We start from the raw sequence: 58,698 nt of genomic DNA on the forward strand, positions 1-58,698 counted from the left end.
GAGCATTGTATAATCCAAAAGGCATCCGTCGATAAACAAATGTACCGAAGGGACATGTGAAAATGGTATTTTTCTTGATCCAATGGGTCTAAAGCCATTTGATTGTACCCCGAGTAACCATCTAGGAAGCAATAGTATTGTTGCTCGACCAATCTTTCCAAGATTTGATCAATGAAAGGTAATGGAAAATGGTCCTTCCTAGTGACGGAATTCAGTTTTCGGTAATCTATGTAAACACGCCATGAAGTGGCGGTGCGTTTTTATATGAGATCACCCTTAGCATTTTCAACAACTGTGATTCCTGACTTTTTGGGAACCATTTGAGCTAGACTAACCCACTCAGAATCAGAAATAGGATAAATTATTCATGCAACTAGAAGTTTCACAACCTTCTTCTTGACAACTTCTTTCATATTCGGCTTCAATCTCCTTTGAGCATCCCTAAATGGCCTTTCATCCTCTTCCATGTGTATGCGATGCATACAAATAGAAGGGTCAATGCCTTGTAGGTCAGCTACACTCCATCCAATGGCTTCTTTATGAGCTTTAAGCACTTCTAAAATATCATTCTCTTGGTCATTTTCAAGATTTGAAGCAATAATGACCGGAAGAGTCTCTTTTGGACCTAAGAAGGCATATTTGAGATTGGAAGAAAGAGGCTTAAACTCAAGAGTATGAGGAGAAATGAGAAAAGGAACTGGTGGAATACTAGAGAGTAAAGGAAAAGGTTCTTTCTTGCTTTTCCAAGGTAGGAAATCCAAAGTGGGCACAGAGTCCATCAAAGCATTCACCTCACTTATGGATCCTTCTATGTCAAAACCACAACTTTTAAACATTTCACAAAGGCATGCCTCAAGAGGGTCATTAGAGAGAATAGAGGGAAGAGTCCCCTTTATGATTTTATCCTAAACATCCCCTAGGAAACACTCGTCTTCATCTTTGAGATGTTGACTCGCATTGAATATATTAAGCTTAACCGTCATGTTGCCAAAAGAGATGTCTATAATGTCGGATCTACAATTAATGGTGGCATTGGCAGTGGCAAGGAATGGTCTTCCTAGAATGAATGGAATGTGATTGGTAAAATTAGGGACTGGTTCAGTATCAAGTACCATAAAATCAACCAGGAAATAAAATTTATCAACTAATTAAGATGTCCTCAACAATTTCCCTCGGTTTCTTAATTGGATCACTACCGATGTTGGCTTCAAGTCCCCTAATCCTAATTGCAAGTAAACAGAGTGTGGAATGAGATTAATACTTGTACCTAAATCAAGGAGAGCTCTAAGAACCTCTTGGTTTCCAATAACACAAGAAACGGTTGGAGCACCCGGATCCTTGAATTTAGGAGGAGGATTATGAAGAAGAATGAAACTCACTTGTTCAGTTAGAAGCACTTTTTTAAAGCCCTTTCCTTTGCTTTTTTTCTTTTGAGTGCACAAGTCCTTCAAGAACTTTGCATATGGTGGAATTTGCCTAATTGCATCTAGAAGAGGAACATTAATTTTCACTTGTTTAAACACTTCCATCATGTCATGAATTTTTCCTTCTTGTCTCCCAAATGATGAAGTCTCTCTCAAAGCTTGAAGAAATGGAGCTTTTGTCTCATAAGGCTTCTCTAATTAGGGAAATGATGTTGAAGATGATGGAATGCCCTTTTTGGAACCACTAGTATCCAAGGAAGTAGGAATTGTATTTGGAATGGGATGGATGTAACCATTTGGTTGTGTTACTTCACTATTATCCTTAGGTACCTCTACCTTATTGTCCACTTTCCTACCACTCCTTAAGGTAGTAATTGCTTGAACTTGCTCATTTCGAGAAAATCCCGATGAAGGACTTACTTACGCCATAAATTGCCCTTTAGCATTCTCTCTCACATTTAAAGAATTAACTAATTGCCCAATTTGAGCTTCAAGCATTGCAATTGATTGAGAGTGAGAATGAAACAATTGATTATCTTTTCGAAGATCACCTAAGGCTTCCAAGACCTTGTTTTCAAAAACGGAACTCCTAGAAGGCGCTTGATTTGGATAGAGTAAGATTGAGAATTTGATGCTTGAGGATGAGAGTAGGATTGAGAATTTGATGCTTGAGGATGAGAGTAGGATTGAGAATTTGATGCTTGAGGATGAAAATATTGATTCACATTTTGAGGATAGAATAAAGGACGGTAACCTTGAGAATTTTGATTTTGATTTTGGAGATGTGGGGGAACATACTTTGCTTGGTAACCTTGAGTTTGAGGAGGGTTTGCACCATCTCCTGGATTTTTCCATGCAAAGTTTGGATAATTCTTCCACCCCGGATTGTAAGTATTGGAATAAAGGTTGTTCCCTTGATGAATGAAAGCGGCATTTGCTTGTTCTTGAGACTCACATGGTATGATTTGTCCAAGAGGACAGTTTGTAATATGGTGAGTGTAACTAGAACAAGTCATGCACATTTCATTGGAATAATGGGAATAAAATGGAATTGCCGAACCTTGATTCAAAAGGAATTTATCTAACCTTTGAGTAAGATTTTTTACCTCGGCGAAAATTTCCATGGGAGTGTTTATTTGACATAAAGCTTTCTTTCCTCTCACATTTGCTAGGCGACCACCCCTAGAAGATGAAGATCTATGCATTGAGTTTTCACTCATTTTTTTGAAAAGATGCCAAATTTCATCCTCATTTCTTTCTATGTAGCTACCTCCACATGAAAAATCAACAATGCCCTTATTGGCATTGGATAAACTTGAAAAGAAACTTAGGAATGTCATGATATGGACACTTCTGTAGCAAGTCATTCAAACGTTCCCAAGCTTCATGAAGGGGTTCTCTTTCTTCTTGTGCAAATTCACGAATGGAAATTCTCATGGAATCGGTTCAACCCGCAGGGTAATACTTCTTTAGGAACTCTTATTGCAATTGTGCCAAAGAGGTGATTGTATTTGGCCCCAGTTTGCTAAACCAATATTTAGCTTTGTCCCAAAGAGTGAAAGGGAAAAGCTTCATTTCAAGGACTTTTTCCCACACATTCGTGATTTTCACGGTGGAACAAACTTCCAATAACTCATCTAAATGTTTATAAGGCTTTTCATTGCTCAACCAATAGAAGAGGGGGCACATGTTAATGGTGGAAGCCTTAATCTCGTAATGATGAGCACAAAAATTTGGTAACTGAATGCAAATGGGTGCATTATATTGATTTGGAGTGTAACGATCCCTAAGGACCATTGAAGAATTGAGAGGAGGATGTGCCATTTGACCTTGATGAGGGTATTGAACATATTGATGTTGTTGCTCCCCAATTGGGAACAACATTTGGCCTTGGCATCCCTACATTAGGTTGTTGCACAACAGGATTGATTGGTTGTGGCATTCCCAAGGGTGGATGCACACCTTGAGGATCCACAATATGAACTTGTGGTGGATGGTGCACACCGTTATGATCCACATGACCAAGATTTTCAATGGGATCTTCAATTGGGTCTTCTATTAAGGGTGATGGAAGATCAAACGTGGGAAGAATAGGATGACTATCCCTAGTACTATCTCTTTAATGCCGAAGGGAAACTTTGAGATTTTGATTTAAATGAGCGAGAGGACGATTAAGTGATCTACGACCATACATGCACTAAAATAAGTCAACACACAAACACAACAATTGTCAACCTCCACATACAATGTTCCCAAACTCCTCAATAATATCAATGCACAAATAAATAAAAGCCTTCACATGGGCCGATGCCTTCTACAAGAAGGTATGGTTGGACTTAAAAGTAAAACAATTCAATTTAAGTCTCCACTTGGGCTGTCCAAAACATGCAAAATATTAGATAATTAAATTCAAGACTCAAAGAAAAACATACAAATGGTCCTTAAGCAACTTCAAAAAATTTTAGTGTTTCAAGGTCCAGCGTTTGCTCCACTTTGCTTCAAGTACCTAATTGACAAATATTAAGTGAGAAAATAAAAATAAAATGACTTCAAAGTAAACAATCAATAAAGAACAAATGTCTAATTCAATTCTTTAAACCGTTAGATCCCGGCAATGGCGTCAAAACTATGGTGCGACCCAGCGTGTGCACAAAATAATGCACAACACTTTAGATTTTGAAATAATGTCAAGTAGATACCATATTTTATAATTTATAAAATCACTAAACACTTGTACTATGGAGTATGAAGCGAGAAGGGATCATCCCAAGAGATCTAAAAAATGTTGGTTTTTTTAATTGAATTCTACTTTAGTACTTATGTGATTGCTAAAAAGATGTTTGTTTTGTGATTAAAACTAATTTTAACTTAAGTAATGCAATAAAAGAGTAGAGTTTAAGAGATTGGAAAGAGACTTAGGGTGTAGGATTCACCACTAAGTACATTCCCTAACTCACTAACTTTCAACTAATTGGGAAAACAATAATATGTAATCTAAATATGGCTAATAATTGCAATGAAAAGTGTAAACCATCAATTTCAAGCATGAATCAACTACTTAATGACAATTAAACTAAGTGTAGTGCAATTCACCAATTCAAAGCATGATTAATCAATTCAAGTTACAATTTCAATACACATTAATCTAGAGGTTAATGCAATTGTGGTAAAAAGTATGGAATTCAAACACAAGTATGGATGGTCTATTTACCTAGGAAATTAAGTGCAATTAAACTAATTAAATTTAAGTTAAACTAATTAAGCATGAAATTAAAACTAATTAGACAATGAATTAACCTAAACATGTAGTGCCATCCATCAAATATAAGCAATTTCCATCAAATCAAAACACAATTGCATCTACTTAACATAATGTAAAGCCATCACAAGATTCAATTCACAAAGACATCAAGTGTAAAAATTAATTATTATTCAAAAACATATAAGACAATATGAGATTGACATAGACAATCAAATGAAAGAATTAATATATATATCAAGGCTATAACATAAATTACACAAATTAATCCCCAAAAATCAAGAGTTAAGAATTAGGTTACACGCTTAGGGTTTATCCAACCCTAAGTTGAAGAATTAGGCACTCATGGTTGATGGATATAAGATGTCAACAGGCTCCATCCTCTGATTCATCTGGCTCTTCTTCTTCTTCTCTGAACTTTTTCTCAAAACCCTAGTTTTTCTCCTCTTTCGCGTGTTTTCCAGAGAGCGATATAATGATTACAGAAAAAATAATAACTTTATAAAATAATAAAAACTCACCCTCAATAAAGGTCCTATTTTCCCTTTAATACAAAACCTAATAAAGCCCAAAGGTTACAAAAATCAGCCCAAAAGGTTAAAACCTGTAGCCATAAAAACAGGTCAAACCCGTAATTAAATCTGTTTCCAGCAACATGGCGTCCGGACGCAGCTTTTGGCGTCCAGACGCAGTGTATGGGATGCTCGCATCCAGACGCAAGTAATGGGGTCCGGACTCAAAGCGCTGCTGCATTCTTGCTTCCTTTTGAATGTTGTCCCGATACTCTGGCTTGACTCCAAAAGGCCATAATGGACTGTTCTTAGCTCATTTTAACTTTATTGCCCTGAAATACACATAAACATAAATTAAGACTAAAACATGAAAATAAGATAGATGCAAAGACTGAAATACCCTAGCTTAGGTACTGAAATGTGTAATATTCAAGCACTTATCAAGGATGCTTGATTACTTCATGTTGATGGGTCATCCAACGCCCGAGCTTGTGGGGCAAGATTGGTGATTATATCACCAGGGGAAGAAAATTTGAAATATGCACTTTGATTTGGTTTCAGAGTTACCAATTATGAAGTGGAGTACGAGGCTTAGATAACAAAATTAAAGCTAGCAGAAGCTCTTAGAGTGCAATAATTAAAGGTGTTTACTGATTCTCAGTTGATTGTAAGGCAAGTTCGTGAAGAGTATAAAGCCAAAGATGACAAGTGAAATTATACTTGCAGAAGGTCAGGGGCCCAATTAGTCGCTTCAAGAAGTTTACAATCCAATAAATACCCAGAATTGAGAACGAGAATGCATATGCATTGGCTCGGTTAATAACCGCAATGGAGCTTGAGAGTATTAAGGCTATACCACTTGAGTACTTGGAAAAGCTTAGTGTATCCAAAGAGTACAAGAAAGTAAACCAGTTGGCACCAAAGTTAGAGTGGGCAGACTCAATAATCAGGTACCTCAAGAATAGGGAGCTACCACAAAACTTAGCGGAAGCTCGGAAGGTAAAGATCCGAGCGCCCAGGTATACGCTCGTCGATGGAGTTCTCTACAAAAGGGGTTTTTCTTTGCCATTTCTACATTGTGTCTCTGCAAAGGAAGCTCGTTATATCATGAAAGAGATACACGAGGGCACTTACGGAAATCATGCCGGAGGCAGATCCTCGACGTACAAGGCAGTTCGTCAAGGCTATTATTGGCCCACCATGCAGAGAGATGCATTAGAATTTGTAAGGAAGTGTGATAAATGTCAATGATTCGCCAATGTCCCTAGACATCCACCAGAGGAACTAGTGCCGATGTCAAGTCCATGGCCTTTGGTTAGTGGGGAATGGACCTGATTGGTCCACTGGCTATAGGGAAAGGGCAAACCAAGTATGCTGTTGTGGCAATCGACTATTTCACCGAGTGGGTAGAAGCCTAACCACTGGCCACCATCACGATAAATAATGTCAAGGACTTTACTTAGAAGTCTATACTATACAGGTTTGGAGTTCACTATGTCGTGTCAGACAACGGGAAGTTGTTTAACTATGCTGTCTTCAAAGATTTTTGTTCCCAATTAGGAATAAAAATCATTACTCATCACCAGGGCATCCGCAAGCCAGGGCAAGCGGAAGTGGCCAATAGAACAATACTCAGTTTAATTAAGAAACGACTTGAGAAGGCGAAGGGGGGTGGCCGGAGGAGCTTCCTTATATGTTATGGGCTTACAGAACTACAGCAAAAACCCTAACAGGTGAAACTCCATTTCTCCTAGCCTTAGGGAGCGAAGCTGTAATTCCTGTAGAAACTGGTGTAACAAGTTTCAGAACCAAACACTACAATCCACTCCAGAATAAAAGAGAAATGGCTGTCAACTTGGACTTAATCAAAGAGAGAAGAGAACAAGCTCAAATAAGAGTTGCAGCCTATCAACAAACGATGTCTCCATATTATAACTCTTGTGTAAAGAAAAGGAGGTTCCAACCCGGAGACCTCGTTATACGTAAAGTGACTCAGGCAACTAAGGAACCCAACGAAGGCAAACTTGCCCCCAATTGGGAAGGCCCTTATAGGGTTATTCATACAAAAAGACAAGACACTTATTGGCTAAAGACATTAGGGGAAAGGCAACTTGACCACCCTTGGAATGCAGAGCACCTGAGGAAGTACTATCAGTAAAGATATAATTTAATATTAATGTTAGTTTTTAGTTCTTGTGATGTTTAGTGCTAGTTTCGTATCGATTCGTGACTTAGTCTTTTATTTTCATTAAGCCTCAAGGAAAATGATGGTTTTTAATAAAATTCATTTTAGTTATAACAACTCTTGATCAATGATCTTCATTTTTATTTTTACTTGCAACATCCCCGTATTATAAAGGATAATAAAAAGTATCCTGTATTACAAGGATCCGGACTGAATGAATCTCGTAATCAACGTCCCCATATTACAAGGGATGATAAAAAGTGTCTTGTATTACAAAGACCCGGACTGAATGAATCCCGTAATCAACGTCCTCATATTACAAGGGATGATAAAAAGTGTCCTGTATTATAAGGATTCGGGCTGAAAGAATCCCGTAATCAATGTCCCGGTACTACAAGGGATGATAAAAAGTGTCGTGTATTATAAGGATCCGGGCTGAATGAATCCCCGTAATCAATGTTCCCGTACCATAAGGTATAGTGATAAGTGCGCCGCACTAGAAGGGTCGGGTTAAATAAAACCTAAAGCCAATATCATGCATAATATAGAATCTTAATAAAGTTTTCCACATTACAACATACAACGCAGATATTTTAAGAGATAGGATAAATGCTTAAACCCCATGTAATGGGAGTTTGATATGATATTTGAAAAGGCAATATTCGACATTACAGTAACGGAATGATTGAAATTACATAAAGGGTGGAGCCTAAAACATGAAGTTAATCTTCGTCCTCATCTCTGTACCTATGGTGTCTTGTGGGGAAGTCGTCGGGAAAGCCTTAAAGATATCAAAATCCTTGTCTGAATATTCTTCACAAGCAAGGGATTGGAAACGCTCAAAGCCGCTGTTAAAGCTTTATGCTCCATAAAATGCATATTCCGCAGAGTCTTTGAACCTTGCAACGGCACGTCTTCCCTCAACTGTAAGTTTGGTGGACATTTCAGCATTAAGTTCTGCCACATGTAAGTCAAGACCTTTCTGTGCATCTTTTAACTTTTGAGTTAGGCTTTTCTCAGCAGCCTCTGTTCGAACCTGGAGTTCTCTCGCTTTTGAAGTTTCAGCCAAGCTCTATGCGTAAACTGAATTGAAAGAATGAATTTCGGAGGTAAGGCAAGCCTTTGCTCTTTCTGGTATCATTTCAGCGGTAACAGCTCAGTGTGTAACATCCATAAACATGGTAGCGTACTATAATAGTAAGCAAGAGAGAGTGAGATTGTGAATATAAAAGAGAAAGTTATATAAGACACATATAAAGTACTCACTCGACCCAATTCATGCATTCCATGTTGCAAGACAATTGGAATGGGGAAAGTGTCCAGAGCATGCAAGTCTTCAGGCAATACGAACTGGTTCATCCTGTCTGCGACGAAACCAGGATCTCTAAGGATTGACATTGGGGTCGTGGGGCAAAACGGTGATGCTACCGGATTGAATTGTACCATTGGAAAGGTTGGTCATGCATCTACAAAAATTGTCTGGTTCCCGAACGGACCTCCTTGAGCAAGAAGAGACTGAAAGGGGTTACAAAAGAGATTTCTCCCTGTCATTGGCTGAAACAATGCTTGCGTGGGAACTGGGAACCCGAAAAGGAAAGGCGGGAATAGTCGGTTGAGGCTCCATCTGTAAAGAAGAAGTTTTGTCGGTGACCCTTTGTCTAGTGTTATTCCTTTTCCTCCTGCTACTAGGTGATGACAAAGGGCTAACACCCTGGCCAAGTGACGCCGGCATGCCTATGAGACCAAAGAGTATTGAGAAAGTAAGTTATGTAGAACATATATGCCAATCGTGAAAAAGAAAAGAAATTACCTCTCTCCGTTAAGCACAGTGGTGGAATGCCATGATCTATGGATGCGAGAAGTGCAAGGGTCTCAGAATTTACCACTTGGGTCCAACTTCTGCTATGATAGTTGAGGGCCTTTTGCACACAAGCATTTTCAACTTCGCTAAGGGTGTCCTTATCTTTCAACACTGCCAGTAAAATATAAATAAGCCAATAAAGGGCTAATAAGAACAATAAGTTATTATAAGAATAAATAAAGTCAGCTTACCAGTGAAGTCAATTTTGCCCCATTTGCGCTGCACCCTCGATTGTTTTTCTTCTTCACTAGCGTCTGGGTAAAATTCCCACCCATTGCTTGATGCAAAGAAAAATTTCAACCGTCCGTCTCTGTCATATTGCGGAAAATCAAGGAGCAAAGCCCCTTTATTTTCGTCATGTGCAAAGTTAATTCAGTCTCCGTGCTGTGGCGTCCTAGGGTAATAACAAGATAAGAACTCTTTCAATGTTAAAGGTGGATTCCCACACAGGTACCAAAGAATTGTGCACCCGCTCACTGTCCTCCAGGCATTGGGGGTAAGTTGACATGTAACGATAGAGAAAAATTGGAGTATTTCTTTGGCAAATTTGAAGGAAATGCAGGCCACATTCAAAAGCAGTCTTAAAAAAAAAAAAAAAAATTCTCCATGCCTTGAGGGGCGTCGCAAGACCTCTCGTGAGGCTCTGCACAGCGGAGGACGATGTTTTTTAGAAAAGAGTGTCTGAGTTTCAGGCAGGCAATACTTTCACTAGTCATGATAGAAATTGCCATCCCTGGTCTGACCAGAAGAGCTTTGCCGTTGATATCACGCTCAATAATATTTTATTGAACAGGGGTTGCACACCATCTTGTCGAACAAGGGTGTCCATATTACCAGAAGATCAACAAATAAAAAGAGAAGAAATAAAAGGTCAGGACAATATAAAAAAGAAGGGGGTGGCTTGTTGATTCTTTGAAGATAATCAACTGCCTTATTTATAGAGAAAATTGAATGTTGCAACGGATGGAAATATGAATGTTAGAAAAGAATATTCTCATCTCTTGCTGACTTTGTGTTGTGCCATCAGATAAACAAAACAAGAAAGCAAGTTCTTTGTGTTGTGCAATTAAATAGGCCAACATGACAACACAATTGACTCTTGTTTTACAAGGCGTGTAATCAATGTAATGCAAGGAGCAAGGTTGTGGCTGTTACAAATAGCAATGCAGTTATCTACAAACAAACAAGGAGTAATAAGTTCAAACGGCTATTTATTATTAGTACAAGCCAACAACAGACTTGTTCCTGCAAGTTATAAAGAGGGGTTACCGGCCTACAATCTGCAAGCTATCTACAAGTTCTTACATTCTGCAAGGCTGTATTTTACAAACTTGAAAAAAAAAAAAAAAAAAAAAGAAAAAGAAAAAGAGGTTTGTTACAAGAGACACACAATTACAAGCGTGGCAGCCAACTACAACGCTTATTAGTGTACAATAGTGTACTTATTTTTTGTCCTGTGGAAGCAACAACACCGGCACGCTCCAGATCACGTATTAATACAATACGCATGCATACACGCGCTTGTTATCGCCACTTGGTTTTTTTGTCCTGTTGCACGCGCCTGTATTATTATTTTTTGTCCTGTGGAAACAACAACACAGGCACGCTACAGATCATGTATTAATACAATGCGCGTCTATACGTGCGCTTGTTAACGCCACTTGGTTTTTTTGTCCTGTTGCACGCGCCTGTATTATTACAACGCGTGCATAACACGCGGTTGTTACACTTGTTTTCTTTGAGTATTACTACAATGCTGGCATGTTGTCCTGCACACTACAACATATGCGTGCGAAAAGAATCACCAGAGAGATTGAACTTGGGACCTTGATCCCAATGGCTTAACACCTGGCCACTTTTCCACATGTGCTCTTTTCTAAATTATGTGCACTATTATATATTTATACTTGTAGTTACTATATAAGACATAAACAATATTAAATAAACTATAAATGTATAAACTAGTGTTGTTAAATATTAGTTAGATATTGTTTATATTTGACATACCCCAGCCCAATTTACATTATTTAATAAATTAAACAAATGGACTGTATCTAACCATCTGCATTAACCTCATACATACGTGACGTCATCATATATCAGAATACCTGCTTAAAAGTTTACAATTTAAAATAAACTATAAATCCACCTTCAAGTTCTAAGAAAACTAAACAATTAACTACAAGTCACAATATTAAATTCTACTACAATATTTACATATTTTACAAAAGACGTTCCATTGTTCTTTTTCCCATTCACACCCAAGACTCTAGACCTGGCAGTAGTAACCTAACCTGATACCTGAAAAAAATATAGATATGGAAGGAGCGAGCTTAAAACCCAGTGAATGCAACACTACTACATCAACATAATATAAACAAATATTATTTGACAAAAACTATATTAACATAAAACTTCCAGCTTTATAGGCATTAAAATATAGTACTCTCCTTCTAGGCCAGAGTATGAACCTTATATAGTGTAATACTCTCCTTCTAGGCCAGAGTATGGACCATATTTAAATATAGTACTCTCTTCCTTAGCCAGAGTATGAACCTTATCTAATATAGTACTCTCCTTTCAAGCCAGAGTATGGACATTATGTAATATATTACTCTCCTTTCAGACAAGAGTATGAACCTTATATAATATATTACTCTCCTTCCAGGCCAGAATATGGACCTTATATAATATATATAAGCATTTCCATATCAAATAAATATCTTCAATACTTCAATATACACATTCAACTATAAACGTTCAGTGAGTACACTCACCTTGGCTACTTTTGAAATTATTTACTTATCCTTCTATATTGTTGTAGCTTCCGTCTCCTTCTCTTTCCCTATACAACATGATAACCAAGTCATATTTATTTCTAAAGAGAAACAAACAATAACCATCTTCAAACTTTACATAATTGTCAATAAAAATATAATTATAGCCCTTTATTTAAAATCTCAAGACAATAATTCTAATAATACAATAATCGTCTCAGTTACAGCAATTGTAAACTCAATTAACAGAAAATAATGGCAAATAATAGAATTATTCAAGGGCAGCTCTCTAAATTACTTATTGAAGACTTATATACAATTTCCAATAGAAATTTAAAATACACTTCTATATACTTGCTATAAGTGCCGAAGGATTGTACAAGCTCTCTTTCGTTTTTATTTTTTATTTTTTCCTCTACCTTTTTCCTTTTATTTCTTGACCGCTTCCAAAGCTTACTATGTGATTGATTTCCCCAATTATTATTATTATTATTATTTTTCCTTTCTAAAACAAGTTTATTATGTAATGGAGTTGGAAGGGATTTTAAAACAAACTTATCAATATGCCTCTTCGAGCCAGTTTGGGATTGCTGTTAGAATGTTAAAAGCGCTTTTAATAGTAGAGCTGTTATAAAAGTATTGTTAGTAAAACGCAGTTAAGCGTTTGGTGACACATTGTATAAAGCATTTTTTATACTTGAAGCACTTTTAAATTTGTTTGGTAATAATGTTGCTTCAAACACTTTTATTACTAATTTTACTATATTACCCTTACACTAAACATATACTAATTCCCGAATATTAAATATTATAAAATTTAACTAAGTTGAATAATTTATAAAGATCAACTTGTACTTTTTTTTTTTTTATATATTTAAATATCACATATTTTGTTTATGATATTGAATTTGTATTAAGTACTAAAATATAAATGAGTTAAACATATTTTAATGATGATTAATTTGTATCTGATTTGGGATCTTCCATATGCTATCTAATAATAAAATTTAATAATATAATATTTTGTAATATAGACAACATTTCATAAAATAAAACTAAACACTTTAACCACAATTAATAATCTTATTACTTGTTATTTAAGATAATAGTATAAATGTATTATAGTTATTTTAAAAACAAATTACAAATAGTAATTTATTAAAAATTAAGCATCTAACAATTATATAATTCAGAATCCCAAAATAAACTAAGATTGGAAGGCTGGAGAGTCCCAAAATAAATTAGGATTTTAGTTTGTTACACGGTCCATATTGTTTGCTATTTGTTTGTACAAGGGATACAATTGTATTTATAAAAAATATAAAAGGGATTAAGTTGTCAAAAAGCAAATTAGTTACCTAAAAACATGGACCTCTATCTAAATACAATTTTAAAAGTTACGATTTCTAACTTTATTTAAAAGCGCTTTTTAGATCTAACCTCTACCATCTAGAAAAGCTTTTTTTTTTTTTTTCACCAAATACATTACACTGCAATTTTTTTTTTTTTTTTAAATGCTTTTCAGTAATAGGGAAGCAATGCCAAACACCCACTCATAGTTGTCAAAGGTGTTCTGGGCGCGCGCCTTGGGCGCCGAGCACATCAAGGCACAGCTTTGGCGCCTTACATGCACTCAGGCGAGCCTCTTTGCATAGGCGCACGCCCTTTTGCTAAAGGCGATAGGCCCAAGGCGCATGTGGGGCGCGCCTGTTTGAAGTACTTTGTTTTTATGTTATTTAAAGAGTTGTGTTGGTTTGACTTTTCATATAATTGGTATGCATATGTTAAGTGGTGGAGCCTACCACTTATTATAAGTTATATAAAAGCCAAAAAGGTAAAACAAACAAAAGAATAGGGCTCTGTTGCAGAATAGGGCTCTGCTGCTTCTTCTTTTTGTTTTTTTTTTTTTCATTGCTGCTGCTTCTTTATTTTTCTTTGCTGCATATTTTAAGTGGTGGACCCTACCACTTATTATAAGTTATATGAGACAAGAGAGTAGACACAAACACGCTGCTTCTTATTTTCTCTTCTTCTGCATATGTTAAGTAGTGGACCCTACCATTTTTTTTCTTTGTTCTTCTTCTGGACTTCTACTGCTGCTTTTTTTCACTTCTCTTTCTCCATCTATTCTTCTTCTGTCTTTTTCCTCCTCCTATTCTCACTTATCTCTTTCTTTTTCTTTTTCTTTTTCTTTTTTTCCTGCTTTGCTTTGTGCTCTATTGGTTACTGCTTTAATAATTATTCCATACTAATTAGTACAATGCATGTTATTTTTATTTATTTAATTTTTTTACTATGAAAAATGAAAATGCATGTTATGTTAACTATTAAAATGCTTGTTATTTTCTCTTGTGCCATTTTTTTTTTATTTTTTTCTCAACTTGCGCCTCACTTCAGTCGGGCGCACACCTTGCCTTGTGCCCTGCGCCTCAGGCTCCAGGAGGCCTTAGTGCTTTAGTGCGCCTTGAGCCTTTAACAACTATGCACCCACTTCGACTATTCAACTATATATATATATATATATATATATATATATAGTATCTTCAATATATAGCTGAGTAATAATAAGCATGACATCTGGGAAAATAATAATAATAATAAGAGTAGTATTATTGCGAGCGCACGCTCGCAATAGCACTCACACGCACCCCTTTTTTAGCCGTAGGATATGTCCATCTTGAGATTCGAGAACACTAAAGAAACATAACAGGTTCTGTTTCTCTCTCATCTCGCAACGTTATCGTTCTGTGAACTAGTAGACCAACTTTTTATCTCTCTCCTGACCTTGAACACGGTTCCTCTTCTCTCTCCTCTATCGGCAAAACATATTCTCTCTCTTCCATATGTCTTTCATCAAACACACTGCTCTCTCTCTTCGTCTCTGCAAATGACTCACACTCTTTATTTCTTTTGATCAACAAATCAACCATTGATTAAGTCTAGGTGGGAAAAAGAGAACGTCGGCGAAGCTGATCGGAAAAGATAATTATTTAAAAATTGAAGATTGACAGGACCGGCGAGTGAGGATGATCGGGAGACCACGAGTACTGAACCGGATAGACGCGGACTAAAACAGTAGCCGCGAAATTTACAGGTGTGCACTAGATTTTCTCTCTTTGGCCTCATCTCTCTCTGACCCAGTTTCGGTGTTCTTTCTGGTTCTTCAAAGTCAGTATCGTTTAATCACCTTCAAAAACTCAACCACTAGTTTATTATCATCTGATTTTCCTTCAAAAACTCAAAACCACGTTATCCCAAACTAATTTCTCGAATGATCTATGTTCTATTTTGGTTAGGGATTTTATTATATTATTTTAAATTTTCAGGATATAATACCTAAAGCAACAGAGAGGAAGGTGATTGAACTTTTGCAGGCTTTGGGTATTGTATTTTTGGGGCTGTTTTCAAGACTCACTTAATAGTGCTATTCTCTCTCAAGCTACAGACCGCCATTCTGAAAGTTAATTGGCTTACCGATTCATCAAATCCTCGCCGGTAAATCATTTCTCGCCGTTAAAGTTAATTGGCTCCTTGGCTCTTCTCTCTCAAGTTGCGGGTTCAAATCCTTGCTCGCCGGCGCACAGTTCCGACCACGCCATCGTGTGCGACAGTTTCACGGTCGTGAGTTCAACGTAGAAAGAGAGAGAGGAAAGAGAAGAAGACCCAGCCCAGAAAAAAATAATAATAAATTAACTCAAGTGGCGTAGGAGAAAGTTGGGTTAAACGCCGTGAGAAAAGAGAGAAACGGAGTTATGTTCTTTTTTTTTTTTTAGTGTTTCCGAATCTCAAGAAGACACATCCAATGGCTAAAAGGGGATGCGCGTGAGTGCTATTGCGAGCGCGCGCTCACAATAGCACTACTCTAATAATAATAAGCATGACATGATATAAATCAAGGTGTGGGTGCGACGTGTTAGTGTATGTGTACAACTAAACCACATCCATTCTAAAACTTATTAAGGAAACTTTATCCATTACTAAAACAGTATATAAATATATAAACTAACCACCAGCAGCTATGTACTTATGTAGTACACCCATCACTACTTGCAATAACCAAATACAAACACACCTGGTATCAATCACACACACACACCCCTTCGGTACATACCCACTTCATAGAAGCACACCCTCTGTACATAGGTGTCACCTGTTACAATACTATTAATAATACTATTATTCTTATTATTCATTTTCTTACCATTGGCTTTCACAAACTTAATAAGCTCTGAAGTCAACCATTAATTTCACAATACAACCCATCCCACCAAATATTCAATAAATCATGTTTAATCAAAATTAAATTATGCTAACCAAATTAATTTTGTATCGGGGTATTACAATATTTTTCTACGATTATTCTACTAACCTTTTAATGTACTAAACAACTTACATTTTCTTAGTTTGAAATCAAAAAATGAGAATGGAGGGCAACTGATGATACAGACTCTACAATCTAACACAGACTTTAGTAAACATGGAAGCCAGGGAGTTGGATAAGCTACAATTAATAAAGCGATATGGATAAAGAATGATTCTCCGATTCGTATTGAACAAGTAAAGGGAAATTAATTCCCTTGTTAAATACTGCAACCTACCCTATAAAAAGGGCAGTCGATCAGTCAATTCAAAAGGTACGCCAAATATCCCTAGCAGAATCCATTCATTTTCCTGGTCTTGTACTAACTTGACCGTCAGAGACTCTTGGGTTGGTACTGCACCGGTGCCTTTCCGACAACTTTTTCTCTTCCCTGTAGGTTACAACGTCGTTCTGGGTTGTGACAGAATTTTGCATCATTAGGTTCAAATTGAGAGTAATAAGTATTGAGTGGAGAAGAAAGATAACTATAAACTTGTAATGAGTGAGGAGGAAGACAATTTGTTGAGAGATGAGAGAAAGTATATGAGGAATAAGAAAAAGAAAAAGAAAATGGAAAGTTTCACCACTTTTCCAAACAACGGTTAAATACATATTTAATATTTACTGTGGGTGTATCCTAACGAAAAGAGAAAAATTTAGTGTTGTAAAAATTGTGAATGAAATAGAGGAAAAAAAAAAAAATTATTTAAGAATATAAATATTTGGGACGAATATTAAGATTCTGTATGAGAAGAGAGGAAGAGATATATAGAATAACAAAAAAAAGAGAGTGTAATTTAAGGATATAAATCTCTGAGGCCTAATATTTCTATATTGGCTAGAGTTTAATTAAAAAACGTGGATGAAGAGAAGAGAGAAAATAAACAAAATAAAAAGTTATTTTAAAATATAAATTTTTAGGCCTAGTATTAAATTTCTACAGTGATTAGTTTTAAATAATATTATGAAATAATTATAATATAACTTATATAAGGAATTTTAAAATTTCGAGCCCCTTCCAAATTGGAGGCCCTAGGCGACCGCCTAAGTCACCACACCTGCCCCGGGGGGTATGGGCTTGTCTTCCTTTTGATTTCAAAGCCAAAAATGTGTCAAGTGTTAACAATTGGTGGATTACTAACTTACCATCTTGCCCTCACTTTTCTATCACAATGCTGCGCATGTACCACAAAATATTTCCCCAATGTATAAATATAGATATATGTATATGTGTGTGAAATGTTCACAATACCCCTTAATGAAAATGCCAAACTCGGGAGAAGTTCCAAGCCCGAAAATCGTCCCAACTTTAAAAAAATTCTAAAATCAATCCCGTCGTCTCTAATTGACTTAAAATAAATAAAAATGCATTTCTAAAACTCTCGGCTCGACTTTAAGCCCGAGTGGCACACAAAATGAGACATGAAAAATAAAAAATAAAAAATTAAAAAAAAATCTAGAAAAATCCGGAACATTACAATGCATGTGAGTGATTAAATAGTAAAAACAATTGAACAAATTATAAATTAAGATCATCACACAAATTAAAATCAAATTACTTCTCTCTGACCTTACGAAAAGCCAAGTACGCATATATTTTTTATTTTTTATTTTGTCATTGGCAATAAACTCACACACCCACTTTATTCATTTGGAAACTCAAATCTTCACCATCTACTTTAAAAAAATAAATGAGATCACAAAACCCTTATAATATCTTGTTCAACATCATGCAACATTTATAATAATAATAATAATTTCTAAACTACCTTACGAAAAGCCAAGTACGCATATATTTTTTATTTTTTATTTTGTCATTGGCAATAAACTCACACACCCACTTTATTCATTTGGAAACTCAAATCTTCACCATCTACTTTAAAAAAATAAATGAGATCACAAAACCCTTATAATATCTTGTTCAACATCATGCAACATTTATAATAATAATAATAATTTCTAAACTACCAAATTCCATTTTAGTTCCTCGTAAACATCGCTTGTACGCTCCACGTCTTGAGCATCGAGCTCTTCACATAACGCATAGAGTACATATAAATTGAATTAATCTACAACCATTAAACATTTAATTCTTCAAACAATCAACATAATTTAAACCAAATCCTCTATTTCATGCAACGCAAAAGACCACTAAAGACCAACTAACTTTTTATATCAATAAAGAACTTACCGCAAGTAAATGTCCAACAAGATATAGATATAGATTAATTTCCTCGTCTAATACGACTTCTTTACATCTTCCCCTCCTTTTCTTCTCCACCTGCTGCAACAACTTAAAATTATTCAACCACTGTAAGTCCTCTCTCTATACATATATATATATATACATTTCTTTAATATATTTATCATGTCTTTGTACATATTATTGTTCTAATATTTCAGAAAACATTATGTTCTATAAAACTCTATCAAATATTATCTTTTCTTATTCTATCATATATATATATTTATTTCTTAAAGGGGTTTTTTAAAAATAGTTTCTATCATATTTTAAGTTTTTATCCTATATATATATATTATAAAATACGAAGCGTTTCTATCATATATATATATATATATACACACACACACACATATTTTTATAAATATTAATTTTCTTCTCTAATACGATTTTTTAAAATTTTAATTTCCTACTATAATATGAGTTCCCTTTATTATTTTAAAAAAATTGGCCCACTTACTTATAAAATTATTGATAACAAGATAATATGTTATTTTTCATTGGATAGGTACTGGGTACACTTATAACATGGCTCTACTTGTAAATATGAGATAATTTATTTATTTTTTATAATATATATATGTATATTGATATAAATTATAGTTGGACGACAATTTTGTTTCATGCATACCCATTACCCACCATGTTGCGTACGTGTTTTAGATTTTGTTTCTTTAAAATCGAAAAATGCAATATTATTTATTTTCAATTATTATCATTTATAAGTTTTTTTACCAGTTAAAAAGCCACGTGGCGTGAGAAGAAGCCGCCACTTGGAGTGATTCTAACTCCTTTGTTTTCCATTAATGTAAAGAACCCGGCCACTTGGACCAACAAATAAGAGTGTATTATGCCTTATTTTTTTCACCCATAAACGCTAACAAACAGCCGGAGTACTATTACTACAACGATCCATCCACAAACCCACCTTCTTCTCATAGTCTTCACGGTTCGTTCCATTTCGAGAACACACATGATGGAGCAACAAGCGAAAAGAGTCGAGGCCGAGAGGCTTCTCGGCATCGCCGACAAGCTCTTGCAAGGCCGAGACCTCAGCGGCTCCAGAGACTTCGCCATCTTGGCCCAAGAGACCGAGCCCTTGCTCGACGGCTCCGACCAGATCCTCGCCGTCGCCGATGTCCTACTCGCCGCCGACCGCCGCATCAACAACCACCACGACTGGTACTCCATCCTCCAGGTCGACCGCCGCTCCGACGAGGTCGATCTCATCAAGAGACAGTACCGGCGACTCGCGCTTCTCCTCCACCCAGACAAGAACAAGTTCGCCTTCGCCGACTCCGCGTTCAAGCTCGTCGCAGACGCGTGGGCTGTCCTCTCCGATCCGGCGAAGAAATCGCTGTACGACAACGAATTGAGCCTGTTCACGAAGGTCGATCTCGTGGCAATGAAGCATCAAAAGGGGAATCAGCAGTTCCGGCAATCGGAGAGGGACAATCAGGATCAGGTCCAGCGGAAATTGCCGGTGAGACGGGGCCACACGGCGGCAGCGGCGAATTCGGGGGGTGCGAAGAGGCGGAGCGAGGACGCGAAGCTGTCGAGTTTCTGGACGGCGTGTCCGTACTGTTACAATCTGTATGAGTACCCTAGGGTTTACGAGGGCTGTTGTTTGAGGTGTCAGAATTGCCAGAGGGCGTTCCACGCTGCTCAAATTCCGTCTTTGCCGCCGCTGGTGCCCGGGAAAGAGGCGTATAGTTGTTGTTGGGGGTTCTTTCCGTTAGGGTTTTCGGAGGGCGGGAAGAGCGCCGGGTTTCCGAATTGGATGCCGCCTATGTTTCAGGCTGCAGGGAATACGTCGGAGCCAGCTGCAGCGGCGCAGCCGCCCAATGGTGGCGCGGTGGATGGGGCTGGTTTTGTGGACATTTCCGGAGGAAATGTGACTCCGGCGGAGCCAGTGGCGAGGAAGAGGGGTAGGCCTAGGAAGAATGTGTAGGTGTAATTAGGGTTTTGTAGCGTTCACTACTTGGATTTGGATATGTGAAGTTGATGAAAGACAGTGAAAAAATTGCCAAATGAGTGGTTGAGATGGGGAAATGTGGATCAGTGGAATGAAGCAGTTGGGTCTGAAGTAGGAAAGTTGATGTCTTTTTGTTGGAAGGAGGCTGAAGCTGCTCAGTTGGAAGCTTTTACAGGTACTGGAGTACTTGTTTGTAGAATATAGAATTTCCATTTTGGGTATTGTTTTGTGATGTTCTGTTTAAAAAAAAAAACTGACTGTTGCATAGGGTTGATGTATAACTTATGAAATGCAAAATTTGCGATCTTGGCAAGTTTAGGGTGTTGAATCAATCTGTATTTTGTGATGAACTTGTTGTAGTTTCAATGGGTCATGATTAATTGATTCCGCTAGTTGTTCATATGTACCCTGATAATTATTGGCCTGGCAAGCATGTGAATGTTGCTTCAAGCTTTGAATGTAGATATAAAAAGTAGATATAAAAAATAGGTTTGTTGAATTGAATTATCGGTGTCCTGTTTTTGTTACAAGAAGTACCCTGGCATTAGTTAATACAAACTGTATAATTTACTTACTTTCTAACCAAATCATATGCAATTTATTCAAATGAAAATCCACTTTGAATATTGTGTTGTTAGATGGATGTGTTGCATAATTTGAACTAGAAGAAGTATCAGTGTTGTGTGTTATCCTCATGGTTTCGCGGCCGGTCTCTGCGTATATACAATTTTCTGTGCTGTTCTATCAATCTTTACATATTTTCTTTGGCTTGTACTTCCTATGGGGATTTACTAATCTATGAACTTCAACTGGGTTATGTGAATATTTAGCATTTTAGGTTTGTGGAATCATTGAATTATCAAGCTTTCTGTTATGTGGTGAAATTAGGTTATATGAATATTTAGCATTTCTGTTTCCTCTGTCATCTTTGACACAACCTCTTTAAATTCTCTCACTTGGATTATTATTGTATATGTAGCTTCATAAAGAAATGCCAAGTTTATGATTCTTTATATGTAGGGTCGCGAGCGCAAAGCACCCCTATGGTATGCATATAGAGTGTATAACCCCCTATATGTTCTAAAATGTCCCTAACATTCAATTTTGGAGCAAACAAGTACCTGAATGCTGAAAAGACTAAAGTGTCCCTCTATAACTGAATAAAAAAATAGGTAAAGAAACTTATTAAATGTGAAATAACTAAACTGTCATTCTTTTTATATGTAGGGTTGCGGGCAAAAAATACCCTTATGGTATGCATATAGAGTATATAACCTCCTATACGTTCTAAACCTCATTTTGATGCAAACAAGGACCTGAATGTTGGAAAGACTAAAGTATCCCTCTACAACCGAATAAAAAATAGGTAAAAAAACTAATTAAATGTGACAAGTGTGTTTATATATATATATATATATATATAAGGACATTAACGGAAGAGGCAAGGTTTTTTTAAAAAAATTTATATCTTAAAAATGTCATGTGCAATGCACATGAATAAATTTTTAACGAAACAATGATATCAAGCGCTTCTTTGCCACATATTTTTCAAATTTAACGGACTTATATACTTAAAATAAAGGATAAGGGTGTTATTGCCCAAAATGTAAACATTAGAGGAGTTTTTATTACTTTGCCCTTATAAGGGCATTATAGGAAGAGAAAAGGGGTGTTTTCGGAATTTTATATCTTAACATTGACTCAAGTCCTTTTTGCTCATTTTTCAAACTTAATGGACTTATATACACAACATAAGTCCTTATTTGCTCATTTTTTTAAACTTAACGGAGTTATATACCCAAAATAAACGATGGGGGAGTTATTTGCCCAAAATTAAAACATTAAGGGTGTTTTTCTCATCTATCACTTGGGCTGCTATTACTTAATCTGTTGAATTTCATTTTACATGCTTTTATTAATTGCAATTCTTGGATATAATGAATGCATTATGCTGCTCATATGAATATATATTGAAAAATGACAGGGTCACCGAATGATTTTTCCGAATCAGTCCCGATCTGATGTGTTTTTGTACACTTCATCTACTCAAATAGTTTTCAAAAAATAATTTTTTAACACGTGATAAGTATAGCCAACCACATCAAATTCGGTGTTAATTCGGGGATTCCTTTTCGGTTCCCTTATCATTACTCATATATATTTATTTGTATATTTTGGGCTTTGTTATGAATCTATCTATTTGCAGATATTTGGTTTCATTTCACATGTTCATTCCCTTATTTATCTCAAGCGTTGGTGTTTTCCCTTGCCTCTTGTTGATCATGCACTGCATAAATAACTTGTTATTATACTCTTAATGTAGCTTGTTTTGAGTCACTCTCATAACTAATAGCCGCACAAGGAATTGAAAGTGGAACAAGTGCTTAGAGTCTTGTACTACACCCGCTCAACGAAATAAAGGTCTCTTTCCTTCAGGTTTAATCGAGCTTGTTTGGATGGACAGATTAGATGTGGCCATGCAGGACGATTATTTGTTCAAAGTGTCATTGTTTTTGGAGTCAAAACTATTATTTGTTCAAAGTGCCATTGTTTTTGGAGTCAAACTCGTGTTCATCAATGGTATCGAGTCGTCAATATTAGGGCTGACACTTTTGTCGAAGCACAGCCCGGGAGCAATGGTCCCGGACCTTGTAATAACTTCTACAGTTTTATGGAGTTTTACATAAACAATTCTACATTTGGGTGGTTGTTTCTGAAAATTAACTTCTTCAATGGTGCAAGCTCTTAACTAAAATAGCATCTACACTGCATAGAATATGAATGTCTATATCTGGTACTAAACAAAGAAATTATTACAGTGGCATGACAAGGTGAATGTATAGTTTTTGTTAGTTTGTTGTTGTATGAACAGTAATACTTTGGGGACACAGACTATGCTTTGTCAGCTACTTAGCTATAATTTGCTTTACCCCAATTTGAACTTTCTTTTTCTCTGTGTCTGTTTTTTTCATCGAATCATGCTGACAATACTTTTGAGGCTAAAATGCCACTCTCTTGTTGAGGCTTCCAAACACAATAATGCCACATGTTTTTGTTGCTCTTGGTTAAAAATGAAGTTTTCAGTTTCTGGAAGCGGCTGAAAACCCTAATTAGAAGTTGTTTGAGATCCTAATGGCAGATAGCTATGGGAGAACAAAAAAACATTCGTAGCAGTAGCAGCGGTTGTGCCGCCAACATTTGACACCATGGCTACACTGCACCAGTTGTTGTCTCTGCTGTTGCATCTTTTTGGGGCAAGCTTCTGGACTTGGCCCTAAATAAACTACAGCTTAATTGATTTGAGCAATCAAATGTGCTAACTTTATTAGAGTTGTGTTTGGTCGGAATCATGTAATAATTTAACTGTGGGAAAATTACAAACAGTGACATCTTAGAGTTCTTACAGTGAAGATTTTGTTTTCATTTTGCTACCATCTAAGGCTTTTCCAATTCATAACCATTCAAGTTTCAATAGTAGTTGCTCACACAGGTTCCAAATTTTGCAGAAATTTATGCCACTTCTAAAGTAATTGATGTTACATTTGGGAGCACTCTGCTTTGAATTTGAAATTGGAAGAAATTCTTAGTTAAATTTAATTCCAAATCTAAAGGACCAATTTAGTGCGCACTAGGAGTTTTCTATATTATTTTTTCAAAACATTGTTAACTCATAAAACCAAATTTTTTTTTTTTTTTTTGGAACAAATTTTTCAAAAAATTGCAATTAAACAACCTTTTGTACCTTGTTTTATTTTCAGGTATATCAAAATAGAAGACAAGTTGACAATCTCTTTGAGGGAAGGAGACAAAAATAAAACAAAGAAATGAATACAGGTTGCGTTCGGTTGCATGCAATTAAAATTTTGAAATTAGAATTTGTGAAATTAGAAAAAAGTACTTAACCAAATTGAATTAATTTTATTTTTTAATTTTATCGATTCTAATTCTAAGACTACAATTACATCCAGAATTCATTCAAAAAATGAACATTTTGAGTACAAAAAGCATAATAATCTAGATAACCATAAAAATGGGAGACAACATGGAATTCCACCATTTAGAGGGGTGTATCATAAACTCATCAAAAGGCTCAATTATTACAAACTTGTAAAATCACTAGAAGCCATGAAGAAAGAGCAGAAGAATTTGAGATATTTAAGGGACTCATTTTGGCACCTCCAATGGCAAATCTCATTCAAATTGGGAGCACTTAGTGTGATTACACAATTACGCAAGCAAGCAGTCCCATTTAAAGGCACACAATCCTGATCTCACTCTTACTCAATATGATTTAAATTGTTGTTTTCGTGCTCAAGCTCCGTGCTATCATAGATCCGACCACAGGCAATGGCCAACTCACAAAAAATTAAGAAGTCCCTAGAATTTACATGTCAATGCTAACAAGTTATTGACTTCACAATGCCAAGAAGCCAGAGAGAGAAAGCGGTTTTGAGTTGCAGGTGTTTGTTGCAAAGACAACGAAAATCGCGTACTGTGCCAGGCAGCGCATTTTAGCCTAATGTGTTCGACATGCGCGGACAGCGTACGATAGCAGCCGACGCCACTGAATGCTTCAGTTGGCCTTTATGTGGGGCCCACAATACGGTTTGGAAATCGGACGGCCAGGAAAGACTCGAAAAGTGGGAGATGATCAAAGGGTAACAACACTTCGAAATTCGAATAATCAGATCGGAAAAGGAAAACGTGACGGGCATCATACGTGTGAAAGGACACAAATGAATAAATTCAAGTAATGAAGTCTCTTTCATTTTCAACCCAAACGACGCTCCTTTCTCTCTCTAACTTCCTGTTGCTTGAAGTTTCTAGAGAGAGAAAGTTGTAGTCCCAGTGATTCTGCATGTAAGTATCTCTCTCCCCATGGTCGTTCGAATTTGAGATTGATATGGATGAATTTTGTATGTACCAGTGGGGTACATTTTAGGATTTTTTGGGCTTTGAATGAGCTCATTTTGTGCACTTTCTGTTCTTCGTATGTTTATTTATATTTGTTAATTTATAGAGAAAGAAATGGTATATTTGGTTGTGAGAGAGAGTTTTGATTACAATGACATACACTAAAATAATTGGGGATTTCATTTTCTAACATTAGGGCACATTTCTCCGTGTATAAGGGCGTAATAGTCTGAACCCCAAATGTGGTTTTGTAATCTTGTTGCTGGTGGAGTCTGTGCTTGTTTACACCTCCATTTTGGAATGGCAAATCAGGACTCACCGGACTTGCACAAAACTTACTTACTCTGAACTATTGAAGTTGCTCTCGAGGTCTTCAGGAGTTTTTTTAAGGTAAATACTCTCTCTCTCTCTGTCTCTCACACACACACACACACACACACAAATGCCCACTATGGGGCTAGAACCTCTCATTTCCCCTTTTGAGGTTATATCAGCTGGGCTAATGGCCCAGTGGTTTCGGAAGGCCCTTTGGAGACCAAGTGTGTAATAAGCATTTATTGTCTCAAAAATTTGAATATTGGGATTATGACTTGTGGTGCCCTTGAGATGATGCAAATGACAGAGGATTCTCTGTTTCTTACAGTAGAGCAATTTTTATTTTTATTATTATTTTTATTTAATAATTATTTGCAGATTAGTATCATTTTTGGAAATGCTAATGTATTTATGTTCCGGTTGGGAGTACTAAGTCGGGGATGTAGATTTGGACTTGGAAGAAATTTAGTTCAAAGTCTTAACTAAAATTTCTCCAATTCCAAATCCAAGCCGCTGATTCGGTGGTTCCAAACATATCTTTAATGAATTTAGTAGCTCAAGTGTTGTCACAAAGTTTTGAAATATGCCCAGAATTCTGGCAGAATGGTTTTCTATCGAGAGGTTAACTGGTATTATTAATCCTCGGGTATGAGGATCGCGTCATTACTAGAATCGTCTATCTTGCGAATATAAATTGTGTGAAGCCCTTGGAGAAATACATATGAACCTTGAAGGGTGGAAAAATCACCCGAAGTTCAATGAGGAGTCCACCACCCTCATGGTAGACCATATCTAGAAATATAGAGAGTTCTTGTTCAACTTGGTTCGAATGTATTTTTATGGGCTGATAGTTGTACTTCTAAAATTGTTTCAAATACAATTTTCTTTTACAGTTAAAACATAATTTCAAAAGGTTTTGAGCCTTCACGGTGGGTTTTGATGAAGTCTCGTAAAATGATCTATTGAGCTTGATTATCTCCGGTACTGTAATTGTTCAACATGTGTGACTCTTATGAGATATATGCCTAATATCCCGGTTCTTGCTTTTGTCTGGGTATGCATCTCAACTCAATTAAACAAAGTCTTTTCTCAACAATTTGGTATTGACTATATGAATCATGTTTAGCTCTCCCACTCTGCGTTAGGCTATAAGTTCAGTTAAACAACAATCTATAGAATCTTTCTATAACTATATTAACCCATGTTGGTTTTGGTATCTTCCTTCCCCATACATTGCCCTCAACGTGGACTCGTTACTGTTTACTCACTAGATTATTTATTGGTATTCGTTGCACATTGTTAAACTATCTTTATTAATTTCTCTTGTTTTATCTCCAATTAATGCTACTTCAACCGTAGATTTGTTCATTTCGTATTTACTGATTTCATGAACATGTTGTTTCTTCGTCCCCCAATATTCTATCCTATTAAGTATATCTTGCAATTTTAAACACAGACATCAATCACAAAATGTTAAATGTACTCCTCCATTTTACCTATCTTGCACTTTTTCAATCTCAAAATGTTAAAAGTACTCCTCCATTTAACCTATCTTGCACCTGTTCAATCTCAAAATGTTAAAAGTACTCCTCCATTTAACCTATCTTGCTTCAATAATATGATTAGATTGTTTACAAAATCTCCCTTTATGTAAATAATTGAGTTTAGGTCATGAAAAGGCTGTTTTTGTGTGTGGCCCTCTATCTTCATTATATCCTTATCTATATTTCTACTTTTGCTAAAATTATACTATTCTGTATATCTAGTTTTAGTCCAGCTTGTCTTAAACCCTCTTGAATCTAGACATTCTCTTTAAACTTCTAATTTAACATTTATCATTGCTCTAGTTTAAATCAGTTGAATAATATACAGTATGAAATGTAATCCTTGTAGTTTACTTATAACTAAGGGTTTAAGGCTTATGATAATTAAAATTTCACTTGTTTTTCTCATTGTTGTTTTTACTAGTGTAACAGTTCCATAATGCACGTCCTTTAACTTTTTGTTGTAAAGCATAAAATGGAAGCAAAGAGATAAATAAAACAAGTAGCACTAGGGCCTACATCCATGGCACAAAGAGCCCAAAGGGCTACATCACTTTTATAATACTCTCTCAATTCATACACAATACAATGGTGGAGGCTCTTTTATATAGGAGAAGAAATTATGAGAATGGAAAGAATTAGAAAATAGGAAACAAAGAGGAAACGTAAAAGTTACAAAGTTAAGATATGAAACGTAAATGCTATTGCTATTGCTTTAGTGGCGATGCATGATTATATTTTATGTACTTGGGTGCAGAGCGAGTCATTCAAACTACAAAGTTAAGATATGAAACGTAAAAGTCTTGCAACTGATAGAAGTCTTGTTGACAAGGAAGGTGGGGAAGCAGCTGCTACTAATCAATTAAGTGAGGAGTTCATCTTAGGGGAATTTATATGGTTTAGGCTCCAGGGCTCCTCATGGTGGCCTGCCCAGGTATGTGCAGTGCTGCTTGTGCAGTATTTATGTCAAATTCATGATTTGAGATTTTATGACTTTGTCAATTAGTACACATTTTATTGTTATTTACTCATATATTTGGTAGGTTGTAGATGAGAACACTGTGAGTGGTGGCAATAAACCCAGCAATAGATCTGCTGGTGAAGTTCTTGTTCGATTGTATGGAAGCTATAAATAGTCGGTGATTTTATCCCTGCTTGTTTCAATTGTGTTTTTCGCCAATTTGTGCATTCATGAACTTTAGTAACTAATGTTCAATGTTTGCAGTATTTATGTGGATCCCATGAAATTTCGCTCCGAGTTTGAGAATGTAAATTTCAATACATTACTCCAACTCTCAATTCTTTTTTCATTCAAGTAAAAATAGTTGGACAATTTTACTTCCATCAGCTTTTCAAATAAATTTCCTTTACTTGTGTCTATAATCTAAGTTCCATCAGCTCTTCAAATCATTTTCCTTTACTTGTGTCTAATTGACTGTTTCGTTGAATTCTCAGATACTAAAGCAAAACAATGGTAGCTTTAGCGAAGTACTCAAAAGAACTCTGGAGCTTGTAAGTGTGTTGTCTTCAATTTGTTACCCTTAAGAATGTTATTAGTACAGCAGATTTTCATCTCATAGGCTGATGACATGCTACGCTTGTAAGTAATATGTTTCTCCAATATTGGAACTGGTTATAGGATCTTCTTCGTTTCAGATCTGGTAGATCAAAAGGGAAAGGATCCAAATCTGAAGGTCAGCCAATATTCTGTCACGCTATTACAATCACTTATAGTAATTTACACCCCTCATATATTTGCACTAACATTATTTAGTATGTTTCAGTCAAACATGTAATCTTAGTTGTGATTCTATCATGGGTTTTATATAGCAACTTTCCACATCAACCGGAAGCATGCTTTAAAAATATGCAATAAAAAATATAGCCATTGCATGACAAATGAATAGAAATTGCTACTTGTAAAGTGTGCTATTTTGAAGCTGGGCTGCTCTGCAATTAAGAAAAATAAAAAAATCCATGTTTTCCAAAAATCTAGTATGGAAATCCAAGAATGTTAATCTGAGATATTTGATAAACAATTGCGTGATAAATGTGTAGAAATTTCTACTTGTAAAGTCTGCTATTTTTAGTGAATCCAAACACCTACAGATTCAAAACAAAAAATGGAAAAAGCTCATATAGGTTTTCTCTACTGTTGAGTATAATAGAATTATAACCCAACATCTCTTTTCCCCAAACCATATATATTTAAATTTAAAAACAATTAAATTACAACTTTTCCCCATTTTTTGGCAAACTGATCCTTTTAATGATTCAAAACCTGAATTATAACTACAATCACATATTTGACATTCCCCAAAAGAATGTTACACTTATTTTTTTAATGAAAATTTTAATTCTTTTGTTAAGGAAAATCTTAAAGAGCATTATCATTGAAAATTGAAAAAAAATCAAAACATCTGACTTCTTTTGAAACTTTAATATCTATATATCCATCCTTGCCTAAATTTGTATTTTTTTAATACCAACCCATCTAAAACAAGTTTTTATTTCCTGAAAATAATTTGGTGATTTTTAGTGTCAAGACCCAAGATAATATGAGATCCCTGTTTGCTAGTGATGCTTGGTAGAAACGAGATATAAACCTTGTTATTTATAGAAATTGACCCTGATCAAGTCATGAATCTGTTGGTACTTCCGTAATTTTTTCCCCTTGTATTTCACTTGTGTGGTCCATATGTTGACACTGCCAGCCCTCCTGTCCTCATTTATGCTAGAAAATGCATGCAGTAACCAGTAGTAATATACATTAACTTTCTGATATTATATAAAAGTAATGCTTTTTTATTGAAAAAAATAAAAAGAAAAGACATCTGTTATGTTGGTTTTTATTTTTTAGGGTTATAACTGAAAATTAGCATCTTAGATTACTTCTTCTTCTTCTTCTTTTTTATTTTTTATTTTTAAAAGCTACTTATAAAATTTGGCCTTTTAACTACTTGGGTATTGTTAATATATGGATAAATATTGTTTCCTTGGCAGAAAAGATCAAAGTCGATGCTTCTCAAGGCAAAAGGTCAAAGCATAATGTAGTCGAGAAAGGCCATGAAGTAGAAACTCCAATATCTGTAGGATCTGTTCTGACATTATACGGTCCTATGTTCCATTAAAGATTATGCTTACTCGCTATTACTGATTTTATGAAGACATGAACCTTTTTTCAGACAAATGGTGCTTTGGTAGAACATAAAGTTGCAACTTCCATGGAAAATGCTTCAGAGAATGGAGCAAGCAAGCGGCGTAGCATCATGAAGATTGATAATTTAACTTCTGTGAGTTGTCTGCTGCTCTATTTTCCAGCAGTATTTTTTGAATTGACATTATTTGCACTCTCTGAGGATATGGGTTTCAGTTGGATAGTAGACACTTTGTGCTAATAATGCCTAGGAAAGCGAGAATACGTCAAAGCCATTCTCTCATCCTCCTCATCAAAGCAAGCAGGAGACGTCAGTCACATCCCTGCGTACACATGACCGATACAAGGGTCACGTATGCACTCATAAATAAGTGGCTTTGCCTTCCTTCTGAAATTCACTTTAGGAAACTCACCCGGTCGGTTGCTTAATGTGCCTTCTATCTTGAATCATTCACAAAGTATCCTGTACCACTTTTACTTCTTTCTAGCTCAAATGACCAGATGAGTAAGCATGATCTGTTTCTAATAATAAGAGAAGGCTGGACCATATATTACCAGTGGATCTGTCTGCTTGCAGAAGACAAGAGTTTGATTTCACCTTTTCTCATATGCTCTCGAGGTGCACTTGTGTGAGAATGCGGGTTTGAGTGGAATAATAGACACTTTGTGCTAATAATGCAAAAAATTAGGGCCTTCTTGGTTCTTTTGTTTTTTTTTGAGAACTGAAAACCAGGAAACTGTAAAAAAATCTGCTCAGTTGACAGTTTCCGAGAACTGCTTTCTTGAAAACCCAGTTAAAAAAAAAAGGTCTGTTTACAGAGAACCGTCTTTTATAGTTCTTTGAAAACAGTTTTCTGAGTGACAACCCAAGCAAGCTCTTAGCTGTTGTTTCTAGTCGACCTTTTTTAGCGCACACTTCTGTGGAACCGTAACTAGGTGATAGCCTCTTTTCTACATGTTTTGGACCTCATCTTATGATGGGTGTGTGGGTATTTAGTCTCAGTATCAGGGAAGGGTCTCTCGAAATTTAGCGGCTGTCATTTGTCAATACACCACAAGCAAAGTTGAAGAATTTTAATTCACTTTCAGCAAAAACTGAAAGAAAGAAGGGAAAAAAGAAAGCAAGATAGACAAAGGAAACTCGACACAGCTTTCTTCAACCAATTTCTTAATAAACCTCTTGCTTTTTCTGATTTATGATCTGTAAAGGTATATTTTCATTGTAAAATAAACTTGGATTGTATTTTAATTGTAAATAAACTTGTCAGCAGGTAAGGATCTCTCCAAGAAGACAGCCAGCTACCCCTACACAGCAAACAGTGACGAAGAATGGAAGTCTACTTTCAGAAGAAACTGCAAAAGTCAAAAACAAAAAACAAAAGCAAGACAGTCCAAAATCCGTGAGTGTACAGGTCCCATTTTCTCAATAATATTGTGCTTTCTAACTATTTCCTTCATAAAATAAACTTCACAGCAGGTAAGGATCTCACCGAGAAGGTTATCAACTGCCACTAAACCTCAAACTGTGATGAAAGGCGACATTTTACTTCCACAGAAACCAGAGGCAAAGGAAAAGAATGGCTATTTGCTTTTGAAGAAAGCAGAAGAAGCAAGAAGCAAATCCGCCAAAAACGATGTGGTACAGGAAAAAGTCACTCCAAATAAACCAAGTGCTGTAAGCAGTCTTTTTATTCACTTCTTTTCTACCTTGCGAGTTCATCCATGTATTGATCTATTTTGAAATGCTGCTCAGGCAACAACTCCAGTGGGAAAATCGCAAGAACTGAGTGCACGAAGAATGAAAGTAATGCAAACTCTTGGTTTGATAGCTCCTTCTGGGTCTCCATTCCACCAAAATGGACATACTTGCGAGAAGTCCTCCTCGCTGTGATTAACCACCACAAGATGTTCTAACTTCTTTCACGCAGTGAGGTTTGAAATCATTATATTTGTGCAAGTTTCATGTTTTTGTGGCTAATGAAGTATTCATGGGTAACCAACCCAATTGAATCATGAGGCCTTTTGCACTTCAAAACTTCACCTGTTTTTACTTTTTTAATTCATGCATTTGATTTAAGTCATGTCTTGGTGATGGAGCACTTCTGCTAAAACAAAATCACAAGAAAGTGAACTTAAAAGAAGAAACTTTTCTTGGAGATGCATTTGATATATGTTTTGTTTTGATTTTTCTTCTTCATTTTGGTAGGTATAAATTTTTTTGGGTAGTTGGAAACTTGTATGTTTGTTGTCCCAGGTTTCTTATTTCTTTGAACCAAGTTTTACTGTCTCTTCTGTTAAATTTGCACTACCTATTCATCATATATTTAATCTTGGGAAGACTTGAGCTACTCAAAGTGCTGACAAGATTTACCAAGAAAACTTGAATTTAGAGCAATCACTGAATTGAATTATTTATGTCACATTTTATTTTTATTTTTGAGCAGGCTATATTACATTTATTTTGGCAAGCTAAGATTTAAAGAATAATTGTGAAACTTCTATTAATCTCCCTATGTTGGTGAAAAATTATTTCTTATTTGTGAGTGTTTTTCTCTTTATTGCTTTGCTCATTTCAGAATTGACATTTCAAGTTATTGTCCTTACCTATTGTGGCTGAGAAATCTTACATCTTGACATTATTTGCACTGAAACAGAGTGATTGTTCTCATAATTTTACTTTCTTTCTTTCTTCTCTCTTACGGGTCTTGAAACTTTGACCTATGACTTAAGACTTAGAAGTTAAGAGTTCGAGTCACTAGGACAAAAGATAAATCAGTCTTGTAAAATTACCAATTAATTCATTAATTAATCTTTACTCGACTAAAAGAAATTAATTGAACTCTAATTAAATAATAAATAACCTCTAAGTCAATGTTGCACTTTGACCCCTCTATGCAGAATTAGTTATCGGATAAATAAAGCCATTAATCTGACTACTTAATTAATACATTTATTTTGGTACCTTTATTATTTCTGGCTCAATCACAATAAAACATTTGTTTTACAAAAATAATAATTTAAATAAATAAATATATAATAAATCATTTTATTTAGAAACAGACCTTCAAATTCAATTTGTGATCAATCATAATCAATGATAAATTGGTCAAGGAAAATGATAAAGGCCTCTCGGTATTATTGCTGACTGATGTGTTTATTGTTGATTTGAACACTTTGAAAGAAGAAAGATCGGTCCTTATCCATCACTAGTCTTAAAAAGAATTTAGTTGGGAACTGGTGATTGGCGTTTGTATACTCATTAGTCAATTACGTGACTGTTAGTGGAATCTTAAGTTGAGAAGCCTTGTATCACTCAACATAGTTCTTGTGATAAGATGAAGTTAAGTGGACCTATTAATTTTTTTTTTTTTTGGTTAATGTGTATCAAGAATCATTAAGTAGCACCATTTTCTTTTTTTTGTTAATGTGTATCAAGAATCATTAAGTAGCACCATTTTGTCTCTCGGAAATCTCTCTGTTTGCTACGGTGGAAAGGAAAAGATAAAGATTAGTTAGGAAAGAAAAGAAAGGAAATGAGAGGATACGATTCATCATATATCCTTTTTATAAATTGTCTTTTATAAAAATATGGACAAAGTTGGTAATAACAAAATTTGATTAAAAGTGAAAATCTTTTCTTTCATTTCTTTCCATTTTTGGGAGTACTAGTAAAAGGGAGTACTAGTAAAAGGCACGTGATGAATGTTTTGTAACTTATTTTATTATTTGGTAAATTATTGTATTAAATAATTGCCTATTTTACCTATTTTTTAGTTGTTTTAATAATGATTTGAAGCTCTTTTATTTTAATTCATTTTATATCAACTAATAAATATTTTTTTATATTTATAAATAAGCACTGAAATACTAAAAATCTTTACACTTTTAATAATAGCATAGATATAGATATATACACGCACTAATATTTGTTTTATTTATTGATCTTTGCATATACAATGATATATATTTGTTTGTTTGTGTGATATGCTTGTATTTATTTTACATAGTCGAGATGAGTTTTAGATAATTTGAAAGTGGTGCTAGAGTTAAATTTTATGAAGTAATAAATTCTTTTAGGTTTTTATATTAATACTAAAATATTTTGAAATTGGTGGTAGGGTTTGAGTTTTGTAAATTACTAAATTCTTTTAAGTTTTTATATTAATACTGAAATATTTTATTATTTTAATACTGAAATTGGTGGTAAAGTTTGAGTTTTGTAAAGTAATAAATTCTTTTAAGTAATTTGAATTTTATAAGGTAATTTGTAATTTGAATTTTATTGGGTAATATTTAAAAAATTATATATATATATATATATATATATATATATATATATATATAATAGTATAGATTTGAATTTTATTAGGTAATTTTACATTTAGTATAGATTTGAATTTTATTAGGTAATTTTACATTTAGTATAATTTGAAATTTATAATAGAAATACAATTATAATAATTTTTAATTAAATTTTAAAATAGAAATTCAATTAAACTAATCATGCATTAGAATGAAATTGATATAAAAATTTATCATATGGAGTTTGAGATTTTTTGGAAACCCCTGCATTATATATATATATATATATATATATATATATATATATATATATATATATATCCTTGTTTAATGTGATAGATTTTTATAGAAAATAAAATAGGTAATTTGTGGTGAAGTTTTATAGAAATTATTATTTTTTTTTTTAGATATATTCATAATAAATAGATAAATACAGGGTATATGTTATAGAGTTTTATAAAAAATAAAATAGTTAATTTGTGGTAAAGTTTTATAGAAATTATTTTATTTTTTTAAAATATATTCTTGTCTAATAAGATTTAATTTTATTAAAAAACTCTTAATAAATAAATTAATGTGATATAGTTTTATAGAGAATAAAATAGCTAATTTGTGGTAGATTTTATAAAAATTATTTTATTTTCTTTTAGTATATTCTTGTCTAATTAGATTTTTTTTATTAAAAAAAAATTCATAATAAATAGACTAATAGGTTATACGTGTTAGAGTTTTATAGAAACTCTTTTTAAATCAATTAATAAATATTTTTTATTAATAATTCTTGTCTAATTAGATGTCCTTTCATTAAAAAAAAACTCATAATAAAAGGTAATTTATGGTAGAGTTTAGAAAAATTATTTAATTTTTTATATCAATAAATAAATATTTTTTATATTAATAATTCTTTTGTCTAATTGGATTTCCTTTTATTAGAAAACTCATAATAAATAGATAAATAAGTAATTTGTGTTAAGAGTTTTATAGAATCTCTTTTATAAATAACTTTTATGACTGTGAAAAGAGGAAGAAGCCGAGCTACAATAAAAACTCTTGTCGCTACCATAGTGCGTGTATAAGAGCCGACTAGACAATTAATTAGATTTCCTTTTATTAAAAAACTCATAATAAAAGGTAATTTGTGATAGAGTTTTAGAAAAATTATTTTATTTTTTATATTAAAAATTCTTGTCCAATTATATTTTCTTTTATTAAAAACTCATAATAAATAAATAGATAATTTGTGTTAGAGTTTTATATAGAAACTCTTTCAAAAACTTTTTTAAAAACTCTTTTCAAATCAATTGATAAATGATTTTTTAATATTAATAATTCTTGTCTAATTAGATTTTGTTTTATTAAAAAAACTCATAATAAATATAAATATTTTTTTTGGTTTATAGTTTTATAAGATGCTTCTATGTAATCCTTTATAATTCAAAATCAATGTGGAACGAGAAAAATGAATTTTATTAAGTAATTTGTAATTTGAATTAAACTCCTTAAATTAATTTTTATGAATTTTATTAGGTAATTTACAATTTGAATTGACCTCTTTAAATAATTTTTAGGCAAATTTTTTTTTTTAATAAAAACTCTTTTTTTATATGAATAAAAATATACTGAAATACTGAAACTCTCTTAGCCAAAAGGCAGAGAAAAGTTAACGAGAAATGTGTTATTAATATTTCTTTAGGTCTATAGTTTTATAAGAGGTTTCCATTTATCCTTTATAACTCAAAACCAACATGGGACAAGAAAAATGGATTTTATTAAATAATTTGTAATTTGAATTAAACACTTTAAATTAATTTTTATGAATTTTATTAGGTAATTTGAATTAAACTCTTTAAATAATTTTAAGGTAATTTGAAATATATTTCGTATTAGAGTTTTAATAAATATTTTATTTGAATTTTATTAGGTAATAATTTTTAAAGTGATTTGTATTTAGAGAGTATAGATTTTTTTAGAAACAACGAATGGATAACATAAGTAATTTGACTTTTATTAGGTAATAATTTTTAGAGTTTTATAGAAACTCTAAAAAATAAAGTTTCTATAATTTGAAATATATATTGTAAGTTTCTATAATTTGAAATATATTTTGTGTTAGAGTTTTAATCAATATTTTATTTGAATTTTATTAGGTAATAATTTTTAGAGTTTCTAAAATTTGAAATGTTTTTCGAGTTTTAATAAATATTTTATTTTAATTTTATTAGGTAATAAAAAGACACAAACTCTTTACACATTTAATAATAGTATAGACTGAAACTCTTTTAACCAAAAGACCGAAAAAGGTTAGCCAAAAGGGCGATCTAAAAAAATTTAGTACTACACTTGATATTAGCCAAAAGGCCAAAAAAAGTGTGATTAATATTTCTTTATGTCCATAGTTTTATAAGAGACTTCTATGTAATTCTTTATAACCCAAAACTAATGTGGAACTAAGAAAAATGAATTTTATTAGGTAATTTGTAATTTAAATTAAACTCTTTAAATAATTTTTAGTACATAATTATGGATTGGATTAGTCTTTCTGGTGAATATCCTTAATTTTCTCATTTCTTAGAATTTCAAAAAAATTTAGCACTATACTTGATCTTAACCAAAAGGCCGATAAAGGTTAGCCAAATGGCCGAGAAAGGTGTAATTAGTATTTCTTTAGGTCTATAGTTTTGTAAGAGACTTCCATGTAATCCTTTATAACTCAAAACTAATGTGTAACAAGAAAAATGAATTTAATTAAGTAATTTGTAAGGCTGAGAAAAGTTAGCCAAAAAGCTGACCCAAAAAAATTTAGTACTACACTTGATCTTAGCTAAAAGGCCGAGAAAAGTGCGATTAATATTTCTTTAGGTCTATAGTTTTATAAGAGACTTTCATGTAATTTTTTATAACTTAAAATCAACGTGGGACAAGAAAAATGAATTTTATTAGGTAATTTGAATTAAACTCTTTAAATTAATTTGTAATTTAATAATAGTATAAACTAAAACTCTCCTAGCCAAAAGGCTGATAAAGGTTAGCTAAAAGACTGAGAAAGGTATGATTAATATTTCTTTAGGTCTATAGTTTATAAGTGGCTTCTATGTAATCCTTTATAACTCAAAACCAATGTTGGACAACAAAAATGAATTTTATTAGATAATTTGTAATTTGTTATTTGAATTAAACTCTTTAAATAATTTTTATGTAATTTTTATTATTATTAATATTTCTTTAGGTTTATAGTTTTATAAGTGACTTCCATCTAATCCTTTATAACTCAAAACCAATGTGGGATAAGAAAAATGAATTTTATTAGGTAATTTGTAATTTTTTATTTGAATTAAACTCTTTAAATAATTTTTATGTAATTGTTTTTTTAAAAAAAAATTATTTTTTATATTAATAAATAAATACTGAAATACTAAAATTCTTTGCACATTTAATAATAGTATAAATAACAAAACTAACACATTATGTGTAATTTGTATCCTTCCGACACCCTCCCTTTCCTTTCTTTTCCTTTTAAAATTCATACCAAATGCAATATTTCATTTTCCTCTATTAAAATTCTTTTATTTTCCTTCTAATACCTTCCAACCAAACTGGGCCTTAATGACATTTACTATTAGAGTATCAATGAAAAATAATAAATAGTAAAAATAACATTTGTATAATTCTCGTGACAATGGTAATTTCTATACTTGTTTATTACATTAGCTTTATACAAATTACTTAATCCTATTCGTCACTTGGAGGCATTTCCCAAATTTAAAACGTACATTCAGCACAGACCCTTTCTAAAGAAAAGAAGAAAAAAAAAATGGAAAACAAAAAAATATGAACATGATCATATAAAATTACTAAATGGGAGTACTGTATACACACTATCAAATATTGATATAATGCATATGAAAAAAAGACCTTACCCTTGGTAAGAACCACCATCTAAATTGAACAAAACGAGCCGTTTATGAAAGGTTTTATATTTTTGGAACCTTAACTGAGTCGAACCATAAAAAACTCAAACTAAATCTACCAATTTGATTCGATTTATCAGTTTAATTAATTTTTTGTGCACCTCTAATTATTTGGATTCAATGTGAGACAAATCCCTTGTAACACTTATCCTCTAGACTTAAGAAGGTTCTAGGTTTAGGACAGCAAACCTTTTATTCACTACTCACATGATATGATACTGTTCTAAGTTCTAAAATCTTCTGTCACTAAAAGGACACAATTTTTGTTGGATACTCCAACCTTTTTGTTTTGTCTTCATTTAGAAGGTCCTATTTTTCGCAATACAAAATAATTGCAGTACTCTTCATTTATTTATTTAATTTTCAGAACCTTCAATTTAAATCTGAAAGAGGAGGGTACAAAAGACAATTCATGAGTTGGTCCCACGCTCAGGATACATAGTGGAATAACAAGGACGACATTCCGGATACCAGGAATCAAACAGGATGACATTTTTGGACAAAGCTGTTCATGCATCAACGATTCCATGCCATGGTTTTGGTTTTTCAAGGAAATGATACATCTTATGAACCATCTATAAAGTCACAAAATAAAAGCCAAGAAAGTGAATAAAAAAATAAAAAAAAAAATTAATATGTATTTGATTACCATAATTTTTTTTTTTTTTTTTATAATGATGAGAGGTTATTTTTTATTTTTTTTTTTTCTTCACGTGACAATGATATTTTTGAAAACCAAAGGTACACTGATGGTCTTTAATGTAATTAATGTTCCATTTGGTTAGAGAGATAGAAAAATGAATGGAAGAGAAATGGAGAGGAATGGATGAGGAATCCCTATGAAAGGAAAAGTGTCTGCCATTTTTTGTTTGGTTGAATGAAATGGATCCTAAAATTGATGGATGGAGTCATATATATATATCTATTTTGGTTAAAAGTAATGGAAAAAGAGTTTTTATATTTTTTTACCAGTATACTCTCAATGTGTAAAATAGATACCCATTTAAATTTTTTTTAAAAAGTTAAAATTGTAAATTATGTATTTGTAGGTAGTTATTCACTTTCTCTCTCCTCCCTTCTCCCAAAATTGGACGAATAAAAACATATGAAGAAAAGTAAAGTATCCCTCTTTACTTCCTCCCTCTCTTTCCTTTCCTCCAACCAAACACACAAAAATTCATCAATCCATCATTTCCTCCAACCAAACATAACATAAGGTCATGGAATAACAATGATTTACATTACTTTTTTCTTAGTGACAGTAAATTAGATCATTCCATAAATCAGATTCTGTGTATAAGTGATTTTTTTTTTTTTTTTTGGTATAATCTATTTAAAATCATGATGAAAATTATTTTCACAACTTGATGGCTTTAATTGTACAGGATATTTTATCCCTAAGAGTGTGTGCAAACTTGCATGCTAAACATAGGAAATGAAAAAATTATAATAAGAATAATAACTCTTAAGGACAATACTAACCCATTGTAATGGCATCCTTTTTTTTTATTTCTTAATTTTTTTTATCACTCCAAAATACTCCATTTTTTTCCCATTTAAAAATACTCCATTTTCAATTAAATTGAAGAACAAGAAATTATTGTTGATTACTAGAATGTTAATTAAGAAGGCAACTGTAACAGTGAACTTGTTGAATACTTTCGAGTGAATATTTTTAAATGTTACACCAACTTTTCTTAAAATTTGGACAAATTATATATAGGTCATGTAGATAAAAGTTAACAAAGAGTTGTACTACCTCTATCTCATAATAGTTGTCAATTTGAAAAACTCTGACTCACTACCACCTTTTATTTTTGAATTATTTGACGTTATTTTTAGTTATATTCTTTTAATATACTTATATACTATCTATATCTCATACTAGAGGTCTATTTCGTTAACTTTGACTCAAAAAAATTGTGAGTCAAAATTTTTAGAATTAACAACTAATATGGGAAGAATAGGGTAATATAATATGTTATTATAATATAGGAGCAAACTTGACTTTTCACACTCAAAGAAATGACCACTAAAGCAAATTTACTCAAAAACAAAATGAAGGTCATAATAACCCATTCTATTTTCAAACTTGCTATCCAAAATTTTACACTTTACCCAACAAGAATTCTGTATTGAAAAAAAAATAATAATAATTTTTTTTTTTTTTTCAAAGGTTAAAAAAGAGAGAAAAAAAGTGGCAGGTATGAGAAGTCTGGTTTGATTTATGAGACATGGATATATATCCCTATTGCAGCGTGGATAAAAACATAAAACTTGGAATTGGGTGGTCATTGTTTTGGAATTTCTTTCTGCTATGTTTCAGAATCAGTAGTACTACTCCACCACCTGAACTGATCTCCTCTGACCACATCTTACACACACACACACACACACACACACATACATATATATATATATACACACACACACACACACAAACAGTATATATACATACATACATATATATATATATATGTACACACACACACAAACAGTATTTATATTTGTGATTCTTCGTGTTTCATTGCAGATAAGGATGTCAATTTGATTGGTTCCAACACATCTAATCCTTTGTGGTCCAGTACAATTTAGACCATCGTCTTAAGAGGTTAACTCGAATAATTATTTATCTTTTAATTATTTTTTTTTTATTACTTTTCAAGATTTGGATTAGTGATCACGAGTAAAATAATATCGATAACATCATTAAATGTCCAATTTTTCGCACTGTAATAATACTAACAGAAAATAAAAATAAAAATAAAAAGGCTACGTCGTAAATAATCAGAGACGCCTGTAACATGGGAAGAGGTTGTCGGGTAAAGATGGATACTGTACGTGTTTTGTCTCACATTTTGATCATTTCCTAATACTAAAGCTGTCCCCACTGTTACAAGTGTTAGTACAGTTGCTGTCGGGTGGTAGACACGTTTCGCTTTCTCACCACCACCACCACCACCACCACCACCACCACCACCACCACGACGACGACGACGGTTGTTCAATTAAACAATTTTCTAACCCTCTTAAATTGTTTAAGGCCCAACAGTATTAGGAAGGTTCTAAATAAAATTATGACATGTTTTTGCTTGAACATCATTGAAAAAGTGAAGGGCTTTTATAAAGATATTTTACGCATTAATTAAAAAAACACACACACAATTTTATGAAATGACCAAAAAGTGGCACAATAAAAAAATAAGTTGAGGGATGTTTATGTAAATGTTTACAAGAAGAAGAAGGGAGATACTAACACATTTTTTAAAATTCAGCATATAAATTTAAAGAATTTCCATAATAAGAATTTAATTAAAGTGAGGTTAAATGAAGGTTAAATTGTTAAAGTACGCTTAACACTCCTACACAAAGCAAAATATATAATATACACGGGACATTACTGTATGTGGCCGGGAGTACTACTCTAGAAAATTCTCTCATTAATTATTCGGTGCATGTGAGGTTAAGGGACATATGTATCTAATAGTGAATTATATGAGATTAGACACGAACACCATCATTGTTCAAAAAATAAATAAATAATAAATAAAAGCGCATTAATTGACATATTTTCCTAATTAAGATTGAATCTTCGTAAGAATACCAAATTAATCCCAATCCCATGAATCTTAATTATCCAATTAATTACCATAAATAAAATCTCAAATAAAGAGCAAATAAATTATGAAAAACACAAATTTAACCATAGCACTTGAATATAGCGTATATTACGGTCATACCATGGGACCCACCCCCTCTGTCATTATTGTGTATGTCTGAAATTCTGAATATTTCTGTTTCATGTTTACCCTTTTAACCGTCTGATGTAAAAAAAAGACAGAATCAAAAGGCTGCCTTTCCTCCTTTCCACCGGTGTACTACTTGTTTAACTCGAAACTTCCAATTTTCTCTCTCTAGGTTGCCCGCCTTTTTTTCCATCTTTCTTACCATGTTAATTGAGAGATTATAGACGTCAAGAAGCAATCCATGATATTTGCGTCAATTTTATTTTATGTTTAACAAATTTTTTATTCACGTATCACTTTGTAATTGGTCGATAATTTATTCTGTAATTTTAATTCATCACAAATTATCATGCAATCAAAAAATAAAATGAAATAAAATTAAGCTGCAAAAATATAAGTTGGATCATGTATTTCCTTTTCCTTAAATCAAATTTATTCTTCAATTATATTATATCCATTATACATACTCACATTATATGTCTATAAATAGCATTGTTTTATTGCTTCGTTTTATGGTTTTGCTTCTCTTAATTTGCCATTTAATGGAAATATTTCTCTAATTTAAATAATATTAACCTATTTAAGCCTCTAGACTAAATATATAAATTTTCCACTAGATTATGTATAAATTTTGAAAAAAAATACATCACTATTTGAAGGAAAATTGTATAAGAATTATGCCATCAAAATTTTGTGTAAAATCACACTTCTTTTTGATCAATTTTGTCTAAACTAAATGCCACTTTCAAACCGATTCATTTTATTTTCTTCCCAATACTTGATGAAATATACATTTTTATAATAGGATCATTTAAATACTAGTATTTTTATTTATTTATTATTATTACGAGTATCTTTATTTATTTATTATTATTATTTTTTTAATTCGACACATATTTCAAATTTAATTATTATAATGTTATGATTTAAACGTAATTTATTATTATTATTTTTTTATAATAATAGCATTTAAATACGAAGCCCAATGTGATGATATGGTTTGTACATAATTTGTTCACAATTTATTATACTTAAAAACATGTTAATTTAAAAGAAAACTAATCACAATTTTCATATATATATATAGACATACACATGCGTAGAGAGGGGAAAAAGAAACAATATGTTTCCATTTGAGAACTACTATGGTCTGAGGAGCATTTCAAATCGAAATGCTTTGTTTCATGAACCAACTTGCATGAAGAAGAAGGAAACGGACGGTGGAGATCATTCGAGCTCGAGTTCAGGATCAATGATCACGAGAAAAAAATCAGAGCAAGCGTCCATGAAACACGCCGTAGCAGAGCGCATCCGCAGAAACCGAATCAACACCCACATCCAAACACTCCGCCAACTCCTCATCCCCGACATCGCTACCAAAGTAAACCCACCCACTGTCTCTCTCTCTCTATATATATACACACACACACACACTATATATATATATATATATATATATATATATATATATTATACAGCATCACTTAAATAAAATTATTATTAAGGGCAGTATTGTAAATTTGAACAGACGGTGAAGGCGACGGTACTGACGGAGGCGGTGCGTCAGATGAGGGAGCTGAGTAAGAGGGCGGCGGAGGTGGCGGAGGGTGGCGGCGACACCGGGACATGGTCGTTTCTGTTTCCCGGCGAGAGTGACGAGGCGACGGTTAGTTACAGTGAGGAGGGGGGCGAGGGTAGGATGGTAAAAGTGACGGTGTGCTGCAAGGACAGGCCGGGTCTGAACCGGGAATTGACGGAAGCGATCCGGTCGGTCGGGGGTAAGGCGGTGAGGGCGGAGATGGCGACGATAGGGGGGCGGACGAAGGCGGAGGTGGTGGTGCAGTGGCGGGATGGTGGCGGTGATGGGGAGGAAAGTGCTGAGTCGTTGAAAAGGGCTTTGAAGGCGGTGGTGGAGAATCAGGCTTTGGGCTGTGCGGGCTTGGGCCAAGGGTTGTCAGTTAATGGGCCTGTTGGGTTGGGTCATGATTTTAGGGTTAGTAAGAGGGTTCGGATTGTGGGTTCAAGCGATAGTGGGTGGGTTGATGGGTTTCTCTACTAAGAGTGGTCTGATGGATCATGGGTAATAAATTCATATTTTATGAAATTATGATGTGTTATGTATATATATATATATATATATATATACCTTTTCAATGCTATGTATAAAAAACCAAATTGGAAAAGTACTAAAGATGTTTTTGTTTATTGTAATAGTTCTCCACTTCTCATTTTGTCAAATAAATTTTTTTTTTTTCTTTTTTTTTAAGAGAATTGGGAGTTATTTGTCAAGACAATAAAATAATATATATATAATTTTTATAATAATTTATGGAATATTCTTAGACAAAATTTTAATAATTTTCAACAATGGTTCGAATGATCTTATTTGATAATCTGAACATTTTACCAATGCACCAAGTATTGGAGACAAAGTAGTCCAACAAATGTTACAATGTTTTCCATGTTAATTTGAAAAAATTCACTACCCACTATGGCCCTCATAAGTTGAAAAAGTTAGAAGATGAACCGGATAAATATTGAGCTTGAGTTTAATCGATTATATTTGAAGTCATTCGTAAACTCATGCTGGAAATGGAGATTGAGATAAGCATTGAAAGGATTAAGAACACATTCGAATTATATTATTCAAGCTAGACTCGTTTAATGGAATTGTGTATAATCCATTTCTTTGCAGCCTCACATATTTTTAAAATTATTTTTTATTTTTATTTTTCATAAATTTAAGCAAACACACATACGACATATCCATTATATATTTTTAACTTTATTAATGCTCCGAACATTCAATCTCGTCAAAGGGGTGAAAAGTTTATACCATCTGAACTATAACCCATTGCAACATGGTGGTGACCTTTTGTTATGCTGCAAAGCAAAATTCAGATGCATGCTGCTTTTTGAATCTTGCAAGAGTCGAACTAGAATACTGGCAAAAAATAAATAAATATGGGTTACTTTTAAAAAACATTGCTATACCATATATATATATATATATATAGTTATTAATTATCAACAATGATGTGGTCGGACATCTTATAGCATCAAATAATTCACTACTGGATATATGGAGTCTCCCTATACATATGTAGTAGGCGAAGGCGAGGCTGCCACATGGCACGCGGAAGGCGAAGGAGAGGTTGCCACGCGGTAGGCAAAGGAGAGGCTGCCATGTGGCATTTTGAATGGAATACGTTAGAAGGTTTGAAATAGTGGCTGATCACTATCAACTCATGTGATTAAGTACCATCAGCTCAGCCCATGTGATCAAGTACCATCAATTAAGAAGGAAATAAAGTGGTAGGAGATAAAGAGGAAATGAAATAAAACAGTAGCAGTTCCGACAAAAGGAAATAAATAGATAAAGAAGAAATGAAATAAAGCAGTAGCAGATTAGATGAAAGGAAAATAAAGTAGTAGCAATTCAAACGAAAGGAAAGTAGTAGTAGTTCAAATGCTTTAAGAGCAGAAGTTAAAGATGTTTCAGTAGCAAAAGAATCATTGACCGTGCAGGCACGCCTTCATTATTTTTTTTTTTTTTTTGTTTTTTCAAAATCACATGTTCTTCTTATTTAAGGAGCATGGAGGAAGAACATCATGCTACCTTCATAATCCTCAAGGTAAATTTTCTTTCTCTCCCACTGATTTTCTCTTTGTGATGGATATTGTTAATGTAAACGTGGGAGACAACGTTCAGTCTTCAATTTCGGAATCTGATCTGAAAAATTTCTGATTTTTGTATTTCATTCTTTCTTGTATTTATATCCAGGCTCCCCTTCCCCATGAAAGAGCTTCCGAGGCTCCAAATGGTGAACTTTATCTCTTTGAGTGTGCCTTTCTTGCTGGGTTACGTTTACCTTTTCCCCCTTTTATTAGGGAATTTTTCTCATTCCTTTGTATTACACCAGGACAACTCACCCCAAATGGCTGGAAGGTTTTAATAGGGTGTCTTGTCTTATGGAAAGCGTATGGTAACCCTCCTTTAACTATTAGCGAGGTATTGCTTTGTTATATTCCAAAGAGGGTGGATCAATCGTAGTAGAACCTGACCAGCCGATGTGAGTGTCTCTTAATTGAGGGACAGTCCAAATCTAATTCAGAGTGGAGAAGCCAGTTCTTCTTTGTTTCAGGAAAGAACTGGAATTTTCATACCAATATACCCATGCTAAACTAAGATTCTCCGTTCCCCGAACTTGGGGTCAGTTAGACCTCAATGGTGAGTTACTTATGCATGCACATTTTATTACATGGTAGATGACATGTACTTCTTTTTGCAGGTTTTCGCCCATCGTGTGCTCCCTCTAAAGTAAAGGAAAATATAGACAAAGCCACGCGGTATTCGTTACGGTCTTTTTCCTCTTTGGTGACCCCGTTCTCACTCTTCTTTGTTGGACTTTGTCAGGGTGTAATGACTTATTTTTGTCAAGCCTCTATAGAAAAGTATGACTTTTTATAACTCTAATGTGACTCTGGTTGTTTTATTTTCTTTGAAAGACTAATTTCATTTTTTCTTACTTAGATTCACTCATTATGTTGTCGGAGCGAAGATTTGGAAAAGACATTTTTGCCCAAGTTCAAGAAGAGCGTTCTAAAAGCAAAGCCTCGTTAGAGGGCTCCGATTCAACCCTGTCAACGAGGAGATTTGGGAATGATGTTTTTTCTCAGGTTCAAGAGAAGCGTTCGAAGGAGAAGACTTCATCTCCTCGGTATCCTAAGAGAACTCGACCACTCCAAAATCAAGGGAACCCCTCTCCAGCTGATAGCACTCCTCTCGCAGTTGCTCACGAACAGATCTTCGAGATGGGAATGCGCCTCCTTCAAAATGCGTTTACCCATTAACCTGGTGCATCCGTTGTAAATGATGTGACTTATGCGAATGACATGGTGGATAACGTGTTGGTGCATCCATATGATTCCGAAAGGCTCAAGGGACTTCCCACCAAGTACCTTACATGCTTTCATGCCCAGAATGTTTGTTGGGTAAGGTTATCTTGCTTCCTTTTACCCTTAATTAATATATAATCCTTTTTGACAACTAATAATTTTACTTTTACATATAGATGGGGGCATATGCTAAAGAGCTATCTCGTCGCGCCAAGCTCTCCAAGTAGAGTGCAGTAGTACTAGACGCAGAACTGGCAGCTGAAAGGGAAACTCGCAAAGAGGTTGAACTCGGTTGGGCTAGAGAGAAAGAAAGACTCGAGAGGAACTTCCTTGGTAGACTAACCATTGCAAAATCTTCCGCCATGGAGGAGTACAAAGCCTCACCTTAATTTAACCTGAACAATGCAAATTAGTTTTCTGACGGTTTTGATGAGTTCAGACACCAAGCTATGGCCACCTATGAAGACCTGAATTTCCAGCATTTTCGGCCAATTGCTCCTGGAGACCGGAGTCCAGGAGGTTTTCGCTAGGGTGGACCTCCCCAGGGAGGATAAAGAAAGGGAGGACCAAGCCAGGGAGGATCATACCAGGGAGACCCGAGCCAGTAGGATCCAGCCAGGAGACCCAAGCCAGTGGGCATTTTATGTTTTGAATGTGTGATTGTCCTTATTGTATTTCCTTTTGAATAATGTTTATTATTGTTATGAATGTGATTTTGAAGTTTCTCTGACTTGGGCGATGCTATTATCTGTTCTTTTTTCGAACTCTATAGCCCGCCTCCTCTTCTTAACCCTTTTAATGTAGGTCATGTGTGTACAGGGATAAAGATTATAGGATTCATTCATCTCGAGTCCTTAAGTGCAGAGCACTTTATTTTTCGTGTCAATCCTTTGTAATACAGAGACGTGAATTACGTGATTCATTCAGCCCGAGCTCTTATAATAAGGGGCGTTTTGATGTGAATCCCTTATAGTACGGGGATAAGAATTATAGGATTTTTTTTTCCTAGTTGGTACTCACACACACATGTCTCTACTGAGAGTTGAACCCCTGACCTCCCTTTACGAAGTAAGAGGTTGATACTGCTAGGCCACCGGCCGTTGGCAATTACGAGATTCATTTAGCCCGGGCCCTTATAGTACGGGGCACTTTAATGTTAGTCCCTTATAATACGGGGACAACTTTATATCAATAGGATAAACCGAAATGAAAAATATAAACTAGCACAGTTAGTGTGATAAAAATAGATTTTATTGAGAGTCGAACCGAAAATTACTTATGGTAACGAATAAAAATAATCTAAGCGACACGATACTAAAATGAAACTAAAAGTAACACTAACTAGAAGTAGCACTAGACAATATAAAACTAAGGGCAAGTACTAATTTCTAATTCTACTGATAGTGAGGTGCTCAGCATTCCAAGGATGGCCAAGTTGTTTTCCTCCTGATGTTTCTAGCCAGTAGGTGCCTTGTCTCTTCGTTTGAACAATATACGGGCTTTCCCTGGGAGCGAGCTTACCTTTGTTCGGTTCCTTGGTGGCTTGGGCGACCCTACGTAAAACAAGATCCCAGGGCTGGAACCTCTTTTCTTTCACCTGAGAGTTGTAATACCGGGACATCGTTTGCTGGTATGCTGCCACCCTAACTTGGGCTTGCTCTCTTTTTTCTTCAATTAGATCCAAGTTGACTAACAACTTTTCTTCATTCTGGAGGTGGTCGTAGTTGGTGGTCCTGAAACTTGCCAAACCAGTTTCCACTGGAATCACAGCTTTACTCCTGAAAGCTAGGAGAAAAGGAATTTCTCCTGTTAGGGTTTTTGAAGTGGTTCTGTAAGCCCACAACACACTTGAAAGTTCCTCTGGCCACAACCCCTTTGCCTTTTCCAGTTGTTTTTTTAATTAAACTGGGTATTGTCCTATTGGCGACTTCGGCTTGCCCGTTGGCCTGCAGATGTCTGGGAGAAGAATAGTGATTTCTTATTCCTAACTGAGAACATAAATCCTTGAAGACAGCGATATCAAATTGTTTCCCGTTGTTTGAAACAATAACATGGGGAACACCGAACCTGCATACTGTTGGTTTCTACGTGAAATCTTTGACATTGTTTGCTGTGATCATGGCCAGTGGTTGGGCTTCCACCCATTTGGTGAAATAGTAGATTGCCACGACAGTACGCTTGGTTTGCCCTTTTTCCGTGGCTAAGGGGCTAATCAAGTCCATTCCCCATTGGGAAAAAGGCCATGGGCTAGACATCGATACTAGCTCCTCTGTAGGTTGTCTAAGGACATTGGCAAACTGTTGACATTTATCACACTTCTGCATGTATTCCAAAGCATCCCTCTGCATAGTAGGCCAATAATAGCCTTGACAGATTGCTTTGTTAGCCAAAGATCTGCCCCCTCCATGGTTTCCGCAAACTCATTCGTGTATCTCTTTCATGATATAATGAGTTTCTTCAATTATCACACAATGTAGAAAGGGCAATAAAAAACCCCTTTTATAGAGAACTCCATCGACGAACATATACCTGCGTGCTCGGATCCTGACTTCCGGGTTTCCACACGGTCTTGTGGTAGTTCCCCGTCTATGATGTACGTGACTATTGAGTTTGCCCACTTTAACCCTGGTTCCAACTGGTGTACTTCCTTTCATTCTTTGGATATACTAGGCTCTTCTAAGTAATCAAGTGGTATAGCCTTAGTATTCTCAAGCTCACTGTAGTTGCTAGTCGAGCTAATGCGTCTGCATTCTCATTTTCCATTCTAGGTATTTGCTGGATCATTAACTTCTTGAAGCAACCAATTAGGCCTTTTACCTTCTGCAAATATAATTTTATTTTGTCATCTTTGGCTTCATATTCTTCACGAACTTGCCGTTCAACCAACTGAGAATCGGTAAACACCTTCAACTATTGTACTCCGAGAGTTTCTGCTAGCTTCAATCCTGCTATCAAAGCCTCATACTCTGCTTCATTATTGGTAGCCTTGAATCCAAATCGAAGTGTATGTTTCAGTTTCTCTCCTTCTGGCTATATAATCACTAATTCTGCCCCACAGGCTCGGGCGGTCGATGACTCGTCAACATAAAATGACCAAGTATCCCCCGACTGGGTCTGATTCTCAGGAGTTATTTCAGAGGTTATGACTCCATCTTCTTCCAGAGAGAAAGAAAGCTCTGCCACAAAATCAGCAAGAGCCTGGCCTTTTATTGCTACCCTCGACTTGTATTGGATGTCAAACTTATTGAGTTCTATTGACCACTTCACGAGGCATCTTGATGTCTCTGGCTTGTAGAGAACCTGTAATACCCCTAATTTTAAAAGGATAGTCCTTGTATTTCATTTATTGTTTAAATTGCATTGTATTTGTTTAATTGATTTAATTGCATTTTTATTTAATTAATTGTTTAATTGTGTGTGTTATTTGTTTTGTTTTCATTAGTCGATTTATTTGAACTTTATTTACTTGTTGTTTGAATGAAATGGCATTTTGATTATATTGGTTTGTTAATTAATTGTATTGTTAATTATTTGTTTTATTGAATTTAATTAAATTAATGTTTATGGTAGGGTTTTATTTCTTTTAGGGTTTCACGTATTTGACTGAGGTAGAGAATAACAGTATTTGTGTTTCCTTCTTGGATAGAAATTTTGGATTAGGGTTTTAGTTTAAAACCTATAAATATATCATTAAGACAACTTAGGGTTTTAAAAAGTCTTTATACCACTCATATTCACGTATCAAAGACAAGAAAGAAACACAGAGAGAAAACAGAGACATGAGAGAAACATAGCAAGGCTTGAGGGGAATTTTACAGAGAGGACCAAGGAGATTGATTGAGGTTAGATTCGGAGCAATAGAAGGTTTACCGATGTTCAGTAGTTGTCGAAAACTTAGAGACAACGCTGAGATTTCATAACTAAAATCACAGGCAAGTTCTTCTCTTTCTCCTTCTCTTTGGCTCGTGTTCTGTGCACCTAGATGATCTCTAGGGTTTAATCAATCAGTAACTGGAATTTACCTGTTTAACTTATGCTATATTAATGATCTGTGGTGTTGAAAATAAATCTGTTACAGTGCATACAAGTTTCGTTCCAGTTTTTTGTCCTTTAAGCATGTTGTTACTGTTGTAACTCTACTCTCTGTATTTGATTGCAACTACTGTAAACAAAATATAGGAACAATACTGGGGTTATATAAAACTCATAGGGTTGTTATTATTCTATTTTAAATATGTGTTGCAATTTGTTCCGTTTCAATTCGTGCAAATAGTTTCAGATTTGTTCCAAACGCATGTTAGTTCAGTAGCAAATTTAATCTCTGTAATTGGTTCTAATGGTTGTTATCAAACCTTTGGGATGTACCTGGGTGTTAATAAGATGCTTAAGATCAGTGTAAGAAACCAAACAGAAAGGTTGTAGTTGGCCGGAGTTGGAACAGAGGTCAGTACAAAGCTGAAACGGAGGGGAAGCTCACAGGGGGAGAGAGAGCCGACTCTGGAATGCCAAGAGCCGGCTCCCACCTGTTAGAGCTGGCTCCAAGGTGTGGTAGAGCCGGCTCTATGTCACATTGAGCTTGCTCCACTTTTCTAGAGCAGGCTCTTTCTTTGTTTTGTGCGTACAGTGACTTTCAGTCATTGTTTAGGCATTCTGGGTTATTGAAAAGTTTTAAAAATTTAATGGGTTTTTAAATAATTAGTTTAACATGTAACTAAGGTCTTGAATTGCATAAATTTACCCCTTAGTTTTAATAGAATTAACAGTACGCTGTTTGACAACTTTGCGTACAGTTAACGGCTGGAAGGAGTTTTGCTGATTAATTTTAATCTGACGGTTTATGTTCCTATAAAATGATTTTAAATTTATTTTAGTTACACGGTGAAGTCTTTTAAAGTAATATATTGGACTTGTGGCATAGTAGGGGCTCTGTGCTAAAAGATACAACAGAATATAAGTATATGACTTAGTACTCTATTACCGGATGGAGGGAACTAAATCGCTTAAATTAATTTAGCGATTTATTGGACTATAATATTATTATAGAACTAATTTTAAATACATGATAGGGACATTGTTTTATTAAATTTGAACTATGCATGTTTTGGATGTTAATTGTTAGAATATTTAATTCTTCGATGCAATTACATGGATTAATACTGGATTTTAATTGCTAGATTGTTAATCTTCCTTCTGCAATTATTTGGATATTAATTTTGGATTGTAAATTACTAAACTGTTATATATATGATGTAATTTACAAGGATATGGAGGATTGTATGCACCGGTATGGGACGGTGACATACTCGTGACGGTTTAGCTCAAAACGCCTAAACCTAACCTAACGGATTAAAGGAATGGATATATAAATATTGAATCCTAATTTTGGTTTAAGGCATATCAACTGTGACTAAGTTGAGTGCCTTCCTGGATTAATGGATGGTAGTTAAGTCACCTCAACTGAGTAAGTTGAGTGACTAACTAGTTAGTTTATTGTATGTCAGTTTAAAACATATTTGAGCTACATACCCTGGATTTGGACGGACTTTATATATATATTTATGGTACCACGAGTTGAGCTTGAGTCTCAGACTCGTTGGTTAGGGTGCGTATATGCGGTGGATGCGTAGCTGGTTATAATAGGTTGAGGTGTACCCTGTTAGGTCTAGGTACTCATGCCCACCTTTGGGTGCGTATTCACATGTTGCCTTCTATTCAAATTGAAACCCCTATTATAGATCAATGAATGTTCCTTAGTGTGGATATATTTTTATGTATGGACTAGATAGATATTATGAGATGTCTACAGTGTATCTGCGTATCAGGTCACTGTATGGATTGCAGTTAGATTAGAATTTGCTCGTGGGTTTGACCCACTCCTTTATTATTCTTTTCAGGTACAGGAAAGTTCTAGCCTTAGAGCTTGATCGTCCTTGTTGAGGCCAGTCTCACTTTCAGCTGAATACGTAGGACTTCTCTCGATGTTTCTAGCGTTATCTATTTTCAGTTTTCAGTTTCAGTTGAACTTTTGGTTAGGGGTCCACCAGTGGATTCTTAAGTTGTAACCTTGAAGTTTTGGAGGATTGGACTTTTATTATTCAGTTATACATAGAGGGTTTAATAATTAGTATTTCTTTTAGCTTTATTCTATCTTTATTATTTTATTTTGTCATCTGTGTTCGCTTTAAAATACTTTAATTGTTTGATATTCCCTCGGGTTTGGGTCTGGGCCTGATCAACCCATGTCTCGGATTCGAGGGGTATCACAGAACCTGCCTTACTAGATGGTCTGTTAGTACTATCATGGTGTGTGCTTAGAAGTATGGTCTGAGTTTCCTTGTTGCCACAACAAGTGCGAACGTTAGTTTTTCTATCACGGGGTACCTATTTTCTACTCCCCGAAGTATTCGGCTAGTATAATACACCGGCTTTTGAATACCGCTATCTTCTCTGACCAATGCTGAGCTCACCTCTATAGGGGAAACTACCAGGTAAAGGTGCAATTCTTAGAATTGCACTGGGACAACAACGGTGGTGAGCTAAAATAGTTTTTGAGCCTAATGAATGCCTGCTCGCATTCCGGGATCCATTTGAAGGCTTTCTTTAGTATCTTAAAGAAATGAAGGTACTTGTCAGTGGCTCGGGAGATTAACCTGTTCATTGTTGCCACCTTTCCTGCCAGCCTCTGGACCTCTTTGGTTGATTTAGGTGATCTCATATCCAGTATTTGTAACGACCCGGGTTTTGATTCAACCCAGTACTACAGTGATGAACCGAAGATTGACCCGTTAACGGATCCAGATGCGGAAGCAAGAAACAAGACAATGATCTCCCAATGCATAACACACCTCTAAGACCCTTTGATAGCCTTCCATGAGGCCATAGAAACTGAAGAAACAAAGTGCGGAAGCAAAACAAAGACAAGAGTATGAAAACCCTACCGAAGGAAGGACCAAGGGTAAAATGGTCATTTTACCCTAAGATGAAGGAATTTGACTTCCAACAAGTCAAATGAGATCAAAAACATTCAAAAACAACCTTTGGTAACTTCACATAAAGTCCTAAGGCCAAAGGAACTGAAATCCCAGTTGAACCCTATCCCGGTTCGAACCAAATCCAACACCCTCTCACTAAAACAAGGATATCTTGAGATAGGAAAAGAATCTAAAGCTAAAATTGGTACCATTAGAAAGCTGACTTCGACGTGGTTAATTTAGACTTAAGAACAGACCAATTCGGAGTTAAAACGAAGAAGTTACATCAGTTTGAAATTCAAAGTCCAAAACTGAAAACTTTGGAAGACTTGAACCAGTTCAACATTTCTTGAACTGGTTCAACATGGACAGAACGCCCATGCTGAACCAAAAATGACCCTTGAACCGGTTCGACTTGACCAGGGTTGAATTTAAACAGCAGAAACAGTGTTTTAGCAGAAAAATGAGTTTGGAGCGCGATTTTCGAGATCAAGATGACATTTGGAGTCAAGAACGAAATTTATTTCTCAAATAAAATCCCCAAAATGCCCTTAGGTCGAGTTTTTCAACAAAAAGGTGAAATGAGTCTATAAGAGGCTCAAAACACAAACGAAAGGGTTTTTCATGGAAACGATCACTCACGCAAACGTAAATGATAATTTTGAGTGCGCGGGAATGATCCGCGGCTCCCAGAAATGGCCGAGTCAAAATCCAACCCCCCCAATGGCCAAAAAGGCAAAATTTAACTTGAAATGAGAAAATTAAAAACCAAAATTAGGAAATGGTTTCAAATGACCGTTTGGCCCTTGGCCACACTTCATACATGATTAATGAGACCCTATGAAAGAATGAAAATGGAATTCCCACACCCGATGCAACCATGGCAAGACAATGATTTGGCATTTTTCAATATTTTCATAAAATTTCATGAAGTTGAAAAATATATGGGATACAAATTACATGTCATTGGCCTCCGGCCTCATCTCATACATGTCAAATACAATACAAAGGGTGTACTTATGTACACATTACATATATGGAGTCAAAAAATACAAGTTTTGTCAAAATAAACAAAAGTAAACATAATATGCTAATATGTGCATATTCAATATCATCATAAATAGTTCAAGACTTCTAGTCTGTCTAAGAATGTTGTGTATCCCACAACAAAGCTTCTTTACCTGCAAAACACCCAGTAACTTCGGGGTGAATAAACTAGACTAACAAGTTTCTTCGTAGGGGATGAGCATGCATCGACTCGATTTCTTTAAGATTTTTAGGAATAACATGATATAGTTCAAAAGGATCATGTCTCCTAACGTCTATGTCAAAGATTAGACTCAGGGATCATCCTAAGATACCATGGAGCATAAGCGACAAGAATCATGATATATATACATATATGAAACAAGTTAAGATTGGGATAATCAAAAAACACAATGAGGAGGATACTTGAACATAGATTAACATGAATTGCATTATCAACACAATTAAATAAGGTTGGAGCATTCCAATTAACATGATAGGGTTAATACACGAAGTCAAGAACATGGCATAATATCTATGCTATTAGACAATGTTGGAACCATTCGCATAACACGAAAAGAGTTACACAGGACATCAATGATAATACATAATATATACGCAATTAAACAAAGATGGGATTTTCCATAAAACACGAAAAGGAAGATACATGAAGTCAGGAGCAAGGCATAATATCTATGCAATCAAACAAGAATGGAACAATCCATGAAACACGAAAAGAGTTATACATGAATCAAGAACAAGGCATGATATCTATGAAGTAAATAAGATTAGAGCATTTCACACACACGACAAGTTTGAATCTTCAAGGAATAACAACTTGAAATTTAAAGAGTGAAATCAACCAATGTGGAAACTTGGATATCGCCCGGATTAAAACCGTACTCTTGGGATCACTTTAGGGCTACCAACCCAAGGGTACCTTCCCCTAGTCTTGGGATCACTTTAGGGTTATCAACCCGAGGGTACCTTCCCCTGTTCTTGGGATCATTTTAGGGCTATTAACCCAAGGGTACCTTCCCCTATTCTTGGGATCACTTTAGGGCTATTAACCCAAGGGTACCTTCCCCTGCACTAGAACCAAGTTCTAGCCATGATAATTCTTGATTGATATCCCAAGTCCCAAAATCAACAAGTTGTGTAAGTCAAGATTGTATCAAATACAAGAAATGCATTAACCACGTTTCATGCACAACCAAGATTTTGGAACACACAAGTCATGCCCTAAGTTCACAACTGCAATGGCATGTGAAATGTCAAGAAAACACAGTATACATCTATATAGATTAAATCCAAGATATATAACACATAGAATCCATTGAAGTAAATATACCACAAGTATATGATACATGATTTAATTACTTACAAAATATCACATGTGAAATCAAACCATTCCAAGACAAATGTACAAGTTTATGAAGTACACTAATGAAACCAAGATACAAAGGGTCTAGATACATGACAAAAAGCTAGAAGCTTCATGAAGTACAAGTTACGACCATGTGAGCTAAGTTCCATACAAGGGAAATAATGAAATATAAGCTTCAAAACTTATCCGGTTATGCTCAATGTAATACACGTGAAGGAACTTATCAAGGAAATCATGAATACAAGGTTAGAAACTTAACATAGCTCATGGAACCATTGAATGGATTTTAATTAATTCATTTAATTAAAGTCTCTAGATTTTAAAAGTCATCCAAATGACCTCAAATTAAAGTATGTTATACAACATGTCAAGACTCGTTTTAAAAATCATGATACAAGTAAGTTCTAAGCAAGATACTACCTTGTGTATTAAACTTTAATACTAGAAATATAATAATTGAAAAGTTCTAAAACCTAATCAAATATTCTAGATTTAATATATGTGAAACTACATAGCATGCAAATCATGAATGTCAAGTCGGAATTCCAATAGGGTGAATAATACACCCGGAATAAATTAATAAATCAAATAATTAATTATTCTCTAGATTTTAAAACATCACCGTTTACTCTCAAATTAATCTATGTTGAACAGCATGCTAGGGCCTAATTTAATATGCTAACACATATCGATTTCAAGTTAATTAAGGCCACGTGATTTAATATTTTATTCAAGATAAATATTAAATAAAATCTTCGTTACTTGTCCAAATGATCTAAATTTAATATATGTCAATGATCATGTCAAGGGGTAATTTAATATCATGCCACATGTTTAAAACAAGTCATGAGTAACCGGGAAAATTAAATCTTACACAAAGAAATAATTAATCAAAATTTCTAGATTTAATAACCAAGCATGTAAACAACTAGTACAAGCATCCATAGCATGTAATATGACAAGAAAAGTAAATTATAACATCCCTTACCTCAATTTGAGATGAAAACCTCAAAGGCCCACCGAAAAAAAATTGTTCCGAATCCGCCGAAACCGAAGGGTTTTGTCGGGGACAACACGATCTACATGAATCCGAAGGAAGCCCCATGAAAATCCAAACTTGACTCCAAACCCGAACTCGAAAAATCGTCGGACATGGATTCTAATAAGGGCATAAGATGCGCGGCGTCAAGACAAGCATTAAATGTTAAGGCCGAAGACTTTTCACCCAGAAAAAGTGGTCCAAAGGAGGAGAGAGAAGGTGGCAGCCATGGGAGGGAGCTTGGCCAGCCATGGGAGAGGAAGAAGAAGAGGAAAATTCTGATTTTTCTCTTTAAGTCTCTCATTTATAGAAAAACCTAAAAAGTGCCCCGAAAGGGCCCCGTCGGGTCTGGAAAAGTGGATTTTGAGCAAACGCGCTCAAACGGAAAAACTCCATGAACAAAAAAGATTTAAAATGAGAAAATATGAACAACGGAAGAAACGGCGTCAAAAATCGAGTCTCGAGCAGAAAGATATGCCCCGAACAAGTTCGGCGGCAACCGGGGTCAGAAACTCTGAAACTGGAAAAAAATGACCAGAACGGAATTCTAAGAGTACACGACTCGACGAAATGTGAAAATGAATCCCATACAAGGATCTAGACTAGATATTTTTGCAATAACTTTGGTTAATTGCACAATGGCCCCTCCAAAAAGGGTTAATTGCACTAATGCCCCAGAATGAAAATATCTTCCAAAAATATTTTCTTAGATACCCCTGAAATAAAATATCTTCAAAAGATATTTATGAAAAACACCATAAGAAAATAAAATAATTCCAAAGAACTATGCATCCATGCCCCTATGGACACTGGGAGCAACCAAAGTACTTTTTCA

At 34.5% G+C, this 58,698-nt stretch overlaps 3 protein-coding genes across 9 annotated transcripts; all 3 read left to right on the plus strand.

Moving 5' to 3' along the window:
• The first annotated feature begins 19,458 nt into the window (after window positions 1-19,458).
• On the plus strand, window positions 19,459-20,997 carry LOC132278641 (uncharacterized). Its single transcript, XM_059780480.1, has one exon. The coding sequence runs from the start codon at window positions 19,594-19,596 to the stop codon at window positions 20,569-20,571; it is 978 nt and encodes a 325-aa protein (XP_059636463.1). The 5' UTR covers window positions 19,459-19,593; the 3' UTR covers window positions 20,572-20,997.
• Window positions 20,998-25,053: 4,056 nt separating this feature from the next.
• LOC132279238 (uncharacterized) lies at window positions 25,054-32,760 on the plus strand. Of its 7 annotated transcripts, none has more exons than XM_059781171.1 (12): window positions 25,054-25,455; window positions 25,706-25,899; window positions 28,126-28,302; window positions 28,412-28,503; window positions 28,594-28,636; window positions 28,824-28,880; window positions 29,008-29,062; window positions 30,372-30,457; window positions 30,554-30,661; window positions 31,794-31,925; window positions 32,081-32,195; window positions 32,279-32,760. In XM_059781171.1, the coding sequence occupies exons 3-12, from the start codon at window positions 28,156-28,158 to the stop codon at window positions 32,437-32,439; spliced, it is 996 nt and encodes a 331-aa protein (XP_059637154.1). In that variant the 5' UTR covers window positions 25,054-25,455; window positions 25,706-25,899; window positions 28,126-28,155; the 3' UTR covers window positions 32,440-32,760. The 7 variants fall into 7 exon arrangements, with proteins under 7 accessions (XP_059637154.1, XP_059637148.1, XP_059637149.1 ...); XM_059781165.1 differs by having other exon boundaries at window positions 25,058-25,455; window positions 32,000-32,195; XM_059781166.1 differs by having other exon boundaries at window positions 25,058-25,455; window positions 25,728-25,899; window positions 32,000-32,195.
• Window positions 32,761-43,664: 10,904 nt separating this feature from the next.
• LOC132277672 (transcription factor bHLH106-like) lies at window positions 43,665-44,600 on the plus strand. Its single transcript, XM_059779514.1, has 2 exons — window positions 43,665-43,922; window positions 44,070-44,600. Exons 1-2 carry the CDS (start codon window positions 43,665-43,667, stop codon window positions 44,598-44,600), a joined length of 789 nt encoding a protein of 262 aa, XP_059635497.1.
• Window positions 44,601-58,698: the final 14,098 nt, after the last annotated feature.

This window comes from Cornus florida, unplaced genomic scaffold (assembly GCF_030987335.1).
Source record: "Cornus florida cultivar Cherokee Brave unplaced genomic scaffold, ASM3098733v1 CherokeeBrave_3.0.0_Hap2_Chr10, whole genome shotgun sequence".
In the NCBI taxonomy this organism is placed as follows: domain Eukaryota; kingdom Viridiplantae; phylum Streptophyta; class Magnoliopsida; order Cornales; family Cornaceae; genus Cornus; species Cornus florida.

What these genes read in the sequence shown, in the direction of transcription:
- LOC132279238 (XM_059781165.1), top strand. Translation starts at nt 28,156, where the DNA reads ATGAAACGTAAAAGTCTTGCAACTGATAGAAGTCTTGTTGACAAGGAA. An exon ending in TTCGCTCCGAGTTTGAGAAT is followed by an intron (nt 28,637 to 28,823) that starts GTAAATTTCAAT and finishes TTGAATTCTCAG; the next exon opens with ATACTAAAGCAAAACAATGG. An exon ending in AGTCACTCCAAATAAACCAA is followed by an intron (nt 32,196 to 32,278) that starts GTGCTGTAAGCA and finishes AATGCTGCTCAG; the next exon opens with GCAACAACTCCAGTGGGAAA.
- LOC132278641 (XM_059780480.1), top strand. Translation starts at nt 19,594, where the DNA reads ATGATGGAGCAACAAGCGAAAAGAGTCGAGGCCGAGAGGCTTCTCGGC.
- LOC132277672 (XM_059779514.1), top strand. Translation starts at nt 43,665, where the DNA reads ATGTTTCCATTTGAGAACTACTATGGTCTGAGGAGCATTTCAAATCGA. An exon ending in TCCCCGACATCGCTACCAAA is followed by an intron (nt 43,923 to 44,069) that starts GTAAACCCACCC and finishes AAATTTGAACAG; the next exon opens with ACGGTGAAGGCGACGGTACT.